Consider the following 72089-nt stretch of genomic DNA (forward strand, 5'->3'; position numbering starts at 1 on the left):
ACAGAGTTCCATTATTGGAATATGAGGGGCAAATGAAATTGTAGTTGTGCTTGATGCTGGAGGTGGCAAAGGTGGTGGGGTTGTGATCTATTGAGTTGTTATAAAAGGAGTATGGATAACATATATAATATGTACAACAGAAAAATGAGGAATCAAAGGGGAGGTAAATGATGGAGTAGAAGAAGAAATCACAATCTTCTCAACTATAAATGGTTTTTAGCAGCTTGATTCAACTAAGTTACCAAATTTTCAAGTTTTTCAAACTCATGTAAGATATCTTTATCAGATTTTGAAATAAAAGGATTTTGTGCTGAGATGTATGGTTTCAATTTGGTTTCATAAAAGATTGTTTCAAGGACAAAAAATTCTAATTTGGTTCTAAAAATACTATATTTGAAAGATAAATCAGAGTCAATACTCTCGAGTGTTGGAAATCTTTCAGGGAGTGAGTGAAATCTCAGTGGAGGGCTATTGCTTGCTTGATCTTCTTCAAGGTTCTTTTTCCTATTCAACCTCTCGGGATCATTCAAAACTTTATGAAGATCAGGATATGGATGCGATCTTGTGTAAATCTTTCTAGGAGCCATATTTCCAAGGGAACTTGTGACAATTGGGTAATAACACAACTTCTGGGTGATTAATTCAGCCTAAAGATGCCCTAACTCATTGTCACCGACAGGAACTAGGTTTTAAGCTTTTGAAATCAATGTTTACAAGGACATATTTGGTTTTTTTCCCCAGTATGGTCGCCATAATGTTAGCACTCTGTAGTTCTCCTAGGATGAAAAGAAAACTACAGAGGTAACAAAAACCATTTTTAAAGCTAGGATCCCCTCCATATTTAGAGAGGACTCTCATTGTATGATTTTAATTTTACTCTTTATATATTAAGCTAGATATGAAAGGTCAAGATAAGTTTCTTCAAAGTTTTGGTTGTAGAATGAAAGAAAAGTCCATTGGGCATGGAGTCATGAAAATATTTAGTAATCAATCACAAATAAATAGAGTAGTTGAACAGCACGAGGTAGGGAAACTCATGGATCTCATGAACTATGTGTGGTATGGATAATATGAATATAAGGTGAGAATCAATTAAATATAAAGCATACTTAAATGAATTTTAGATTTAATCTTAGAAGGAAAACATTAAGATTATTTGAACAAGTCTGAGTAGAGTATTGTAAGTAAATTTTGTTCATTATCTTCTTGTAACAATCGAGATAGAAAATCCATGTGAGAAACTTAGAAGGAAAAAAAATTGACAAAGAGGAAAAACATCACCATTTATGTGACACAAGAATCCTGAAACAATATTGCCTCTGTATTTCTGAATTGATTACTTCAAATAAAGTCTACATCTTACAATCAAAGAAAGATCTTCTCTTTTACATAATCCAACCCTTTCTAATTCTTTTTAAAAAATACTTATAGAGTCTGTCTTGAACTAATTCAGGCTTCAAATAAAATTATTTACAAAAATAATATCTACTAGAAAATGTAGATAATTCAAAAATAGAACTAAATGATAACAATCCTGGACTAATTTGGGTTTTCTGTTTAGAATTTGAGGAGTGTTTTTCTTGACTGTGGCTACATTTCTTCTCCTGTTTGAATGCTCCTAATCTGTAGGATTTTTGTTTGATTTTACTCAATCAGCTCCAATAGTTTATCCCATCTTTCTTCACTCAGAATACAAAAATTTACCATATTTTGAAATCATTCATCCACTTCTGTGTATGTTTGAAAAGTTGATTTATTGAGAAAGAAATGATGGATTTCATGTTGAATGAAGAGGTCATATTTTTGGTCTTCCATGAAATCTTATCCACTTATTATTCCTACCACTTTGTCAAATTTGGATGTATCTGCAGCTATATTACACAACTTATCCTGGTGGTTCTCTAATGGAATCAATTTTCCATTAGAAGTTCTCAAAGGTTGAAATCCTTTATCTCGCAACAAATTAATTTTTTTGTTAAATCTATTTACTTGTAGTTCTAAGTATTTGCACTTGTTTTCAAGCTGCATCATTAGGTTCTTATTTGTTATAACTATTTTCACTTCCATGACTGTGTTTGTTCTGTTTTGAATTTGATGCTCTTCGAGCTCATCCTTAGTTTTGGAGTTCAACATCTTGATAATTTTGTGTGCTTCTGTGGGCATGTGTTCAATTTCAACCTTTGTTCATTCAACTACTTCTTTGACATTCTGTACTAGTTCCTCTTGCACAAATATAATATGGAATGATGACCACATCACTGTGATATTTGCATTAATGTTATGCCATATTCTTTGCTTGGCCTCTGCCAACATTTGTGTTGTTAATGACTGATTTTCATACTTTCTAATTTGTTGAGTAAGCTTGAAATTTTTTTTGCACTTATTTTCCTCCATTCTTTTCAATTATGCTAACAATCTTACATTTTCTTGGTTGATTAATGATAAATCTCCCAGAGATTTTACTAAATTTTTAGAAGAATCTGCAGTGGATATTTTTTCCCTTTCTGTTGAGGTTGTTGTTGTTGTTTTCTGTACTAATGTACCTGTAACTGCCAACAATTCTTTTTCTTTCAAAAGTGCCTCCATTGTTATCTCCATCTTCTAAATTTGAATGTTTCGTTCAACTATCAACTTGAACAAATTTTCTTTCTCTAGCTCCAACTGAGTGATTTCTTTGGTCTATGGGTGCTCTATGGTTGGAATATTGAGCTACTTTCTCAAAGATTGAATATCATCATTCTTGGTTTTAATCATCTTCTTAGCTTCTTTGATGTCATTAGGATTGTATCCTAGTTTAATCACAGAATCTTCAAGAGATTTGGTTCTAGTGTCTTTGGCCAAGGATGACATTCGCTCTATCTTTAGCTGCAAATGCATGTTGTTCAGAGAGGCATGCAACTTGGATGTTGCCATGGTTGAAATTGTTAATGTTGAGTATATCATTTCACCACCCTATTAATGCAAGTCAATCTAAACGATTTCATGAATCTTCTTGGTATCGAAAGAAAACACAAATGCTTTATAGTCCTCTTCTCCTTGAGGGACTAGAACTGTAGGTTCCAAGAAGGCTAATTGGAACTGTCCCTTCTCTATGTGAAGTGAAAACAAAAATCTATGCTGAGTAGTAGAGGTATACTTCCAAAATTCCTAATATGTTGTACACTTTAATACTTCATTCTTCTTCTTAATCTCTCTATATCTGGAAAAAATGTTATGTTGTGTTGCAATATGGGATGTAGAAGATACATGTGATTTTGTTGTCTCTTCAATGTGTGAGAAGGAAGTGGTGGGAAGTGATAAGCCTCATCATTGGGTAATTATATGGGCCTTAATTCACCTCCTAGCGTAGTCAAACCAACTATTCTCACAACTTATTGCATACTTATGATTATATTTTGTTTATGAGATGAGTTAGAGTTGGATATTTTGCTTTGTCGTCTAATGTGCATTTAATGCCAGGTTAAGGGATAAAAGCAAGGAATTTTGGCAAAGACCTTGGTCAAAACTTGAATGGGAAAAGGGAGGGGAATTATAGGAGGTAAATCCTCCTCATTTACTACCCCCCCATCTGAATATTCCTCCATCAGCTCGGAGTGCAAATAACCAAATCATGAGGACTAGAAGGCAGCCGAGCAAGTGAAAGTCAAAGCACCAGTTTATCTCGAGTTTGGGAGCCGAGCCTCCCTAATTTTAAGGAAGTCGTTGGAGACTTCAAACGTATAATTAGAGAGGCCTAGGACCTCAATAGGATTCAAACTTTTGATTGTAAAACTCTACTTTATTTTCAAGTTGCAAGACTTGTGAAAAATTTTGATTGTAGTCCATTGTTTTGATAATAATAATGAGTTTTGTTTTGGGCCAACACTAAGTTAACTCAGAGGTATGAAGCTCTTGGATAAGGGCCCAACCCTAGTAGCTAAGGCTCCTCTTTATTGTACATGTATGCTAGCGTAGATTCATGATTTAATCATTCATTTGCTTAAGTAGCTACATTTCCATTACAACTATGTAGCGCATAGATTCATGGTTTAATCATTCATTTGCTTAAGTAGCTGCATTTCCATTATAGCAGTGTAGCATATATTGGTTGTGTTTTAGTTTGCTTCCATTTGTGCCTTCTTTCAATTAGCAAGTTTAGCAAGGAGAAAAAGATCACCATAAGGTTGTCAGTAGGTGTCTCGGCCTCACCTCCTCCCTTTGGGACCATGACCTGAGGAAGAGACCCTTCAGTAACCCCAAAAACATATATTTCTAGTTCTTGCATGAGCTTTGGGAGTTTGTCATCTTGATTTAGTACTTGGTTCATTTTATCATCATCTTTTTCCATCACTCTCTTTCTGTAATAAGATCTCACTCATATTCTCATTTCCTTTAGCACTTTCTCCATGCATAATATATGCGGAAGCTAATAAATCACGTCTTAATCAGATTATGCCCATAGATTTCCTTACTGTCTGATCCATAAGAAACCTGGGCAATCACCATCAACTATGTGCATATTCATTTCAATTTTTGACTTTAGGCGCTGCAAATATTCACCGTCGATCTGCCTCGCCTGATCCAACAGCTATCGTGTCACCCGATCGCCAACTAGCTTGGATGATCTCCACCATTCACCAATCCTGCATGATCCAATGGCTATCATGCAATCTTGCATGAATTCTTGCACGGCTGATATCCGCCCGAGAGCACGCAAGAAAAGTGGTTTTCTTGTGCTACATGTCACTCACTTGGGCTAATCGCGTAAAAATTGGGAATTCCACTTACAGCTTTGAGGGCGCGTGAGAAACTGCTTACCACCTATGAAATCCCGCTCCGCTAATAAATCACGTCTTAATCAGATTATGCCCGTAGATTTCCTTACTGTCTGATCCATAAGAAACCTGGGCAATCACCATCAACTATGTGCATATTCATTTCAATTTTTGACTTTAGGCGCTGCAAATATTCACCGTCGATCTGCCTCGCCTGATCCAACAGCTATCGTGTCACCCGATCGCCAACTAGCTTGGATGATCTCCACCATTCACCAATCCTGCATGATCCAATGGCTATCATGCAATCTTGCATGAATTCTTGCACGGCTGATATCCGCCCGAGAGCACGCAAGAAAAGTGGTTTTCTTGTGCTACATGTCACTCACTTGGGCTAATCGCGTAAAAATTGGGAATTCCACTTACAGCTTTGAGGGCGCGTGAGAAACTGCTTACCACCTATGAAATCCCGCTCCATCATTCCTCATGTTTTTTACTCTTCTATCGACAAGTGACTTGATGTGATCCATCCTTCTATTGACTTCATCTCCCACGATAAGATCTCTTCCATTCATCTCTCGTTAATCATGTTTGTCCATCTATTGACTTAACCTCCCGTGATAAGATCTCTGCCATCCATATTCTGTTAATCCTGTTTTTCCATCTATTTACTTAATCTCCTGCAATAAGATCTCCACCATTCATCTCAAGTTAATCATGTTCGTCCATCTATTCACTTAATTCCCTGCGATAAGATCTTCGTCGCTTATCTTCCGTTAGTCATGTTCGTCCATCTATTCACTTAATCTCCTGCGATACAATCTTAATCTCCTACGATACAATCTCTGCCACTCGTCTTCCATTCATACTGTTCATTGATCCAACTAATCCAACGGTTCCCATGCACTGCTGCTTCATTACGTCTCCCTTCCACTGATTTTGATCTTCAATTTCTCTTCTGCTTGACTCCTTCCTGAACTTTGTTCTGCGTATCTTTTAAATTCGACCACTCCTGAGCTTAGATTTGGTTATTCAATCAGACTCCAACATTTTCCGATCATCACAATACTCCTTCTAGCCATCCTCAACCACCTTCCATCCACCTGTCACGTCTACAAGAACAATTAACTTGCATGCTTGATTTTACCAAAAAAAACCAAAAAAGTGAAAACAGACTTAGTTTAGTTTCCTTGCTTACACATTAGTTTGGTTTGATGCTCTTTACTTCTGTAACTTAGATAGCAGCATTAGGTTAGTGTTGATTTAGCAATTCTGTTTAGCATAGTTGTTTAAATGGTTAATTAGGATATGGTGTGATTTAGCATTACATGTTGTTTTCTTCATTACTGCAGTAGAGTAGCTCTCTTAGAATAGATTTTCTCTTCTTCCATCAAAGAATCAAGCTTCTTCTGACTCTATAGAAGTTTGGCTTGGAACCCTTGGGTCTCTCGCCAGATGAACAGTGACAATAGGCAGGACCTTCACTTCTACTTGTGCATATAGCACTGTCACCTCCAAGTTTGTATGAACCCTGGGTTGATAAGTAAAGATGGTAGCCCAAGAGTTGCAGCATCCTTGCTGCAATACTGGCGCTCATCACTTTTTGGCGCTGTTTCCGGGGAGGTGTCTGAGTAGAATGTGATTACTGCTTTCTTTTCTTCTATTTCTAGTCTGCTTTCTTTTCTTCTATTTCTAGTCTCCAATTTTCTGCCATTAGTTTATTTCTGTAAAAGTAATCTAGTAGCTTCCTTTCTTTCAGTTGTCATTATCTACTTTCCTTTCCATTTTGCAAGTAGAATTTCAATTCAACAAGTAACTTTTCTTTCTGTCAATAGTTTTCATTCAATCAGCAATTTCTTTTCTGCAAAGTACTTTCCAGCTAAAAAAATCTTACAAAAACCAACCAAAAAACATTTCCTTTCATGCCTCGTAGGAATAGGGACAGTTTAGGGAAATTCTTGCCAAATACCCCCACTGCATCCAACAACCAACCTTCTCTCTTCTTTGGTGGCTGTGCACTGGAGGAACCTTTAGGTGAGCAATCTGACATATTTGAAGAACCTACAGGGGAAGAAGAAGAAGAAGAGGAACCCATTCCTACTGAATCAATGGCTTAAAACTGAAATGACAGAGGAAATAGATAGAGAATTGAAGGTGCCTTCCCCATCAGGGAAACCAATGGGGACACTAAGATGAAGAATATAAGCCCCTCTGCCCTACCTCATTTCCATGGCCTGACCATAGAGGACCCTGAAACTTTACTATTTGAGTTTGTTGTTATATGTCGAACCTATGACTATACAAATGATGAGCAAAAGTTAAAATTGTTTCCATCTACCCTCAAGGATGCAACATTGCGTTGGTTCATGGGTTTGTCAAGAGATAACATCACAACTTGGGCTCAAATGCATTAGGATTTTAACAACAAATATCGATACTACTGTAGGTCAAAGGATACTAAAGAAGAGATTTTCAATATGACCATGGGCTAGGATGAATCCTTAGAAAACTATGAAGAAATATTCCAGCTCAGTTACAAAAGGGCTAGGTACACACTTGACCCTGAGTCACTAAAGTTGGTGCTACTTAGAGGAGTAAGGGAAGATCTTCTGGATACCTTACATTTGTTAGCAAGAGGGGATATCTACCAATTACCCTATGATGATATCAATACTGTCTTTATAAACCATTCTAGGGCAGCCAAGAAAAAGGGTAGGGGTAGTCAACCTATGGCCAGTACATCATCTTCCAACTCATACATCAAGGGTGAAATTGGAAATATGCTGGAAGATTTCAAAAGTGAGACGCTGCAAACCCTTGCCTTGCATTTGGATACCATGAACATTAAAAGGAAGCAAGAGGAAGCAGAGAGAGCCTTGGCCATATTTTATCCTAGATGCACCAAGAGGCATCCTAAGAATGAATGTCCATTGAATTGCATTGAGATTTGCTCGGCTTGTGAAGAAAACCACTCCACGGACAAGTGCCCTTCTTTACCCAAACTCAAAGTTGTATATCAAGGAGTTGAAGGGGTCACTGAGTAGCTTTGCTACATCAACCAAAGGAGACCTCCTGGGCCTAAACCATACCAACATGGTATGCAAGGGTCATCCCATGCATATTACAACCCCAACCAAACCACAACTATACCTTCTTGGGGACCCCCTGCTCATTCTTCCTAGTCTAAACCCCCTCCTTGGTCCTATTCATCTCAGTATCTTTCCTAGCTAGCCAGCTAGTCATTTCAACCTTATGTTCCGCCACAACCTCAGTGGAATACCCCACTCCAAGGGTGGAGGCCCCAATACAACAATACTCCAGCTCTATTTCCTCCACCACTTACCCAACCACAACTCCTACACTCTGCTCCACCCAAGCAACCCCAGATGCTTGCCCAGCCAAATTCGAACCCGAACAATAGGAAAGCTCAACAACTATACAGTGGAGAGACATCATACCCAGCTTATGCTATAGAAATCAAAGAGATCAACCTAAGACCTAGGAGAATTATCTCGGATAACCAACCCCCCTCTCCACATAGGGAGGTTGAGGAAGAAAGAGAGGAAAGCAACCTTAAAGTAAATCCATCCTTTCCTGAGAGATTAGCCCAACCACTCCAGCCTACCCAAGAAGAAATTGAACTTCTGGGAGAATTGAAAAATCTATGTGTAAATATCCCCCTTCTCTAGGAAATAAAAGATGTCCCAATTTACAATAAGTTAATTAAGGAGAAATGCTTCAAGCATCTAGGGAGAATAAAAAGGGATGCCCCTACCATTAATGTCATTGGGCATCTGTCCGACCTAATGCTGGGGCAAGTAATATGTCCAAAATATTTGGACCCTGGAAGACCTGTAGTAGATGTGCACATCAATGGCACCATCATCCCACACACTCTGATAGATCTTGGGGCTTCCATTAATGTGATGACCAAGGACACCATGCTCAAGCTCAACCTCCAAGGGTCATTGAGGAAGACCACAGTAGTTCTGCAACTTGCAGACCGTTCCACAGTCACCCTTGAGGGAATTGTGGAGGATGTGATGGTCTCCATTGACTCCTGGGAGTACCTTTCATATTTTCTAATTCTCCAACCTAAGGCTAAGCTTACTAGTTACCCTCTCATGCTTGGGAGTCCATGGTTGGCCACAGCCGATGCTTACATTAGCTACAGAGCTGGGAATATGACCATCAAGAGTGAGAATATGTCCAAACAGTTAGTCCTATACCCTCCTGCTCAACCTTCTCTAGAGCATGATTTACCTTTATGTCTGGAGGAGGAGGAAGAAGATGAGGTTTATTCAGCCCAACTTTATGCTTTTGAAGCAACCATAGGAGGAGGACAGCAAGATGAGGATGACTTAATTGAACACCTGCTCCAAAGTCCAACTCCTAGTTCGTTACCATTAGAAGAAGAAGTAATGGAAACCCAGAACAATCATCCAATTGACTTATGCTTAGACGATTCCAACACACTCCATGTCAAAACTATAGAATTCGGCCCAAAGAAAACTTTGAAAATTAATTCATCTCTTTCTGCTTTTGAAGAGGAAAATCTATGCAATATGTTGAGAGAAAACCTAGAAGCCTTCGCTTGGAGTTACAAGGAAATGAAGGGAGTACACTCCTCAGTGTGTACTCACCACATATACATCAAAGAAAGTTGCAAGCCGATCCAACAACCACAAAGGAGGATGAATCCAGCTCTTAAAGATATAGTCAAAGAAGAACTGCAAAAACTACTAGATGCGGGATTCATTTACCCTATCTCCGACAGTGAGTGGGTCTCTCCTTTTGTGTTAGTTCCCAAGAAAAATGGTAAGTGGAGGATTTGTGTAGATTACAAGGAGTTGAACGAAGCCACAAAGAAGGATCATTTTCCCCTACCCTTCATTGACCAAGTGCTAGATGGCTTGGCAGGGAAGAAGTTTTTTTTCTTTCCTAGATGGATTCAGTGGGTACAACCAAATCCAAATTTTCCCAGAAGACCAGGATAAGACCACATTCACCTATCCTTTGGGTAATTTTTCCTATAGGGTCCTTCCTTTCGGCCTATGCAATGCTCCTGCCACTTTCCAGAGAGCATTATTGAGTATTTTTGTTGAATTAGCACATGATGCGGTGAAAATTTATATGGATGAATTTACACCTTATGGATATGATTCTCAATAAGCCCTGACTAACCTAGGCAAAGTATTGCACAAATTCATTGAAATGAACCTGTCTCTAAGTTCGGAAAAATGTGAATTCATAATGACTAAAGGGATCGTGCTAGGTCATTCAATATCTCAACAAGGACTGCAGGTGGACCTGAACAAAATAGAAATCAACCAAAGGGTCCCACCTCCACAAAAGTAGAGGGATGTCAAGAGTTTCTTAGGGTTAGATGGATACTACCAAAGGTTCATAAAGGATTCAACAAGTTTGCCTCTCCTTTATTTGGGTTGTTGGCCAAAGATTATGAGTTTATATAGTCAAAAAGCTGTCAAGAGGCCTTAGAAATTTTAAAGGGTAAGTTAACCACTACACCAATTCTTCGAGGCCCAAACTGGGCCCTCCCTTTTCATATTCATGTGTATGCCTCACACAAAGCCATAGGAGCAGCCTTAGGTCAGGTAGAGGAGAAATTGCCCTATGCCATCTATTTTATCAGTAAGAACCTGTCAAAGGCTGAGCTAAATTATACTGTGACCGAAAAGGAACTCCTAGATGTTGTGCATTCATTAAACAAATTTAGGCATTACGTTACAGGCTACCAAACATTTTTGCATATTGACCATGCTACAATCAAATATTTAATGAACAAACTAGATGTGAATTCTAGAATTATAAGATGGTTGCTTTTATTACAGTAGTTTGATCTAACTATTGTTGATAAGCCTGGTAAGGAAAATTTTGTTGCAGAATTTCTATCTAGGATGAATCTACCTGCAGGTGAAGAAGGAATGGTGGATGACCAGTTACTAGACGAGCATTTGTTTTCTACTTCAGTTCTCTCCCCATGGTTTGCTAATATAGCAAACTATTTGGTATCAACACAGTTCCCACCAAACTTTCCCTCCAAAGAAAAGAGAAAGATAGTCAGGAAAGGCGCCCCCTTCACCTGGATTAGGGGAAATCTTTTCAAACTTGGCCCAGATCAAATCTTGAGAAGGTGTGTAAGGGAAGAGGAAGTTTTTAACATCCGTTTGACCTATCATGATGGGCCTTGTGGAGGTCACTTTGCAGCAAAGAGGACAACATTCAAAGTGTTACAAGTGGGCTATTATTGGCCCACTCTTCATTAGGATGTGAAAAAGTACATTAGTCAGTGTGATCGGTGCTAGAGGATGGGAAAGCCTACTCCAAGATGAAATGCCCCTACAACCTCTAGTGACTTTCGAGCCATTTGACAAGTGGGGCATGGACTTCATTGGGCCTATCAACCCTCCTTCAAAGAAAAAGTAGTACATTATTGTGTGCAATTATTTTTTGACTAAGTGGGCTGAAACCAAGGCGATTAAGGTAGCAACAGAAGAGAAATTGGCTGAGTTCCTAAGGGAGAATGTATTCTACAAATTTGGGTACCCTAGAGAGCTAGTCACAGACCAAGGCAGCCAATTTACCTCCAACATGATTGAATAACTGCTCAGCCATCACAAAATCAAGCATAGGATCTCCACTCCTTATCATCCACAAGCTAATGGGCAAGTGGAGGTGACCAATAGGGCACTGGAGAGCATCTTAGCAAAGGTAGTAAGCAACATCAAGAAGGATTGGGTAGAGAGACTAGTTGAGGCCACCTGGGCCTATAATACAACATGGAAGACCACCACTGTCCAGATTTACACCCTATGAGTTGGTCTATGGGAAAAAGGCTTTTCTGTCCATTGAGTTTGAATATAACATGTTGAGGATGGCTGCACAACTAGATTTGGATCTTAGTCATGCATAGAAAGAAAGATTTTTCCATTTGAATGGCTTGGATGAATTCATAATGCACGCCCTCCTACATAGAGAGATAGTTCAGCGTTAGAGGAAGATCTGGCATGATAGACATATTAAGGAGAAGCAATTTCAAGAGGGCGATTGGGCATTTTTATATGATTCTAGGTATAAAGACTTCAAGGGAAAGCTAAGGACAAGATGGATTAGACCTTATGTGGTGGAAAGATGGCATGAAAATGGTTCAGTGCAAATTAGAACTAAAGATGAAGAATCCATTCCATTGCTTGTTAATAGACACCGATTGAAAATGTACAAGAGGCCTTTATCAAAACAAGAGTTCATTGACAATATCAATAAGATAGTGAGGATGGTGGAGCAAGTTCCAACTCCTCCCTCATCAGGTCACTAAAAAAGAGAAAAAAAAGAATAAGGATTCAAGTGAAAACCTCCATGAGGCACCTGAGTCCCATATTTGGGTTGAAAACCTCATGAGGCGGCCCAATGATGAAAGAAATGGAAAAAAAAGAATAAGAAGATCCCTGGGTGAAAATCTTCCTTGAGGTGCCCAGGGAAAACATCTAAGGTGAAAACCTCTCTGAGGCAGCCTAGGTGTTTTTCAAAAAAAAAAAAGGGAGACATAATTGTTATTTGCAGGTGGGTGAGAAAGACAATCGAGGAGTGAAGAGAAGATCCAAAGGGAACCCTGCCTAACATATATTCATCTCCTCCACTCCTTACTATGCATCTCTCCATCAATTCTATTGTTTTTTTCACTTCAATGCTTCTATTTAGGTGAAGACTTTGTTTACTATAGGATCCCCCAAAAACCTTTAGGAAGCAATCCAAGGATGAATGATTGGTTGGTTAGGTCCTATAGCAGCATATCCCACAGAATGTCAATCATCAGCTACATGTCTTCACTAGGATGATCTAGAAGCTCCAGATAGTAGAAAACAGACAACAGACAACAGAGGAGGAAGAAGAACGACCATGCAGTAGATAAACAATGCAACACCTCTGATTTTCGACAACTACAACATGGAATTGAGACCATGGGTAAGTATCTCGCTCACTCACTCATATGCATCATGTGATCAAAAGTTGTAAGGGTTATGAGATAGTTGGTTTATAAGTGAAAAGGTGGCCAATTAACTTGGCCACCTTCATTTAGTCATCACATACAAAACTAGGTGTCCTCTCGCACGTGGCTGCAGTCAACTCAAAGGCAGAGGAGGAGTAGGACAAGAAGTGGTTAACTATGGATCTATGAGATGGGAGCTAATTATGAGGAACCTCACCTTGAAAAGCCATAAAGGGAAACAAAACATCGTTTGCATGCATTCATGCATTCCACCTCCTTGAAACTCCCTCAATCAAGTCGCTCTCATAACTCTGACCACCCACTGGAAGCAAGGATCCATTGTTCTGCAAGAGAATTTCTATAGGAGCATACATACGAATTCCTATAGGAACAGTCTACAAGAGCAATATATAGGATACACAGAGGCAGTCTACAGGATAGGCAGTGAGGGGTTCAAGAGGGAATATCACGAGAATTTTCCACTACAACCATTCTAAAGAGGTAGGATCTAAAAATCCATCCCCATTTACAAGCAAATGAACTAGAAATGCTCTAAAAGCCAGTGGATATAACAACCGTGGGAGGTGAATTACATACACAGGAAACTCTATTTTCTCCTGAATTTAAAATTCTTGTGTAAAACCTCTCATTTCCTCCTCAAGCCTCACAAGTAATATGACAGGAGGGTTTAATAGGAGAGAACCCACAAACACTGTGAGGATACAACAACACCCCCAAGTGCTTGAAATCTTTATAAGACACTAATGGATGGGGTTTTTCGAAAAATTCACAGGGTATGATGATGAGGTGGCTCAAGAATTTTCTCATTCCCTCACTCCACATAACAGAATCCATGCCATTGTTACAGTTAGAGGACTCACTGTAGGTCTCACCCCAGAGGTCATCAGTAGGGTCACCACACTTCCCCTAGGAATTCCATGGAGAAAAGAAGACAAAGAAGACAGTCAGGTGGCAAAAAGGAAATTCTTTTTAGAAGGTGAAGAACCCATAGAGGATAAAAATGGAGTAAGGAGGGACAGTCTGCCATACCCATGGAGTGAGGTAGGTTACCAACTCATCAAATATATCTCATGTGAGGGTAGATACAGTGTTGTTCATGGCTACCATTTTAGGATGCTAGAAGAATTAAGATTTTGGGTAGAAATACCAGTTCACCAAAGACTTAGCATACCCTATTTCTTGATGCAATCACTCATAGACTCCAGAAACAAAGTAAAGGAAGGGAATTCCCAATAATTGGCTCACCATGGGTTGATCAGGATCCTCATTGAGGATGCCCTCCAAAACCTCAGGATCCCTATAACATGGTCAGTCTTCAGAGACTTACCAGCAGAGGATGACATCAAAACCCTCACCTATGATGTTAGTCCTTCTGTCAGTGAGGAGGAGGCAAAACAAGAAGAAGAAGATACAGAGCTAGATGGGGATGAGATGGATGAAGAAGAAACTAATATAGAGGAACATGATGAAGCAGAAGAAATAGAGTAGGAAATGAAGGAAGAAACTAATGGAGATGAGAAAGAACAACAAGAGGAAGAAGATAAGAAAAATAGAGAGGAAGAAGGCATTGAAACAGAAGGGGAAGAACACAAGGAGGAGTCACCTAGGGTGTCTCCAAAGGCCCCTAAGAGGGAGGAAGCAACTACCCTCACTGCTCTCAGCACCCCAGTCAAGAAAAAAGGGAAAATAAGGAGGAAAACCCCTCTATATTTCAGAACAAGAAAGAGCACAAGAATCAAACAAGGGAAGCCACAAATATCAACAAAAATACCTATTTAGATTGAATATTCCCCTACATTAAGGGACAGAGAAGCAATAACGAGAGATCAACTTGAGAGGGAAAATGCATGGCTGAGAGGACAGCTGCAGGAAAGGGAAAACCAACTAGCATGTATGTCCAGCCTCTCCTTGGAAGCCATCCAGTGTAGGATGCCAGCTAAATCCTATTCTCTTTACCTCATAGAAAAATGGCTGCAATTTCAGATTAAAACACTAGCACAAAGGGGCACCATGGAATTTCAAGACTACAGACAGTTTATTGATCTTTGTGATCAAAGTACACTAGAGGATAGGGCCAAAATGGCTGAGCTTTACTTGCACAACATGGCCCTAACAGACATGAATGTTTGGGATCCTAATGCCGAGCTAGGAGATCTATAATTAATGGTTTTGGCATCATGGATGAACCATGAGGAGTCAAGGGCTACAAAGATGAAAAGAATATTGGCTAGAAAGCAAAATAAAACTCTTTTTGTCAGAGCTAAACAATCAAATTGCATGGCCCTAATCAACACCTATAATCTAATTGCAAATGATCCTCAGCTGGAACCTAGATATCTTGCTGCCCAAGAGCAAGCAATTTCATATTTGAGGATATGTTTAGGCTACTAGGAGATGATAGTATACATGCCTGCTTAAGGAGATGGAACACACTGCCACACAACCTGAAGATCAGAGAATGTCACTCCCCTCAAAGGTTGAGAGAGGCACTCAACAAGACACATATGTATAAGAAATCAATGCAAAGGTTGAAGGTCAATTGGATAGGCCTAAAACTTAGTCCACCACTACTCCTAGGGATGCTAGAAGGGAGAAAAGAAGAAGAGGAAAAGAGGCGGTGGGAAGAAGTAGAAAGGAAAGCAGGCTTCTATGAACAAGAAGAAGAGACCACAGAAGAGGCAAGGGATGTCAGAAAGGCTACCAGAGCCATGAAGGACATGGACATTGACTAAGTTTCTCAGAGGATGAGAAACACTTTCAGTAGCAGGGTGATGATGAGCCTCATCATTCGGTAATTATATGGGCCTTAATTCACCTCCTAGCTTAGTCAAACCAACTATTCTCACAACTTATTGCATACTTTTGATTATATTTTGTTTATGAGATGAGTTAAAGTTGGATATTTTGCTTTGTGGTCTAATGTGCATTTAATGTCTGATTAAAGGATAAAAGCAAGGAATTTTGGCAAAGACCTTGGTCAAAACTCGAATGGGACAAGGGAGAGGAATTATAGTAGGTAAATCCTCGTCATTTACTACCCCCATTTGAATATTCCTCCATCATCTCAGAGTTCAAACAACCAAATCATGAGGACTAGAAGGCAGTCGAGGAAGTGAAAGTCAAAGCATCAGCTTATCTCGATTTTGAGAGTCAAACCTCCCTAATTTTAAGGAAGTCGTTGGAGACTTCAGACATATAAGTAGAGAGGCCTAGGACCTTAGTAGGATTCGAAATTTTGATTGTAAAAATCTACTTTATTTTCGAGCTACAAGACTTATGACAGTTTTTGATGTAATCCATTGTTTTGATAATAAGAATGAGTTTTGTTTTGAGCCAGCACCGAGTTAACTCATAGTGCTGAAGCTCTTCAGTTAGGGCCCATCCCTAGTAGCTAAGGCTCCTCTTTATTTTACATGTATGCTAGCATAGATTCATGGTTTAATCATTCATTTGCTTAAGTAGCTACATTTCCATTAAAACAGTGTAGCGCATAGATTCATGGTTTAATCATTCATTTGCTTAAGTAGTTGCATTTCCATTACAGCAGTGTAGCATAGATTGGTTGTGTTTTAGTTTGCTTCCATTTTTTCCTTCTTTCAATTAGCAGGTTAGCAAGGAGAAAATGATCACCATAAGGTTGTCATCAGGTGTCTCACCTCACCTCCTCCCTCTGGGACCATGACTTGAGGAAGAGACCCTTCAGCAACCCAAAAAACACAAATTTCTAGTTCTTGCATGAGATTTGGGAGTTTGTCATCTTAATTCAGTACTTGGTTCATTTTATCATCATCTTTTTCCTTCACTCTCTTTCTGTAATAAGATCTCACTCGTATTCTCATTTCCTTCATCACTTTCTCCTTGCATAATATATGCGGAAGCTAATAAATCATGTCTTAATTAGATTATGCTTGTAGATTTCCTTACCGTTCGATCCACAAAAAACTTGACCAATCACCATCAACCACGTGCATATTAATTTCAACATTTGACTTTAGGCACTCCGAATCTCCACCGTCGATCTGCCTCGCCTGATCCAATGGCTATCGCGTCACCCGATCACCAACTAACTTGGCCGATCTCCACCATTGATCAATCCTGCATGATCCAACAGCTATCGTGTAATCTCGCGCAAATTATTGCACGGCCAATATCCACCCGAGAGCACGCGAGAAAAGTGGTTTTCTCATGCTATGTGTCACTCATTAAGGCTAATCACGTAAAATTTAGGAATTCCGCTTACAACTTTGAGGGCGCGCAAGAAATTGCTTACCACCTACGAAATACTACTCCATCATTCTGCACGTTTTTCATCCTTCTCTTGACATGTGACTTGATGTGATCCATCCTTTTATTGACTTCTTCTCCCGCTATAAGATCTCCACCATTCATCTCCCATTAATCCTGTTCGTCCATCTATTGACTTAACCTCCCATGATAAGATCTCTGCCATCCATCTTCTGTTAATTCTATTCATCCATCTATTGACTTAACCTCCTGCGATAATATCTCCACCATCCATATTTCGTTAATCATGTTCATCCATGTATTCACTTAATCCCTTGGGATAAGATCTCCACCATTCATCTCCTGTTAATCCTGTTCATCAATCTATTCACTTCATCCCCTGTGATAAGATCTCCGATGCTCATCTTCCGTTAGTCTTGTTTGTCCATCTATTCACTTAATCTCCTGTGATAAAATCTCTGTCGCTCGTCTTCCATTTATATTGTTCATTGATCCGACTGATTGAATGGTTCCCATGCATTGTTTCTTCATTACGTCTCCCTTCCAATGGTTTTGATCTTCAATTTCTCTTCCGCTTGACTCCTTCTTGAACTTTGTTCTGCGTATTCTTTAAATGCTGCCACTCCTGAGCTTAGATTTGGTTATTCAATCAGACTCCAACATTGTCTGATCATCATAATACTCTTTCTAGCCATCCTCAACCACCTTCCATCCACCTGCCACGTCTACAAGAATAATTAACTTGCATGCTTGATTTTACCAAAAAAAAAAACCAAAAAAGTGAAAACAAACTTAGTTTAGTTTCCTTGCTTACACATTAGTTTGGTTTGATTCTCTTTACTTCTATAACTTAGATAGTAGCATTAGGTTAGGGTTGAGTTAGCAATTTTGTTTAGCATAGTTGTTTAAATGATTAATTAGGATATCGTGTGATTTAGCATTACATGTTGTTTTCTTCATTACTGCAGTAGAGTAGCTCTCTTAGAATGGATTTTCTCTTCTTCCATCAAAGAATCAAGCTTCTTTTGACTCTATAGAAGTCTGGATTGGAACCGCTAGGGTATCTCGCCAGATGAACAGTGACAACATGCAGGACCTTCACTTCTACTTGTGCATATAGCACTGTCACCTCCAAGTTTGTACGAACCCCAGGTTGATAAGTATAGCTGGTAGCCCAGGAGTTGCAGCATCCTTGCTGCAATACTGGCACTCATTAGGAAGACCTATTAAAACAACTGTAGCTTGCTACGGTGGCCTATTTTCTTCTGATGATTCTTCTTGAGTATTTGTCTGAGTATCATTTTTAGTATCAATATTAGTATTTGCCTTAAGATATGTCTTCTTTCTTCTCTTGAAAACACGAAAGTCTGCAGCTTGAGAACTTGAATCTGTAGGAGGCATACTTTCCCTTGATCTCTTAGCTCTTTTGTCCTTTGAAATAGGAGATTGTAGAGATGTCTGACTAACAATTTTCTCTTCATCCTCTTGTAGTGTATTCTCTATCCACTCCTCTTGATTGTCATATTTCTCTATTTTTGGTCTAGGTGTATGTGCATATGGTGTGGTCTTCTACTCAAATATTAATTTTGAAATATCCCTAATGGATCATAAGACCATGTGAAACTCATCTTGAAATTCATCTTCTTCAGTAACTCATATGCTTCCTTTGCTACTGCTCTGGTGTTGACAATGTAAGGACCAATATGTGCCTTCAGTTTAAACTGTGCTTTCTGCTTTCTTGACACAAAATGTAGGTCAATCATATTTAACATTTGCTTGATATATTCCAAGGCAAAGATTCCTACTGGTACAAAAACTGGCAACTTGTAGGGAGGGAGTTCACATCCATAGATTCGTTTCTCTATAATTCTAGTAAATATACTATTCTCCAAGCTTGTATTGTTATGTAAGATCTAATATTAATCAACATATAATACAACAGTCTCGGGCTCTCGTACCAGGGATAATGGCCCTCATATATCCATTAGTACAAGATACAAAACTGAGGCTTTGTGCTTGTACATCAATGACTAATATGTCATTAACAAGATACTCTGACCATCTAGATGATGTAGAGCTCCTCACAACTATGTTGTTCGTACCCTATACATGCCTAGACATGCGGCTCCCAATCTACAACTCCTACCTATATCATTGCTCCAAGTCCATCTAGTCACTGAATCTCGGCTGTCCAATCTTCTCTCTAGTTGTGCCTTCGTCCATCAAGGCCACAACACATAGAGACTTCTATCAAGTTGTTCATAGATCCACTTGTGAACAACTCTCGATCTGCCCACTTTTGCTCCTTAGCTACTAAGGGACTTCAACCCACTATGGTCTTCCTTCGTTGCTCCGATGAAGACCAACATAGGGCACGAAGGGCTGCCACCTATCACTATAAGATGTCCATCTCCCAAAATGAACACGGGTTAGTGGGATTGCCCATATTCTGTTGTAGATGTCCTTCTCCACACATAAGTCGCGGGCTCCACAAACTGCTCCTAGTTCATCAAACCCTTGAGCTCACCAACTACCTCTCTTGCAACCACCTTTGCCCATCAAGGTGTTGCTCAATGGGATCCAACTTGGAGACTATCTCGTTATCCTCAGCAAACCATAAATGCCCAATGACGTCCACACTTAGTTGACTCTCACGCTGCCCTCCAATAGTCCACGAGTGACCAATCCTCATTGTAGCATCTTCTCCTAGTTATGGCATCCAACACCTAGGAAACCCTTCCACATGGTTGCTAATAGACTTCCAAACTGTATTGTCCTAGGACATCATCCACTAGCTTCAATTCAACCTTAACACATCAATATAATACATACCTAGCTCGTTCTTGCACTCGCGTGTTCCTATACTCGTGTTCCCGCACTCATGCATTCCTTCACTCGCCTTCCTGCACTCACACATTCCTGCACTTACACATTCCTGCACTTGCATTCCTGCACTCACACATTCTTGCACTCACGCATTCCTGCACTCGCATTCCTGAAATCGTGCATTCCTGTACTCGTGTGTTCCTGCACTCACGTTCCAGCACTTATGCATTCCTGCACTCGTGGGTTCCTACACTCGTGATGCTCATACCCGAGGTGAATTTCTTGATGTGTAGACTATGAAAGATGCTTCTTGGATATGGTAAATAACTCTCCTCCACCTTATATGTATACATAATACAATGAATCCATGAACTAGTCAAGAGACACATCTATTGGACAAATTTTACTTCAAGCCTACATGACTTGAAAACCAATAATTATATGTCAACTAAAAATATTCATTTCTCCACTTCTACAACTCAGAATTTGATTCTTTAAGCGTTGGATTCTCCCTTCCGCCCTTTATCGTCTCATGCCATAACATGTAGAAATGTGCTTTTGGAATTGCCCTAAACATGATTGGGTGTAAAACCCCAGGCTTGGGATCTAATCACAGGCCTACTTGTGGCGCTTTGACCTCCAACCCTCAAACACTAGGGCTTGGATTACCTCTTAAGCTATACAAAAATCAATATTTTCAGGATGTTAAGAATTTATTTATGTCTCTATATTTATCTTTATGAATTAATGGGTTCCACTGTGTAATGTAAGTATATGTTATATTACACTAAGTTTAATATATTATTAATTGTTATAAAACCTAGTTCTAGAAATTTTGTGTATCTTATGCATTATCTGGCTATAACATTAACTTGTTTATGGTATTACAAATATATGCATTTATTTTACATTGTGAACCATAATTTAATGTTAATTATTGAGTTGGTAGTTAATTGTAATTTCTATATGTAACTCTCAACTATGGTATGGAATAAACCCAATACGATGAGTTATAATTGTATGTTTCCTTATAAGAATTCATTATCAATAGGTTCAATGCTAGAGTTTAATTATGGACAATTATAGATTAGGTGTTTCTGCAAAGATATCGGTGAATTTATTAGTGAAAGTTGGGTTGTGATGATGTATCTTAGGTGCTTCCGCGGACATATTGGTGAATTTATTAGTGAAATTTGGGTTGTGATGATGTATCTTAGGTGCTTCTGCGGACATACTGGTGAATTTATTGGTGAAATTTGGGTTGTGATGATGATGTATCTTAGGTGCTTCCGCGGACATATTGGTGAATTTATTAGTGAAATTTGGGTTGTGGTGATGTAGTGTGCATGACTGGAGGTGAGGGACATTACATGATGTCATTGAGGGATCTATCCTTAGTTAATATCCCTCTAAACACCATAAATATGACCCCTCATGTCAAACAAAACATGAAAAAGTATATATTCTTGACATCCAAAGTCAGTGCTATGTTTTGCACTTCGAAGTCTTGTTGTATTATTGATTTTGTTGAGAAAGTGATAAAATTCCACTAAATTACAAGGTTTTTATGATGTACAATAACCATATAAATATTTAGAATCAATGAATCATCCCCAAATATCTTAGTCAAAGTAGACATATTCCAAATGTGAATATTTATGTGTGTCCCTAGTTAATGAACATTTAGATGCTCTCATCTCCCAAGGATTTTAGTACTGAAAAAATTTCATCTCTGCTCGATGGGTGGGTCTTGCAATCAAGCTACCTTCTGCGTTTTCTTTGAGCAAGTTCGGAAAAGTCATATAGCATTCAGAGGAACAACATGCAGCGTAATATATGACTCATTTTTCTTCAATTTCTTAAACTTTTGTGGGTGGTGTAGCTACATTGGGAGCACCTTTTAAAGCTCTTTGACCTTAGAATTCTTAGTATGTTTCTTTATAAGATCTACGATTACAATCATTCATTAGTGTATGAGAAAATGAGTTTAAAAAAAAATGAAAAAAAAAAAAAGATATGGAAAGAAAGGACTATTTTATTTCTAAAGGAAATAAGACAAAATAGTCTACTCGGAGACAAAAGGGGAGATATTCAATATTGTAAGCCTTCTACAATCTCTCAATGAATCGTCTCTTTATCCTTCCTTTTGCAGGATATTTCTCTCTCCAAAGAAATAGTGAAATTTTCCAGTGATGGAAGTCCACAATACAAAAAATGAATTCTGCCAAGATTCGATTCTTAAAGAGATTTTGATAGCACTACATTGAAATACTCCTATCTCTTGAACTAGTCCCCCTAGATTGGTATTTATATAATTATTCAAAGCTCTTATGGTGGTTGGCTCATTTTGTGAAGTTAGTTTTTATTTCACATTTGGAATTAATATGTTGAAGCCTTGGAGACTCAAAGTAACCCTTCATAATTATCCTTTAGCCCTTAACCTTCGCATTCACAGTGTGTAATTTCCACAATCTTTATTTGATGAGATTTACCACACTTTTCAATGTTGATATATCATGTCTATGGGTCCATGTTCCAAAGGAATCATCGCACTATTCCATATAAAATATGAGTGGTGAGTTTGCATAACTAGAAAAAAAAACCCACTTACTAAAGTCAATCTATTTTTTTATTTTTTTTAAGTTGATCGCTAATAGCCTTAGAAAACCTTTATCTTGATGGATTAATGAATTTTTTTGGCTATATCCTATAACATTGTGTTAATGATTTTTGGGTGACAAAAATTTCCCAATGATGTGTGAGGTTAGAAGTAGAGATATAGTCAAAATACATCATTATTTTCCATATTGCATGATACTTGTGATATTGTTGTGTGTGTGTGTCATGTGAGAGAGAGACAAAGAGAAATGCTTTGGGTGAAAGGACATCCAAAAGGAGATGAATAAAGTTCCACTTGAAAAATATAGATCCCGTTGAAATAAATATTTAAAATATCAAAACGAGATATGCATGTCACATGCTCATGATCATGACTTTTGTTAAGGATGATTACAGTGAAGGACAAAGGAGGTATTATTGTCTTCTAGGAGGCATGGTAGATGCCATATGTTGAAATAGGAAACTTGATCGCGCTCAAGGGCATCCATTGTAGTAGAATATAATTCTAATGTGAATTCTCCCATGGGAATGACATAACCAAAGAATGTGTAAATTGTTGGATGATGAATGTGCTCAAGCTCATGGGTCTTAGATAAAAACTGAAAACCACTACTATTGTAAGGTAAGACTCTTTTTGATGTGAAACAATGTTGGAATCAAACATCGTGGGAGCCAATGGAATTAGTAATGATGACTCTCATTATCCCATCCAAGTTTTTTCATAATGTATGGATATGAGAACCAATATATCACTTCATTCTTAGAATATGTGAGCTGATGTCGATATGAAGGAAAACACGACACCTAAGAGAAGAGGTACCTTTGAAATCCACTTGTAACTAAGTTAGGTACCAAATTGTGAAAAGTTTATATTGGATCATCATGAACAAGATCAATACAGAGTAGATAGAGACTACAAAATACTCTCATTTGCAGCATAAAGATTGGTGGATTGAATGGTTGTATCCAAAACAAATTAAGAGAAACAAGACATTAAACTCAAGACTACCAAAGGGGGTACTTGATGATTCAATGTTTCAATTGTGATTGTTGGTATCTTTGGAAGGATAAAGGAAATGTTGAATCTAAATTTGAAAATTGGGAGACATGTATGCTAGTCAAAGTTTAATGGCAAAAAAATGGTGATAATGTGAAATGTAAATACACTAACCAAAGCAAATTAGGACCACCACCAAGGGGTTCTGATATGGGGTGAGGATGTTAGAATCATTGCTTCCAAAAAATATGTGTACACTTGTAGAAATAATTTATGAATAATGTTTGGGATGGAAAAAACATGGATATGGGTACCCCACTATACCATTGGCTTGCATGATGTTGCAAGTAGGTAAATAAAAAGGGTTAGGGACCTATTGGCTAGTCACCGTGCAAGTTAATGGTTTGAGGGTGTTCACACAAATGGTTGATTGATAGTGGGTTTGTGAGATTCCAAGCACAAATGCAATGTGCATTAATAATGACAAACATGATTGATGCTTGGAAGTGTGAGGATAAATTAGCAATATGATGAGAAAGAAATATGAGGTTGACTTTCAAGTAAAAAATAATAGCTCTCAGAAAATAGGATGGTAGAGCATTGATGCTTGTAATGCAATGGGTGCTACAGTATGAGGCAATCCTTGTGTGTGAGAAAATGATCAACCATGTGTGATCATATGATTGAGAAGGGGGTGATGGAATAAAATGTGGCTGAAATGGGTGGGCCCTATGGTGATCTTAAGGGGAATGAACTAGTAATGTGTAATTATCTCAAAGGGAGATCTTAATATACCAAATTAAAAATGTGACACTGCTAAGAGAAAGTGTGCTACCTTGTTCCATGTGCCTCGGGGATTAAAATGAATAGTGGATAACTTCTTGTATACATGAACCAACTACCCCAAGAGAAAGTACTACCAATAAATAAATATAAGAAAAAAATGTCATGACAAGCTAAAATAACATTTTTGGTTACCTTGTGTAGAGGTATGGGAAAGATAAGGACCCTAAGGTGAAATTTTGAAGTTGAGGAAAGGAGAGTACCAATGTATAGTGTGTGACGTGCTAATTCAAATGTCATAAACAACTTAACAAATCGAGCTCCTTAGCTCTTTATGGTTAGTTGTAAAATTGAGGACTAGCAGCATGTCCACCATGCCATGTCCTTTGTACTTTGGTGATGAGGCATTCAAGAGATCTTGTGGACCCCATGGTGACTAATTAATGATCCAACAACCTTCTAGTGAATTTTTTCGAGTAACCAATAGCCAGGATAATTGACACCCCTCCTCAATTCATTTTTCACAGTCTAAGATTTGTATGGCCCAAATAGACATGCATGGCTTCTTCTTTAGAAATGGACCCACAAGCGCATGGGTGAATTAGTGAAATTCATGGTGATATGTGTGGATATATGGGTAATTACTATGCTAATGTACATGATTGTACATGGCACAATTGTGTGGTTGACCATGTGGATAATGCACACATATCCATGGTGATCTATGCAGTTGTATTTTAGATAGTTGTGTGTAATCTCTACATGAATTCTCATTGAAAAACCATGCAAGTTTATGTCACTAAGGAATGTATAGTCCCGTGGATGAACTGATAAGTGGTTCCTTTTCCTTAAGGTTAGGGAGGATAACCTACATTCTCTCTAAAATATTCCATTATTATTTTTAAATGGAGACAAAATGATTATGTGTGTGTGTGTGTGTGTGTGTGTGGATCCTCCCTATAGGCACATCAAGGCCTAGCTGAGTGCCCCTTGATTTTTTCATAGAGGGAGCAATTAAGGTTCATATTGTGGCTCTAAAGGTGGCACCAAGGTATACATGATATAAAGGGAGAGTAATCAAAGATATCATAAATGTTCAATATCTTCTTCTTAAGTAGTTTGCTTCCATAAAGGGAGGAGGTTTGCCAAGATCCGCCTTTTCTACCCATGGGGGCTTCACTAGGGGAACAATACCATACCTCATTCATTCATATTGGGGGATATATATTGACGAAAAAATGACATATTATATTGACATATAATATATGGTAAAGGGTTTTTATATGTTTTGTATAAGAAATGGAGCTTAAAGTTAATGAAAAAATATAAAGGGGCATTAAAAAAATTTAATGAAAAAATGGATACCTACAATATCTAGTGAAAGTAGGGATTTTTTATATTGGGAGGTGTATTGTGTTTGTATTGGTAGGGAGTTAAATAAAGTGTTTTTTAGAGGTAATTTCCAATATGTAATCAAATTAAGGGTATTGTTTAGTATGTCATGAACACATGTGTTATCTGAAAGGTTCATTGAGTGAAGGCCCCATAGCCTACCCTTGATTTTGGAGGAATGTAAATTTCAATATTGTAATGAGGGCATCATTGCTAGTATCCCTATCAGGATCAGTGCTATGGCGTAAAATGCATGGGATGAAAACAACCCTCGAAAGTCTTCCCGGGACTTTTGACAGACTGTAAGGTTATCTGCAAAAGGTACCTGTTACACACATGTTCATCTATCTGACATATATTGACAGGGTATGAAGAAAGGATCACCTTTGGTTCTTTCTAGATTCACTTGGGGATCTCCGTGTGGTAAGAAGAACTCCTCCTGACCGGCTCCAAGATGATTCCTGCACAAAAGAACGAAGAAAATCAATCATAGTATATACTTCTGACAATTAATGAAAGAATCTGTAACAAACATGTATAAATGTGTAACTTATCTACTCAACACAACAAGCATTAGAATGGACAAATAAATGAACAATACCATCGACACTTCGAGTAGTGGAACGCAACTGTAGTCCTATATTCAAAAGAGAAGAGTGATTACAACAACCCTGTTGCATCAGCCTTCCTTATCCCTTCTTCCTCTCTCTCTCTCTCCTTCTTTCAACTAGCTCCTTCAAGAATATGACAATATCACAACAACACCATGTACTATCCTTCTAAATTCTCTAACCATTGTGAAATGGCCCTCTCGTTTCTTAAATAGCAATCGAATTAGGGCTTCCCAACTCCACCTATAGTTCATTTGGGTAAAAACCATGAACTTGCCTCTTTTACCAGCATTTTCCCATTTGCCTCTGTTTCCGGAATAGAATTTCTCCAAATATCTTGATTTTTGGAGTTTCCCTGCTTTTCTTGCACAAATTTATGGAAATGATATCTAGATATTTTATGGTAGATTCGTTGGCATAACCACTTGAGCATCACTAAAGTTCACTAACGCTCCCTCTGGTCTAACAACATGAAAATACTGTAGTTTCCTGTCAAAATATTTGTAGAGAGAGAGAGAAGTTTTGGGCGATAAGGAAAACCTAATACAACAAAAGTACATATATATGAACTGCTAAAATCATGTCCTGAATCGGGCATTCCCATGCTCAGTAGCAATGTCAGAGTAACTTTCTCCTCAGAGATATAACAATGCTGGCCGCCAATATGGCATAGGGCGGATCCAGTGTCATAATAGATTATCTTGAAATGGTTGTCTTCAAAGAACAATATCACAGCTTGGGAGAGGAAACAAGGCTGAATGATGTAAGCCTCTACCAAAGGTCTTGATTCCTACTTCACCGAACAACATAGATCATTACATGTGATAAAATGAGTTGAGGTTGAACATGCACGAAATCATCTAATTACCAGCCAACAATGGAGACTGTTAGCAGATGCGAGGAAGGCCACCGATAATGGTGATGGTCTCCAAGATGCACAGTGCAAACTAGTGAGTGTGAAAGGTTTTTTTGTCATCAAACACTCGTAGAATTGCTTAACCAGGAGCCAATGATGAAAACCCATGATCAAGCACAAGGTAACCTGCCACTAATCTCTACAAGCACCAAGGAACTGAATGTGTTTCTGGGTTATCTTCCTAGATAGAGTGTTGAAGTCGATAGGAAGGAACCTGTCAAAAGGTAGGCAATGATGTGTCCTACATCAGTCGACACGAAACCAGACAAGGATGATTTTGTTTTCTGAAGAAACTTTTGAGCTTTTGGGTCTAGACAATGGAGGGCATGATGAAAGGATATGTAGGGTTAGTTGATCGAGGAAACAAGTAGGGACCCTTGAACAATAGAAGGCACGACAACGGTTTTAACCAGACAACACTAGACTCATGAACACTACAGAGTGTTTAAGATATGGAGATGCAATGGCATCAGGGTATATAGGCTAAAAACTCATAGGTTGGTAGGGTTCATATTGAGAGGCTATCAAAATGATGGTTTATCTGAGGGAGTGCCATGTTCAAGGGAACTTTTGCTGCCAAACCACGCTTCAAAATACGGTTGTATTTCCACTTTTCCCCATCTGATTTTTAATGAGTCCAAACGGGTAAACTCATCAATCTTTTCATGTTTAGAGAGTCTGAAAAGGATCACAAAAAGAACAACTCTTTGCCCTATCTGATTAGTTTAATGAGTCCAGACAGGCAAACTCGTCAACTTTTTTGTCTTTTAAGAGTCTTGAAAGTATCGTAAAAAGAAGGACTCTATATCTTGTCTGTGTATTTTAAAGAGTCCAGACTAGACAACTCGGTGATATTTTCATCTTTAGAGAGTCTAAAAAGATCATAAAGAGAGACTCCATGGTGGTCCTTTTGTCATAGTTTTTAAATGGGTGTGACAAAAGGTTAATAGTATACCCGTATCGGTTACTTTTCCGTATTTAATCTACTGGACCCGGATAAAGAGAAACCTTTTTCAAATAGATGTCGACCTAATTCTGTTATGAGTACGAGGCGGCGGACTAAACTCTTGTTTTTTTGTGACACTTTAACGAGCTCAGTAACAAAAACTCAATATTTTTCAATTTTTAACGAGCTTGAAAAAAGTACCTGAAAGAATGCTCGGGTCATCTTTAGCATGTTTAACGAGTAGAAAGACACAGCTTGGGATTTTTTCAGTTTAAAGAGAAAGAAAAAAGTGCCTAAAAAGGATGCTCCATTTGGTCCTTTTCAGTTTATGAGCTGGAACTAGATCAAAAAGAGGTGCTCAAAACATCGTTTGCATATGTTTAACGAGTGCAAAGGATGAAAAACTCGGGGATGTTTATATTGCTTAAAGAGCGATAAAATATCCCAAAAAAGTGCTTTACGGGTTGTGGTATATATGTTTAACGAGTTCTACCACAAAAACTCGAAGGTGTTTATATTTTTTAAATAGTGATAAAATGTCTCCAAAAGTGCTCTATTTATCGTTGCATAGATTTAATGAGTGAAAGGACAAAAGCTCAGGGATGTTTATATTTTTTAAAGAGCAATAAAATATCCCTAACAGTGCTCTATTAAGTCTTTCATGTAGCTATTACTGCTTTTCATTCCTGAAGTACTTTCATCAAAAGCAATAAAAAGGCAGCAATTCCTATTCTCTAGGTTCATGCATGATAAAAAATCATGTAGAATGGACTATTCCTCTTTAATGATTTTTAAAAAAAATCATGTCTCTCATAGTTATATAAAGAAATTCTTTGATATTTCACATGCATCGTTTTCACTATTTTGAAGTTTGTGAGAGCTAGTTGGAGCTAAAGAGGAGCAGATTTTCCGTAGACCATTGCAGGAGATCCGGGCAACCATTCGACGTGCTGTTAGTCCCAGGTGAGAGCAAAAGCCTTGCTCTATGCTTTATGAAACTTTTTTTTATCAGTTTTTTGGGTGGAAATTTGTAGATCTAAGGTGCCCTATAGTCATGTTTGTGCACTAACACCCTCCAACAGGCCAGTAGGGAGCGTTAAACACTCTGTATGAACCATGGAAGGGCATTAATCCTCCTTGTGCAGCACTGGGAGGGGCGTTAAGGCAGTAGGGCGCATTTGAAACCCTCATGCAAGGATTCCTTAAGTGATTTTTCCCCATTTTAACTGATTTTAGGGTTATTTTGTGCAGGTTTTGAGCTGAAATGACTCACCTATGGAGAGAACGGGCCCATGACAATGAGGAATTGCTGATGTGAAATGATCTAGCTTGCATACTTGCATTGCGCCACTATGGTTTGTTGAAGTATGTAAGGCTAGAGCTGATGAAAGGACAGGAGGAGCTACTGAGATGGATCATACAGCGTTGGGATGAACATGAGCAAGTGTTCAGGATTGGAGATCAAGAGCTAGCAATTGACCGGGATGACATTTACTTTTTGACTGGTTTGTCATGTCGTGGGGCACATGCAAACCTTACCAGTGGCAAGTCAGATCCACGATCTACTTCAGAGCTGGTAGATATCTACTGCATCCCTGGGAGTGGATTAGTCAGCAACAGAGTCCCGATAGAGAGGATTCGATCTCGGTCTATGAGGGCAGTTTTATGGTTGATTGTGCACTTGGCGAGGTCAAAAAGTCCCCACGTGGCAACAAAGGCCCAACTGTTGCTTGCCATTGACTGTGTCCAACCCCAGATGTTCAACTGGTGTGAAGCAGTGCTTCACCAGTTGAAGGCAGAATTGACAGCGTGCAAGACCCGTACCCAACATAGTTTCGGGTACGGTACTATCATAGTCTCATTTATCCTTGAGAGGGTACCTGTCATGCACCCACGGGTGAGCTTAGGTCCCTTTGATCTGAGGGAGCCGAGGCAGGGTCGCTGGTCATCACTTGATCCTCGCACAGGAGGAGGACCACTCCAACATTTCTTTGACAAAGACTTCTTCTAGTGGCTTCGCAGCCAGATTGTGATTGTTGATGACTATGCCTATGAAGGCATGGACTTTACCGGCAACCCAGACTTGATGCTACCGCCCGAGACCAACTGGGGTCCTCAAGGTGAGAATAATGTTGATAGTACTTAAGTATTTTTGTACTTTTGAATGTATATGTAATGTTTTTTAACGATGAGATAAGAACTGACATGAAACTTTTATGCTTAACACAGATGTGGCACTAGTATGACCTGCAGGCCAACCTCGTTATGTGCGACGAGGCAGCCAACTACATGCTGGAGGGGGTGATGTCGACAGTCTCCGTGAGGTTCTGAGGAACCTGGAGGGTTTGACTATGGGTGTCCCTCCCCTTCCTATGAGGGAGATTCCGGCTCATATGCAACGACACACCGTTGGTGTACCTGAGTGGTTTCTGGTTCCTCTTCGGAGGGTAGCTAGAGCTGTTTTAGCTTTTCTGGAGCAATAGGCTCATTTTAGCAGGTGTTTTGGTGTAGCCATATGAGCGTTTATAGCTGGGCTTTGAGCCATTTTGTACTTAACTCATCCAAGTTTTGGAATATTTTTGATGTAAAAAACTGGATTTCTATATATATATATATATATATATACAGATATTTTTTGGTATTTTTGGTGGTGTAAATGTGTTTTTTAAAAATGTTTTTTGTGACAAATTTTTAACTTTAGTAAATGTTTTTACTTCTCATGCATGCTATTATAACAAATGTGACAAATGCCAATCTAATACATAGTTAGCTAATGAATCAGCGACAGTATTTAATTCTCGAGGAACATGCTCATATGTGATTGTGTCAAATCGGCGTTCCAAGAGGTGTACCCTTAGATAGTTACGTAACAAGGTTGGATTGTGGATGTGATAATGATTGGTCAATTGCATAACGACTAGCTGGGAGTCTAACCTGACCACTAGATTGGAGATGCCCCTTGATGACGCTTCTGTGAGAAGCAAAACGATGGACATGTACTCAGCAATGTTGTTGGTGGTAGTACCAAGAAAGACTCCCCCAGAGCAAAATAGTTCTGACTCGGGTGTATAGATGACCCAAGCAGCTGATGCAATGTGCCATGTGTGATGACTGGCACCATCCGTGTATCCTACGTATGCTAGGGGCAATGACGACATCTGCATTGCGAATAGAATGTATGAGACAAGTACTCCACTAAATAACAAAAACAATCCAACCACATCAAAAAAGGGATGCAAAACTTAAGAATACATAAAATTACAAAGTAACTACCCAACATGACACTCCAGAGCTCTAGAATCCCAAATTTGAAATGAAATGGTAAAAATGAGAGGTAAAACTACTTTTTATGTTACTATTCACGTACTTCATGTAAAATGTTAGTTTTTAATTCATTTTTCAAGCATATATATGTGTGTATTTCTAATCAATTTGATGGAGCAATTAAGTAGGTTGAACGATCAATGAAAGAATCTAACATGTTAAATGGTGAACTGAATATCTTTGACCAATATCATGAGCAATGTTTCCACAAGGTTCAAGCTCGTTAAAAAATAAACCCGCCACTGAGCATAGTTTCTTCCGATTCAAGCTCATTAAAAAATGAGTCCACCCTTGGTAAATAACCTTTGTGATTGCCCTGCTATCAGCCTTTTGAGCCTTGGTTGTGTTCTTACAATCACCTCCATTCTTTTGGTAGATCATATGCTTCCACTTCATTGTTTATCCTTTTGAGGAACAACTACGATGAGTGGTTCTGTCAGCCACCCTCTTTACACTGCCATGTTTTGAGAAGTTCCAAACTTACCTAGAACCAGTTGCTACCCAAAAACACCACTCATTCCTAAAAAATGAGTCTCTTTTAATCTCTTTTTAGACTCGTTAAATATAAAAATATTGTCGAACTATTGGCCTTTCCAGCTCGTTAATGTAAGGGGAAGCGCCATCCCTCATATATATTTTTAATTTTTTGGACCTGAGGGATTATCAAACAAAAAGATCGAGCGCTTGTCTTTTTCAACTCGCTAAAGCAATTGAAAAGTCATCCCTTTCATATTATTTTATACTTTTTCGGACTTAAGGGATTATGCTACGAGAAAGGACTGTTGGAGTTTCCTTTTCGTCCCTTTTCAAACTCTCTAAACATAAAAAGGACCGAGTTATCTTTGTCTTTAAACTCGTTAAAACAATAGCGACAAACTTGTCCACCCAAACAAGAACAAGTCTCACTGACGCTAGGCTTGCTAAAAAATAGCGACAGGTTTGCCTGAAGGGCAAATTATAGAATAAGCATATGTTATCCTCATCAAGCTTGACAAAAATAAAGAGGTACTGGTCAGCAATGACTAGGGAAAAAGGGAAGAAAACTTGAAGAATTTTATTGGTAGCAGGTCACTCTTGAACATGAGACTTTCACTCCATCACCATGATTGAGTCGGGTTGGGTTATTTCATTCACCGGCCATATCACCATTGGTCCTCTGTACCATCCATCTTTTGGGGTTAACGCTACCAATCCATCTCAGTGTCACCGACATGTTCAAGAGAATTCATTCAGAGAATTCACCATCCAGCAAACACCTCATCCATTGCAATACCTTCACCCCTCATTTTTCATGACCGCCATTCTTGAACCTTATATCACCAGATCGCTTTCACCTCCAGAAGATCTTTTTGTTCCGTTTTGTGTCGTAGATGTGGGATAGATTAAGACCCTCCTACGGCAAGTCACTTTTTGTCGACATCAACTCATTATCCAAGAAGTTGACTTAGAAACAACCCTTTCATTACTTTGAAGCTTGCATGCCTCAATGGCAAGTTTCTCACTTACAGCGACAGATTTACATCAATGGCCTTTGACTGAAAGATTTTGTGTGGTGTTCGACATCAGATCATATATTCACACCACGTGAATTGTACTGTAGTACCTTGAGGGTCATAATCCTTATCGGTGATTCCTCTCGCGCCTATTAATAGCTTACATTATTGGCTAGTAATCAAGCGATGTCTTTCCATGTTAGACTTTAGAACATCTTTTCACATGGATCGACTTGTACATAGGGTGAAGATTGAACGAGTTTGAAGACCTCGGATCTAGTTTCATCCATCCGGGCTGCGATATATTCAGGAAAATAAAGACATCAATTGTACATAGAAGCTGCACAGATAGTCATCTAAGTTAGGGAAGATGACTCTTCATGCGAAGAATCACCAGTCTGCAATAACGGAATATTGTTTGTCCTATGTACATGAAAATGAATTTATAAAGTTGAGCATGGGAATTGCCGCCTTAGCTAGATCATGAAAATAATATGATGATGATGTATTGTATTGTATGTTATACAGGTCACCTTCAAGTTCGAATACCTTGGATCCTCATGATAAAGCATTTCACCCAACATCAAAAGATTTACGACCTCATGCTTTAGGGGGCAAATGTTATAGACATATTTGGGCACTGCAACCCCAAACTCATATGTCCATAAACCAAGGGCTCTTTAACCCCTAAAAGTGTTGTTTCATACCCTAAAGGATCATGGTCAACTGATTACATCATTTCCCAGAAGTTCCACCTGAAAAACCACTCAGAACTGGCCAAAACTGGACCATACTAACTGCTCCATGGTCAAGGTGCAATGCATACTGGCTGCTACACTAGCCAGGTGTGATGCATACTGAAAGAGCCTTCTGTGGGGTGCGATGAGCGAGAATAGACAAATGGTAGAGACAGTTTGCTAAGTGGATGATCATGGAATCTTCCAGAAACTTCTCATATGACACTTGCCTCTCTGAATTCGCCCAGGGATGAGTAAGAGATCAATGAAATCTCCAAGTGGAACCAAGAACTATCAGTGGAATGACACTAATCAAAAACCCAAAGTTGACTCACACCCTTGCAAGACATCTATAAATGGATCCCTCATCTGAGAGATCTGGAGGCTGGAATTTTGTAATTTGTAAGGAAGTGCTATTGGTTTATCTGTGAGAAGAGACATTGTATTGTTGGGTGATCTTGCTTTTCATGAGGTGAATAGGGCTTCTGTGTTGGGAGGATGATGCTGGATCAGACAGCTAGGTTGTAATCCTCTCTTCTACTATTAATAAAGTTCTTTGAGTTTTCCTCCATATAATCGTGTGTTTGTGAATCTTATTGTTTATTAATGCAATTGTATGGTAAATGTGTTTCAGATTCTACATTGTTTATGATGTTTTAGATAGAGATGCTTTGATGGTTTTCTGTTACTTTGACTCTACAGGTACTCTTTAAAGTGGGACAAGTAGGAGAGGAGTGGCAAATTCTATCAAGGGAGAGAGAAATCAAGCAAGGATCCAAGCAGAAGATCCAGGTTGGTCCTCTCTTCTTCCCTCTTATCTATTACACTTAAAGGAAATCTCGAATTGCTTTGATTGTTTGTTTCTAAGATAGTTACCCATCTTAGTGGGACTAGCAGTTTGAATCGACACTAGTTTTTCGGGAAACATAATGCATATCATAAAATTCAATGCACAACTTAAATTTCATCCAATTAAACTCTATGGAATATAGAATTCTAGAGGCACGCGGTTTATTAATGCAACAATTATTCATACATAAAACTTAAATGCTAAAGGTAATTCAAGTAAAATAGAATGTAAGGAATTTTTAATTCTCCAAGATAATATTTAAGTCGTGAATCATATCATACATTCATGAATTCCATTAAAAAAATCATTTATAATCATGCCACAACCTAATGTCATAATTGATCTATAAAGTTCCATGGATATTCTGCTATAACAGAGCTATTGGTTCTGGAGCTTGATTATGTTCCTAATTCATAGGTCTTGTTTTAGTTGCTTTTTGATCCTAGTTCTCGATGAGGGGATGTGTAGGGGCTCACACTCCTATATCTCTCATCATGGATTCCAAAGTGTGGGGACGGGGCAACAATTGTTTGGAGTGCACTTTGCCCCGCTCCACCCCCCTCCTTTTCCCCTGAAATAAGGGTTTGGGGACAATGCCCCAAAAGGGATTTCTTTTAGCAAATTGCCTTGTAAAATGTTGTAATTTTATAGTCAATCTAAATTAGTCATCATTAGGTCACATATCTAATGGAAAATTTTATGTTGTGGTTTTTGTGCTAGAAGGAAACAATATTTTTTGTGATGGAATTGCATTATGAATTTCTATCGTAATTGAAAGAAGATATTATTTGAGAGAGAAAAGAATATTGTAGTGGATGTGTTATAGGTTATATAGCTTCATTTTGTTGGATCAAATAAAAGAGAAGCACTAGAAATTTCTCCATGGACGTGGCCCATATTTCAAGAACCACATATATCGATGTCTCTCTTGTGTTTTATTCCTCTGTGTTCTATTTCTAAATTCATTCCTTTTTTATTTCTCCATATTATTATTCCTTACGACTGATATTATAGTCAAATGTTTATTTGGCTTATAAAATCATTTGCAAGGAAGACTATGTTTATGGGTGAAGATGCACCTCCATGAAGTCCAAGGGAATCAACCTAGAAGAGAGGTTCAATCAGATTCTCCATATTTTGGATAGTTGTGTCCTCTAGATTATGCCCAATGACAAATTTTGATGGGCTTTAACAATAGGTAAAGAATGGGAAAATTTGGAAGAACCACCAAAACACTCTCCTATAAACTATTACATAGGGGTTCTACACTTCAACAAACATGATTGGTCCATGTTTACAAAACAAAATTCAACAGCTAAATTATAAGGAATAGAATGAGAGAACTATAAACAGAAGCTATAATTTAACAGATAGGATCAATCCAAGTTTGTAGACTAACAACGTAGATATCTAAATTAATTACAAAAGGGAAAAGAATTAATCTATTAAGAAAATAAATTCATGCTAGGAAAATAAAGAAAATGTGGCTAATATAACATTTGAAGGAACATGTTCTTATACAAAATAGTTTCTAAACACATAGGTTAGTATCATATAGGTCTATTGGATTCATAGTTCAAAATATTCCTTATGTAAAACCCAAGGAGCAATGTTAAGTAAAGAATTTGTGGATTGTTGAGATTAGAAATTGAGGAAATTCTTACTGCCAAAACATCTCTTTTGACACCCTCTAAACACTAATTTTTCATTCCTATAGTCCATATTTGTATACAACAATGAATTATCATGCTAAAACTAGACAATCAAAAGGGTTATGAAGTAAATTCTTAATTTGTGCTATAAATCTATAGTTTGAATACATTACTAAATCTTAATCATTATTCTAGGATTACCAATGAAGGTGTTGTAGGTCTTGAAACCAATGAATGGTACTACAACCCGGCTTTAAGTGGGACTATGTGTACAACTTCCAATGGGAGAGCAACACATGGCCCCTTTGAGTGTGGAATTAGTATATTTTGTTACTTCTAGAATATGATTGTTGGTCAAAACTTTCTTACCTAAATGATTTCCTCATCTAGACATCTGTTTAACAACATGTTGAGACTCGAGGATCCTCTGCTCAAGTCTTCAACCAAAGTACACTAGTTCACCCTTATTTTAGACCGCTTTGATATCATCACGAACTGAGATTGGAGACCATTCATATTTCTTTCATTTCTATTTTGTATCAAGATTGAGCATGGCTTGTTTTAGCACCATCTTATATTATAATTGTTATAAAAGACTAATGTTAACCCTGAAAATACCACTAACTAGAGAGACCAATAGGTTGGATCTCTCTATATTGATCTATGTAAAGACTATGGAGTTCTAGAATAAAAATGATTATTTTCAAGTTCTACCATTTACTTTGTTAATCTCTCTATGATTTAATCTTTCAAAGAGGTAACAACGTTGGTTGGCTTCGGCCCACCAACCCAACACGTTACCCACCTATATTATTATTGTTTTAATGCTTAGGTTATTTATGTATAACTCATATTTGATTATTTCACTCTATTTCGAGTGGATTTTATATGTGCTTCATAGATTGAAGGTTAAATGGTCAATATCTATGTGCTTTTCTTATTTAATTTTTTTTTTTTCTCTGATTTTAATCATTGAATATTGTAATCAAGTGTGTGTAGATTGAGAATGGGGTGTGTTTGATCTTTGGTTTAGATCAAATTAGAAGAGTTTATATGCTAATCTTGTTCCTTTGTTTACAAAAATCACATGAATAATCTCATGTTCCTTTGTTTACAAAAATCACATGAATAATCTCATGGTCTGAGGACACAAGCCTTGCATTGATTATTGTAGATCTAGGATCATGGTTTATTTTTGTAAGGTTATTCTTGTTAATGTGAGGTTTCATTTCTTTTGTCGCACAACATAATACATGTATCCTGAAACATACCATTTATTACTGCAATTCATGGTTTGCAAATATTCAATGACAATATAAGGTTTGTTTCAAATAAATTTGTGCACTCTGATTTGTTTATATTTATTATATAGCATGTTTTGAACTCCATTGTTGTTATATACTTCCATGGGTGCATGAATCGTGTATGTAGAGACTGCATATAACATTGTGGAAGTTATATGAACCAAAGATATGCATGCATTGATACAAGGGAATGATTAAAGAGTTATTTTCATTTTTCACATAGAGTTATCATTTATATGTGTTGTAGACTCATATTTAATAGCAAGATTTTGTATGACTTTTATTATTATTTAGTGAGGCTTTGGATTTGAATTTCAAGCATTATTTATGCTTTGTCTCTTTCCTAAAGGAGAAGCAATCCATGTGTGATGTTGTATAAATGATAATTTATGGATTTGACTTATGCTTTATGGTTTGAAGTAGGGTTTTGTTACATGCTATACATATTCTACTTTGTTTATCTTGTCATTAAGGAACTGATGAGTGTTTAGCAATGGTATGACCCTGGGGGAAATTAGGATTAGTCACAACTACCTTTTAAAATTGTGTGACAGTAGCGCTACCTAGTTGATTAGGAGTTTCTTATTAAATACTAGGTTTCCTTTCTTGCATTGTGATTGTAGAACCAAAATGAGTTCTTGAGTCCTTTGTCAAATTGAAGACATAAGGGAATGAAAGGTTAATCAGTCAAGGAGAGTTTAGCACTGGGAACTCAGTGGTCTCTTAGTTGGAATTTCCTTGTTTCTTTGGGTGAATACTACCACTAAAGGTATTTCGATCACTTGTAGTCCAAGAGATGACCGTTTGATGGAAACCAAGGTGATGCTGGTTTAGTTAGGATTTCCTACCTGCTTTGAGTGAAAACTTCCACTGAAGCTATTTCGATCACTTGTAGTCTAGGAGACGACTCTCTGATGGAAACCAAGGTGATGTAAGTTTTGATGATATCCTATGTGAAACTTTATTAGGTAGTTAGTTATATCCTTAGCATATGTTGTCTTTGTTGATCCAATCCCCACACAAATTGTGTAGTGTCCTTAAGTCTATGACCCCATATTGACAAGTAAATGTTGAGTAATTGTTTTACCAATTATTCCACCCAAAATTTTGATGCCATTTCCATGGAGGTGATAAAGGGATAGAACCTTGGTGATCTGAGAATTTTCAATTTTATTCCCTAACATTTAAGACTCAGAGGACGATGGGAGGTAAGACGAGAGATATGAACTCGCGCTATCATCTTAAGTGTGCCCTGTAATCCCTTGTCATGCTGGTTCACATAATGTGGCTTGATTTAAGCAAATACAGTTTTGTTGAAGCTAACGGAGTTATAATTATCAAGAGCTAATAGTATGGTTTGTTTTCTTTACTTTTGTTGCATGTGAGTTTTCATTTTTTATCCTAGTGTGATTTTATCAGCAAATACAGTTATGTTGAAGCTAACTAAGTCATAATCGTTAGGATCTAGCTTTCTAGTTTGCTTCTTTACCTTATTATTTCTGCAATTTCTTTATTTTAAATATTTATGACTAGGGGCATAGGTCCCAAACCTAAAAATAGGGGTAAAACTAAATCTGATATCTTTAAATTCACTTTCTCTAATATTGGAACAACTGCAGGTAAATTTTAAGTATACTCATACAAATGAGGCTATAATATTGCACTTGGATGTTGATGAAAGTAGCTCTCGAGTATCTCCACCTATAAGAGACAAGATGAAAACTCCCATTTTTGTCTCTTCTATTGTAGCTGAGATTGTAGGGAGGACTAATCCAAAATTAGAAATTAATCAAACTCAGTTGCCACTTCTAGAGACTGAATATAGTTTGTTTGGAAAGAACAAAATGGTAGATGAGGAGGTGATATTTAATTGAGGAAATGGTGAAGGTTGGTGAGAGAAAAAATCATAAGAGGAAATCACTTTTGGGTTCCCTATTGTCAATCCTAATTTCATAGTGCAAATGAAGAATATTCCTCCATATTTTCTACCACACTTTTATGGTATGAATCATGAGGAACTTGATGCATTTATTTTTGATTTTGATATTTTGTGCAAGGCATATAATTAATCATTTTATGCCCATAATATTAAATTATTCCTTGCCACCCTTAAGGATGTAGCTTTACACTGGTTCATGGGGTTGGGAGGAAATTTTATCTAGACATGGGATGAAATGTAGAGAGTATTCCTTAAAAAATACGAAGAGTATTGCAAAGCCTGTGACTTGAGAGTTTTTTTTTTTTAAATGAAAAAAAGAGAAGAGGAGAGTCTTGAGGACTACCTTGAGAGTTTTTTGTACCATCTTCAATGGTCCAAACAACATAAAATATATCCTAAAACTATTACAATAATATTTTTAAGGGGTCTTTTGGATGACAAAAAAATGTGCAACTATCTCTCTCTTTGTCATTTATGGAAACACAAAAATACATTGATGGTTATTTGAAGTCAAACCTGCAACAAAAAGGCTCCCCATGTTTGACTGCAAATATAATCGATTTGTTGATACGTTCATTCTCTCCTTTTTATCATTGTTTTCAATCTCTCCCCCTTTAACATCAATGGAAAAGGGTAAAAAATGTCTATCAAACATGCCATGAAATATATATACGTTAAAAATCCATAACTTATTCCTGTATGATTTTGTGGACCTGACTGAACCATGCTACCTTCCTTCTACCACACTATCATTCTTATAGAGTCTCCCTCTGATACCATGCTTCCAATGTTACTCATAATTGTTAAAATCTCCTTATGAGACCATAATTCCTTCATTGATAAGCACCTTTCATCTCTAAATTCTATGATTTCCCCTGAATTGTCATCTAGACTTGTAGATGTGATGATGTCTCCTTCTTTATTGCATGTAATAGAAAATGCAATTTTCCAACTTCACTTATCCCTACATTAAATCGGATATATCATTGTCAAGGAATACATATCAATGTAAATTTCATAGTCCACATACTACCCTCATAAAATTTCTTCTTCAAGTATTGATTCAACATATGATAGTCTTGAAGAAGCTTACACCAAGAGGTTAGATCCGAGGAATAATATCTAATTGAGTTCCTTCTTGAGTTCCTCTCCATATTGTAAAATTAATTCTTGTATTGATGGGAATTCCTTCTCGTCTATACCATCTCGAGTTGAGTCTGCAATCTTGTGTTATATGACCTTCATTATGACATATGTGGCATTCAACATTAGGCTTCAATATTTATTGAAATGGTAGAGGAATTCTCCTAATTAATTCCATATGCCTCCATCTAGCTACTAGATCATATCGTCTATATCACAATATCATAGGTCCTGCAATCCTATGCTTTGTGGAAAAACTTTTGGCATGAGAAACAATAAATAAAAAACTTATTTGGATATTTGGATGTTGGGGATCTTGGCCTTCTAAAGTTACTCCTTGGAGGAGTCATATTCCTTTGTTAATTTTCAGCACCTGTTTGGTTGTTGCTTAAGGATTCTTTTTGAGGAGCCATAATTCTTTGCTGGTTTTGAACACCTAGTGTATTTATACTTGTGGGTACTTTCTCTTCATTTGATTTCTTGTATTTTTCTCCTTCCTAGAATTGAAATGAACATGCTTGGACAAGTGCATTATTTTCTTTGGATATTTAAAAGAGTTTCTACTAGATGCTATGAATGTTTGTTTGAGTATCTTGGGATGATATCCATTTGATGAGATTGGGGACCATTGGGTGCCTCACAATTTCCTTGATAACAAAGGCATGTTTCAATAAGAGGAGACCTATACATGTTGAGAATGTAATCTAGGGATTTAGTCTATTTGTGGAACTTTGATTTGAGCTTCTCCAATTCTTATCTCAAGAGGACAAACTCCTCCTCTCTTCTTTCACAAAATTGTTCCTTCTCATTTAGATGTTCAGACAAAATTTATTTTACCCTTTTTTCTTCTTCTAGTTCTACTTTGAGAGAAAGAATGGTGTCTTCATTTAGGGTTTTTTCCTGAAGCTGCTACAATAGTTGAGCTTCATTCTTTCTAAGGATATTTATTTCATTCAATACACATTTTAGTTCTCCCTTATAGTCTATGTTTTCTTTAGGTGCTTCAGCCCAAACAATGAATAATATTTCACCCCTTTCTTCATTTATCACACTTTCATTGCTTTCACTATCACTTTGTTCTTTTGAGTAAAAATTCTTGGCTCCCTTCTTCTTTTGGTGCTTGGATTTGAATCTTGACTGATCATCACTATCATTTATCTTGGCATAAGTAAATTTAGATGCATAGTGACATATCCTTCCATATTCAAAACATTTGCAAGGAAACTTACCTTTGAGCTTATTGGTTCCTCTTTTTAACCTTCAAACAAACTTGGCTTTTTCTTCTACATTGGCATTGTTTATTTGAAGAAAATAAGTGGCAATCCTATCCTCTTTCATATTTTCATCACACCTTTTCTATGTATTTGATTCACCAAGTATATATGTATTATTAATTTTATCGGTCTTGATATATTTTGCTACCAATTTACCTATATCTAACTTTCACACCTCACACCATTTGGAGTTGAATATGACATAAAAAACTTGGTCACATATCTCAATGGCACTCCAAATATTATTCTTTAATCCTTCTATGTACAAGACATATTTTGATTGGTTATTCAATTATCAATGGTAATTGTTCCTTTTCTAATGATTCTAGTATATTTGTTATTTTAAAAAATTACTTTATTCCATATATCTCCCTGATGTTGATAAACTTGCTTTGATCCTCTTACATGTGTCTTGAGTAGCCATTGTTGACATAGAAGTTAGCCTTTTTCTTTTGAGCATATAATATCATGCCACAATTTTCTTCTTTCTCTTTCCATACCTTAGTTAGATACTTTTCTTCTTCTTGAGTGACTTTACAGTTCATGGCCTTATGTTTACAATAATGATTACAAGTACTTTCGTTATGACCAAATGTATGACATATAAAACAATAACCATAAAAGAATATGTTTTACCTGAAGAATTTCCTTTTGTTGCTCGTTTTGGTTTAAGCATCTTCTTGAATTTCCTTCACCAAAGTCCTTATTGATATAGGATATGGACCCACCGCCATTACAATGTGTCATTAACATGTTGGGGGTCATGTTCCAACATTCACTACACAAGATGGTAGATGATGTGGAGTTTGTCGTGGTTATTACGATAATGCATAATTCATCAACCCTATCCAATGCATGAGTCTAGAAAGAAACCATATGAAAAAAATAAAACAATGATCTTCATATACAACTAAAAAAAGCCATGCTTATGCGTCACCTTACTGAAAATGACATTATTAAGACTAGAAAAAATGGCTCGCTCCACTGACACTGAGGTTTCACTGGTTTGCCAATGTTTTGCTGGCTCACTTTCCTTTCAATCCAAAGCTTGGACCTATATTTCTTGAGATTTGTGGTGTCGATCTTATGGAGGGTTGACCAAAAGCCGATGGATTTTCTTATAGAATAGGGCCCAAATACATTAATATGTGAGCCACATAACCTAGGGTTAAGCCCTATAATGTAACTTTTATTTATTTAATCCTTTAATTTTTCCATATAATTAGGGGTTACCCTTACCAGGTGGTCATGCCTTTTCTAACTCTCAATTTGGCTACTTCATCTCAACACCTTGGTTCCATGTGACCATGCTCTATGACTAGTTCCCTAGGGGTACCTAGTCATTCGCATGATGATGCCAGCATGAGGGGTGTCACGTGTCACCCATTTTTTACCTTTTCTCCAACCAAAATGTGTCATTTTTCCTACCATGTGGAATCTCTCGACGATTCCATGTTGACATCATTAAATTATGTGCCATGCCACTTGTGCAGGAAGCTTATAATCATCTACCATGTGACAGGGCTTCCAAATCATCATGTCGGGCCAATCCATGTGTGGCATGTGTCAATTTGCAAAGTCATTACAAGCTTGCCATATGTTACTCTAGTCATATCGATTAGTTGCTCTATTCTTGCCATGTTTCTTCCTTATCATGAACGTGAGCCACTCTAGGCTCACCATGTGTCTACCCAGCCATCAAAGTGAGACACTCCCATATTTCCATGTGTATTTCTAGTTATTAGCGTGAGCCACACTTGGCTCACCATGTGTTTTCCTAGTCATTAACATGAGCCACTCTGGGCTCACCATGTGTCTATCAAGTCATCAACCTAAGCCATTCTAGACTCACCATGTATCTATCTCGTCATCAATGTGAGCCACTCCTAGCTCACCATGTGTCACTCTGTGGGACCACTCTGGCGGGTTGAAGGCTGTTGAATGTAATGCATGTTGTCATGTCATCTGCCTTCCAATATATACTTCCATTTGTAAAATGTGTCAAATATGTGGAAGATACATGACATTTAATCAAGTTAAATTTCATTAATGTTCTGCTGAGATCAGTTGTTGACTGGGTCAATGAACCATGAATGCACTTGAAAAATGCACACTATTTAACATATTAATATCTTGGGTTTCTACCCTATAGTTTTATCCTCTAACTAGTGATTATTTTAAAATGGCCATAAATTCTCTTCTAAGAGGATATTTTAGAACAAGATATTCCATTGGAAAAGTATCGATGATACCTACACAACCATGTAGTTTATAGGATAATTAGAGTACCATAACTACATCAAAAACTTAAATAACTTTGAGCTCCTTCATCTTCATGTAATGAGATCCTATAAGAGACCTAGTTGTTATACTGCGTCATAGAGATTATTGTGACTTCCTTAGGCATCATGAATGATATTTTTGTTGTTTCGAGCATCCACTTTGACATCAAGGACATCTTGTTGTTATCAATGAAAACACAAAGTGCAACAAAATTTGCCCCACCTCATTTAGTAAAATATTTAAGGGATGGAAATCCTCCCAACATGGATAGGTATGATCTATATTGGATCATTGCATTATTTTTCATCTGTATCTATTCCTTTAGAGTGTTAAAATTGGAGGAATCATCTTATGGTACCATTTTTACTCATGGGTCCTAGTTTGGAAAATTAGGGTTTGAAACCTTTTGGAGGAAGTCCAAGGCATTAAATGAAGTTTTGTGCGGTCTAAAAACTATCACTTATGCCAAACTCTCTAAAGATATTCTAGGCTTATCTACCTTTTTAATGGTACAAGAAAAATGTCAAAAAAAGTTTGAATGAAAATGTTTCGCCACCTGGAAGTTGACCTTCTTGTTTTGTCCACCATGATTATAGAGGATGTCATGTCAACCCCATTACTCATGGAAAATCAGATAATGACATGGAGACTATGAAGAAAACTCTATAAAAGTCAAGTTTGTAACTCATTTTAGAGATGAATGGGTCAAATGTAACCCCCTATTTCGTGATCAATCTATATTATAATCAAGCCATTGGGAGGAAAAAGTGGTTCCATTCCATTTAAGTGAATTTTGTTCCATAGTATATCAAAGTAGATGAGATTGCCTCGAGAGAGACCAGAAAAATAATGCACCTGCACACCAGAAAAATAATGCTTTTTGTAACTTGAATAGAATTCCAATGTAATAAACAAAGTGCAGCAAAATGAACTAAACAAGATAGGATGAGTCAAATTTTATGAAGACTAAGTAAAAATAAGAATAAGTTCAAATGTATTTGCATCAAAATACAATATAAATTTTAGGATGCATCTAACCTACATCCATGAAATCTTAAATAAGATTGTGATTTAATCCCTAAGTATGCAAAAAACGAAGTATGTAAAAGAGCATCAACCTAAGGTCTAACAATTGCAAAGGAAAGTAACCACATGTTTTTGGATTGCTAATACATATTCCTCAACCACACTTCCCACAAGAGAGGTGGTAGATAGGCTTGAACTAGAAACTTTTTAAATCATATTTCTATCAAGTAAGAAAATAGATGCTACTAATCAAAGGAAATACATGGATAAGCCTCTGGGTTGGGCCCTAACACAAGGGGACTCAGCACTCTAAAGCAAACTCAGATGAAATATAACAACAAGCTTTTCATTGACATAAAATAAAGTTCAAATACATCATGTAAAGGGAATGGAAATGACAATCTTAAGCTCCTATCTCTTAGTAACTCTTGTTTTCTCTAAAATTTTGAATCCTATTGAGCCCTTAGGCTTGTTATTTCGACAAAAGTGATTAGGGGAAGCCTCCTTGGAAAACGGATTGCTTCCCTCCATAATCTCTAAAAAAGCGGATCTAGCCCCCTTAGATTCTCTCAATTCCTTGAATGCATAGGCTCCTAGTAGATCCTCAAGTTGTATGTGAGTGATTTTAGGGATGAAGTCGAGTTGTAGGTGAGAATATGTAGGGGAAAAGCCTCCTACATCTCCTACAACTACCTCCAACATGCCTCTACATAGTAAATGCACTCAAAATAAATCTCTTTCATGCACGCTAACTACATTAGGCCATGAAGTATAACAAGCATCCTTTAGTCTCCCTATTAATCACATTATAATCAAAATATTAATAAATGTGAGGAAAAGAGGAAATTATAGGCTAGAGGATGGAAAAATGGGCCTTATGATATACTTATTGATGGGGCCCATCATCACACCCCTACTGAAGGTGTTTCTCACCCTCTGAGCAACTTAATCATTGATTTGTAGCTCATGCATGGGCCTGTTGACCCTATGACATCCCAAATCACCTCAGATAGTGTGCCCTCTTGTGCATAAAAACCTGAATTTTCATCTATTGTTGCACACTCCCTTTGTTCCTTCGCCTAATGTCTTCTTTCCTATAAGCCCAATAACAAGGGAGGACTGAAATTTAAGCCTATCTGATTGATCTTCAACCTTTGAACAATTATCTTGTAGAGTGGGGTCCTTTCTAGGGCATTCCTTGACCTCTAAGGGGAGTGGTATTCCATGATTTGTAGACTATGGGACATAGAATTCCATCTCCTCTATAAGGGCTGCAAACTGTCAATCTCCAAAAGCCTAAAAATGTCTTCAAAATGGAGGATATATTTCTCTTGTGTCTCTAGGTAGTGAGGGGCTGGTTTATGGTTTGTAGAGATGAGGCTATGGTTGATTATGACAACCTTGGGACTTGCTGTTTCCACTCTAATATATAGAGGTTGACTTGCTTCCTTGTCCATAACTTTCTTCACCTCCCCATCCCTTGCTTCCCTCATGGACAAGTTAAGAGGTTAGGGCCATTAGTTGTGCATCTTCAAACCTTAAATTAGGGTCCCAGAAGTTCATGTTTGTGAGTATCATGTTGTGGATGTAGAGCTCGACTAATTTTTCCCTATCGTCAGTACTAGCTTGTTGGAAGAAGTCAATGAACTTCCTATAATCCTGAAATGGGAGAGAGCCATATTGTGTTAATGTCTTGATTTGAAATTGCAGCCATTGTTCTTTGAGGAAGATGGCATATGATTTAGATGGTTTTCTACACTAGATGGCCTCAATGGCCAAGCTTACCAGGGTGGAAAGTTGTGCCTCCTTCTCCTGTAGTTGCTCTCTTATCCTCTTATTTTCTAAATGTAACTTCTACCTCATTATTAACTCTTTGAATCTTAAATCAACCATTTCTTCACCCATTTTCTTCATCATTTCTTCCATGAGGCCCGCATCCTCAAATTTCTTGGACTTAGCAATCTACATCCACTTATGAGTCCGACTTCTCTCCTTTTGTAACTCAAGTAGGATGGGGACTGCAAAATTTCTAGGTATGATTTGTCCTTGTTTATAAAAATTGTAGTATGACCCAAGGTTAAGTTGTGGATTAGGATCTTGGAGTTCTAGTGGTGCTTCTTATCCCTCTTGAGGTGTTTCTGCTCATTCTGTAGTAGTGTCTCCCTATCTTGTAACAGTTTTTCCCATTCCTGTAGCATTTGTTTTTCTTCTTGTAGCTTTGTATTTTCTACTTGTAATTGCTTGGCTCTAGTTTCCCTACTTGTTGGCCTTCTTATGCATGTATGAGGGCAATTTCCCTTGGATTTTATGGAGGTGACTTCCTCAATTTTCCCTTTTCCTCGTCCCAATCCTCCTTCTCGGTGACTAGAAAATTCTTCAATTGTGATTGGGACTCGTGAAGGAGGCTAAGGATTCCCTTGTTTGATCATATTTCTCTTCCTTATTTTGAAATATAAAGGGCCTTTCTTGGGATGTCTCCTTTTGGTTTTGATAGGTGTGTTAAGGGATTCCAAGGTGGAAACCACCTCTTGTTCTGTATTTCCTTCTGAGGGACTTACCTGCATCTTTTTTTTCCTCTTCTCATGAGGTGCAGAGGGCTCCCCAAGGGTCTATTTAGCTAATTTTGGTTCCCCCCTACTTCCTCATTTCCTTCTCTAATCCCTTCTTTAGTCTCTTCAATCTTCTCTAAAAATTCATTCTCCTTTTAATATTCTTCTTTTACATCACTTTGTTGGGTGGCCTCTTCATGTTTTGTCATAGGTTGGGCTTGAGTCCCTATGAATTCCTCACTTTTGATGTCCACAAAATTAGTCCATTGCATAGGGTTCTTGAGGTGGCTCAGGGAATTCATAATAATTAGCTTGATGATGCAATGATTAAAAATGCACTAGTGCTTCGCTTTTCTCACCTTCTGGATCATTTCAATCGTAGACTAAAGGAGAAAGTGGGCAATAATAAACCTACTTGGGATGGGAAAGTTTATTTGAAACCTCAGCTCATAGAGTAGCCTAAAATGATAAGCATACAAAATACTTAACCTTCCTTCACAAGATATGTATTTTAGGATGTGATAAGCCACTTCATCCCATGGGTAAGGAAGGATCTCCCTTCTAACTCCATTCTTGTCTTCAACTAGATTTTCTTCAGGGAGGAAGAAATTCTTCTTGGCTGTGATGGATTTTGTCCTTGTAACCACCCTCCTCCTAGATTTACCCAAGTTAACCATCCTACCAGGGTAAACATGTGACAAAGAGTTACTATGATGATTCAACCTTTGATATCACCTTAAGGAATTGGAATCGACAAAACCAAAACAGTACTGACTGCCCTCAGGTGCTACAATATCCCCAATGGCTAAACCACCCTTCCAGGTGCCTAGACCCTGAGTTAAACCTATAGTTTTGAGTCCTGGACCCCTAGACATTGGCAGAAAATTGTTGGAATTATACTATAAGCCTCTAGTTACATGAAAAAGCTTGGAAGGGAGGGACTGCAATCCTTTTCACTCATTTCTATGCCTACAAGCATGAGATCCGATGCACATTTTCAAGGCTAGTCTTGAGACCACTGCCCATAACTTAGTGAAACTCTCAAAAATTATAAATGACCTAGGGGAAAATCATTCCATACAAAACTTAGACAAGAACCTGACCTAACAAGGCCTAGCCATGACATTCATTCTGTCAAACACATGATGAACATGAAATCTGCAGGCCATAAATACACATCTAGACATAGGGAGATCATACTTATCTGAGAATCGTCAAGAAGGTTTGATGCCTTCTCACCATAGCTACAATATCATCTATTATGTCATCCATTTATTAACATTTCATCTACTAACTAAAACATGATGAGAGTCGTAACTAAAATATGTCATTAACCATGCTTGTAATTGACATATAACCATATAAACAATAATAATAGAACATCCATCATAGCCACATCATAACAAGTACATTTAGACATAGAACACAAGAGGAAATAACTCTTATTAACTTATGAAAATCCAACCAATTCAAGGACTTCCATGTACCATTCGACCATATATTGGGTTGAACAAAATATTTCGTTCATCCAATCACCCCCGTATCATATTCCAGGCATGAATGTTGGATCTCATGGAAAAAACAAATAAAATCAAACCAGGGATTTCAGAGGTCAAACCACCTCAACACTCAGCAAGTGATTCCACCTCTTGGTCAAACACCACTAACCATCACTAGATCGGTCTCTATCCAATTTTTCTAGGGCTCTAGATCATTTGTTCCAACGCAGCTTCCAGGACTAGTAACTCAACCCACAACTGTCGACAGGCTCCAGAGAGTTTGTCCAATCAAGGCTTCTAGGAATAGTAACTCAACTGACCAAGGGCTCCAAAGAGTTTGTCCAACCAAGGCTTCTGGGACTAGTAACTCAACCCAAGCTATTACAGGGATTCTAGAGTGTTTTTCCATCCAAGGCTCTAAGAACTAATAACTCAACCCACAACCATAAAGAACATGAGCACCAACTAGAAACAAAAGGTAAAACCCACAACACCATGGCTATCCAGGAAATGGAAAGGCTAGGAAAAACCACTATCAATCTAGGAATCCTCCATGACGATAACATATCATAACCAAATAATCACATGCATATGCCATGCATGTCAAACTAGCAAGGAAATCATAAATGCAACTTGGTACCTACAAGAAATGCCCATTGTGGTTGCTTATTTGACGTTCCCTTGTGCTCTCCTACTCTTCCTTTGCCTTCTTTCTCCAAATCCAAAGTATGCCAAAGTGCTCGAAGAATACTCTAAGTGTGAAAGAGTATGATAGAGAGAGAATAGAAGAGAGAGCCATAAGTGAACTAACAAAATCTATGAAATGATCCTCAAAAGCCTTTTTATCATCAAGGCCTCTAATTTCTTCGTTTTCCTTCATTTTTCCTTCAATTTCATTCTCATGCTAATTTGTGACCTTTCACCTTCCTTTTCTCCTATTTTCCATTATTTTCGTAAATAAAATTCCAATAAATGCATCATGCCTTTCCAAAGCCTTTACCATTTCCTTTGCCAATTTTCATAGCATTTAATAAACCAAAAGTGACACCCACTAGGATGTTTTGTGCACCATTTAGCTTGGAATACGTATCCCATGACCTTGGTCTTATATTTTTCCTTTATTAACTTTATTACATGGATTTTTAACTCGAGACTATTACAGACCCCTACCCCCTTAGGGGAGCATCATCCTCGATGTTCAATGGCACCTACAACCAGAAAAACTGTTGAAAACCAAAACATACTGCCTATGGAAATTTATAACATAGCTCATTGCAATGTTTACAATGACCACCGGTAAAACATGACAAACATATTGTTTACTCAAATTTTATAGCATAGTTCATTACAATATTTACCATAACAACCACATATATACTTATACTCATTTGCTTCAACCAAAAAATGATCATACTATCTATGTAGCTTTATAAATGTAGCTTGATATACTATTTGCAATAATATACACATACACAGATATGTACATTTTCTCAACCAACAAATAAAAGGATACGATGCCTACATCAGAAACAAGGGAATCTAGAGGTTTGTAGCTCCACCCTCAAAAGTAGTATTAGGATTCACCTCATTCCCAAGAAGTCTAGAATCCACTGCAAACGTCAAACTACATCCAATTTCTAGTGCTACAATCCTGTGCCACTTTTCCTCTCAATGAACAGTTACCGACTCATTGTTCCAGGGCACACTCCCAATGTGCTTCTGATTCCATCTGGTAATGCTAATGACCAAAACATATGTATTCCCTGACCTTCCCTTCTCTACTACACAATCCCTCGGGAAATTTAGTCACCCCATTCCTTGTAGTCACACACCTTCCAAGTTCTGTGGGTATCCCCTTCTCTACTCCACTGTCCCTCGGGTGACCCCTCCCTTGGAAAGGTTTCCTCACATTAGAAGGTCCAAAAACCAAAGCATATCCATGCCTCAAAACCCATCATACCACTCATAACATGCTCATGGAAATTAATGGAAACTATTGGGTGTTGGTGTCCCATAATGGCCTTGCACCTTAAGTGCTTTACCAGCATACTGCTGCATCTTCCAATTCCTTTTGCCGCCGCTACTAATATTATTGCAATCAGTTTCAACCACCCAAGTCAATAATTTTCATGCTTTCCTATACCAAGCACATAATTTCGATTAGATACAAATAAATTGAAATAAACTCAAATCATACCTCATTGGTAGCTCTTCAATAAGATATGCCTACGATTCTATTTACTTCTTGTCACAACAAGTCAAACTAGCTCTTTGATTAAATCATCATGTATAAACATATCACATTTGGTTAGCTCAAACAAAACCATCCTAAATTAGAATCATAAATCACATGTAATCATCATAAATCATAATCATAAATCACATGCATAATAAAACTAAAATAAAACACTGATACTTATCCTTCAATCTATCCTTTTCTTCCACTTTTGTTAATGTCCTTTCCGTACACACACCGGATCAGTTTCCACACATGGCAAGCACCTAGTACTTCTCTTCTCTTCAATCACATAAACATACACACAATGTATGCCACAAGCATACAACCACACACAGTGTACCACACAAAACATACACCTACGGTCAATGTACAACACAATACATATACGTACATAGAGTATAATATAATGAATACATGCGTCATGATACCACGACTACACAATGTGCATTCACAGTACCACAAGAGCATGACACAACATGTACTATATGCACACAATACCATATTTATGTTGGTTTAAGGGGGCATGACCTAGGTTCAAAGTGTGCTACACACCAACAAAACCCTCAACCATTGGCCCTATCGACAACGATATGTAAGCAGATTATAGTCTCACCCGATGCGGTTATGGGAGGTCGCAGGACCAGGTTTATGTAGCGAGAGGTATATGCACGCTATGGCGACTGTGTATTTTTTTATGTCCTATATATTCCTATAACTTCACGCACATGAATAACTTCATGATGATGATTAATCTTACAGATCGGTACTTAACGCATAAACATTTTTCACATAATTAAGTAAAAAGCATGCATAATGATATCTATATAAATAGAGAATGAACACAGAAATATACACCATAATTTACCAAATATTCTTCTTTATTAATAAGGATCTTCAATACATGCTCTTCCATGACATGCACACCTAGTTGTAGGTGGTCTTCGCACTCAACTGTGGAGCCTTCCCCCAAATGTACAGATTCAAGACAAAGAATACGAGCAATTTATGCTTAGTTATTCATTTCTTCATATTCGATAAAGTATTATATCTTCTTTATATAGACGTTCTTTCTAAAATACCACGGTCCATATACCATGGATCCAACAAAACAATGGACTACTACGCAAAGCCCATTACAAAATATGGGACTTTTGACCCACCCCAAATCCCCTAAACACTGTGTGATGAATAGAAATTCTCCAGCTCCGTGTGCTCCACTCCTCAAAATGAAGAGTATTTGACCCAAAACTTGGACCAAGTTGGGTTGCACCTACAAATCCCCCAACACTCTCATGTGACTCCTCTCGAGTCACTCACCTATGGTTCCCCTGATTTTTGTTGCAATTTCATTGTAGACTTCATACTGTTAGGTTGTCTCTGCCATTTGTTTCTCATGTTTGTGCACCTCCTCCAAAAATGCTTCTGTGGTTGGGCTAGCAACCTTCTACAGTATTTCTGCCTTCAACTTTTTTTTCCTTTCATCCACTGCCTGAGATAGTTTGAGAGCGTCATCCTACCACGATTGAGCACTCATTTGCAAAATTTTCTCCTTTCTCTAAAGATCATATATCTGATTCTTGAGGTTCTTCCCTTCATTAATATTGGTGAGTTTATGTAATACTGATAGGGTCTTTACAGCTGCTAAGATCTCGTCATGATGCTTTGCTTAACCTATAATTCCTCCTTCATATTTTGGATGTTTGGATCCTCCTACAGTGAGGTCCAAATATGCATCATGTGATCCAATAATTTCCCATGGTCCTCCACTGTGTCGGAGATGCCTTTCAATGTTGCCTTTAAGTATTACTTCCTCTTCTCCCACACTTATAGTGGCATGGATGGTCGCAACCTTATTTGCAGCTTTGATATATGCACCTCATATTCGAATTGTATCTTCGTTAATGTGTTCTTTGATTCTTTGATCATGAGGGAAAGCTTCATGACCTTCTCTGTTGGTGGTTCCTCCTCACTGACCTTCACATCTGGGACTATGCTACAACTATCTTCGATGGATTTTTCCTAATGTTATTGTCACTAATATGCTTCACCTCTTTTCTTAGCCACCTACTCTGGCTCCTTATTCTGTCCAAAGCTCTCCTTTTCCATCTGCATTGTCATCGAAGAGGTTCCTTGTTCCCTCTCCCGCAGCTCGGTTCTTAAACTTTGATGGAATTCGTTCAACATCTGAATGGGGAGCACAACAATATTTATGCTAACAATCTTCCATGCTTTGACTCATTCTTTGTCCTCCACTGAGTACCACTGAAGTGCCCAAGCTGGCACTTGCAAAATTCTAACGTCGAATTGCATTTATATTCTTTGCTCTACAAGGAATGGTTGATTTATTTGTTCTGGTTGTTTTGCTACTTGTGGCAATGCCTTCAACTCTGTGATTCCATGTTGTACCTTAGACAAGGTCATTTTATATCGATCATCAATATTGTCCCAGGTCTCTGTTGTGATCTCTTGGACCTTCTCTCTCATCTTGTTGATGTCCCCATCAGTGAGGACAAGTTCTTTTATGCCCTTGGACTTATTCGTTTTCTGCTTTTTCCTCTTGCCTACTGCAGTTGTTGTGTCTTTCCTTCTAAAAATAAAAGGTGACTCCTCTGATACTCCTACATCACTGAGCGGTTCCTCATGCTCTTGCTCTATTTCCTCTTTTTCTATTTTTTCATCCTTTCCACTTGTACATGCATCTTGTGGGATACCCTTCTCTATTCCAACCACTCCACCAGGTGGATTCATCCATTCTTTCTACCACTGTTGTACTATGGCGATAAAATAATCTTCAGTTACTAACTATGAAAATGGGTGCCATGCCCTACTTGGTTCCTTCATTGCCTTCACATAGACTCTGCAGAAGTCTGCTTTGAAGTCCGTAATGTGATAATACTGCTTATATAAACTAGGTGACAGCCTTGGATGTTGATTCACCACCATGTGTAGATCCATTTCCATCACTACGAAGAAAATCCTATTTTGCGTTGCGCATGTTGGCTCCTTAGTGAACTAGAGGGAGGCATACCTTACTTCCTCACAAACATCGACCTTGACAGATGGAAACTTCGAATCTTCTAGTTCTTTCCACATAACTAGCGTGATGAGGATTATTAAGCAAGCGTAGTGGAACATCTTCCCCTCTTCCTGTGCTTCTCTACAATCTGTCAAAAATACTTTGCACAAATAGGAAACCCAGCTAAAATGGACCCCTGCGCTGGACTATGCATCCAAAGATACAATACTTGTAGGCACCTCATTGGCCCTGCACTTCCTCATTATCTTACCTGCCAAGATGTGTGTGGCGAAACACACTCCTTGGTCATCAATGGAATTGATGTCATATCCCCACAAATTCTTGACTAGTGTGAACTTTTCCTTCATGATTTGTGTCATATCCTTGTCCTTATTCTTTCCCACAAATTATTCTACAGGGTCTTTTCCTTGATGAGGAAATGCTGTGATTTTTCTGATTAACATCTCATCAATCAGGATCCTCGTTCCTAGCCAAATGCATCCATCATGTATTAGTGCAAGAAGTTGCTGCACATATATTGTACTAGATGTGATTTGGCCGAAGTGTGGCACATTCAACATATTCAAGAGGCTCGCTCTTAGTAATCCTACAGCCCATTGGAATAACTCCAACCTCGTGACTCCACTTTTTGGGTACTGAACCTACTTCAAATAACTACTTGGTTCAAATTTAGGGTACTTTCTTTGATCGTTAAAGTCCCAGACTTCCAATTTCAGCTGGGGAATCTTCTCCAACACTTTACCCTTAGACGGCACTTCCTTTGGTAACAATGGAGTATATGTGGCACTATTATCCTCCTTTGGTTCATTAAATGGCTTGTTGTTTGGTTTTCATGGTGACATGCAAGGTGGAAGCACAGCGGGAATCTCTTCGTCATTTGTCTCCATGCATTGAAATTCGGCCTCCTCTTCACTATCATTGATTTGCTGAGGCACCTTCTATGGCATCGACTTCTTTCCTTTCTACACAAGATTCTTCCCTTTATCTCCTTTGTTCTTCATGTGAATGTTATTCTGTGTTTTCTTCCTCAGGGATGTTCTAAGTTCTGCCCCAAAGACCTCATCTAACCTCTTCTCCTACTTCTTCTGTGGTTATGGTTCTGTGGGTACCTCCTTCCTCAGCGACCTTTAGCTTCTTGGGGACATAGGTACCTTGGTTCCTTGTGCCTCCATAATACCTGTTAATCTTTTCTCTATAAATATTCCAACAAGTTCCTCAAAACGCCTCTCAGACATACAATAGCTCTCTTCTCTTCACTCTTAGACGAAATTTCTCAACTTTTTGATCCGAATTGGATCCTTAAACACTCTTAAAGTTCCCTGAACTCTGTAAAACTCATACCGAAGTTTCAAAGTATTATGGATGTCAAAGCTTATCAGAAATTACCTCTGAACAATGGAAATTTGTGGTTAGCACGGAACAACGAGGACCCTCAGTCAAAGTGTGTACACTGTTGGCCCATGGTGATCACGCACTGGAAAAAATTGACAAATGGGAGGTCAAATCCAAAAACCGAGGCAGTTTCTGATCGTGTATCGCATATCACAGGGTGTACCCATCAGTGAAGGAAAGCCCAGAGTGCTCGGTCATGAGGAAAAGCATAAAACCGTATGGAAATCACCGATTCCATCAGAAGGAGGGTCATGCGCTAAAACAGACAGGATATTGGAAGGGCTTCAAGTGGTAAGCGAGTTCAACTGAGTCCTGCCAAATGCCATACACTGGGTGACACGCGTCTAGCAGATGAGAGAGAAAATTGCTCACATTACGCGAGTAAAGGTCATGCTACTTACCCGCGTGATATGGACGAAGACCATAGGATCTGGAGGCTCCAGATCAACAGTGGAGAACTGATCTAATGGATGACCGGATTCGAGGGGAGATAGGCTGAGTCATATAAGATTTGAGGTCCAGCATGACCGATGAGTTGGGAGAGGAATCAGTTTCACAGGAAATCTTGGAGCAACGAAAATAACGACCATTCAAAGAGAACTGACACTCAGTTCGTGAGAAGACAAGTGGCCACCTCTCTATGAAGCATTACATTGTGATGATGACACAGGGCAGGGGAATTCAAGCGGACTGAGGCAGGATATCCAGAGAGCTGGGAAGCGGAAACGAACAGTCAAGGAGTAGATTGGCTTTAAGCCACAAATAGACAAAGAGTAAAGGGAGTAGAGAAAGAGAAGCAGAAAGACGAAAGGCAAGAAAGAAGTGAATTGCAGAGAAAAAAGAAGCCGAGCTGACCTGCAGAGCAAAGGCAACATCGAGTAGATAGAGACAGAGAGAGTCCAAGAGTCTGTGAACTCCAGAGAAGGCTTGGGAGGTTCAAGCAACTCCTTTGGGTATACCTGTCAGGTATTGAGTACCAAATTGGACTCATACCACTAAGACCAGTTGAGGTCGAGATTCAGTAAGGGGAGTTTGTGTACTCTAGAGACTTGGGGAATCCAAGTACAATCCTACTGATCATCATCTATTAAAGTGAGACTCAAATTGAGCTCCTTATTGTAAAAACTCTGCTTTAAGACATAATAGAAAGGCCACCACTGAAGGCTGGACCAGGAGACATAGCCCAGGAGGATTGGGTGAATTCCTTTTTAAAGTTTTTGTGTTTATGTGTTTGCTTACTATGTTCTCTTACTGTTTCAATGTCTATTTATTTCTCAATCTTATCGATCCATTGCATAAAATAACATAGGCATACCCCAGAACTTGAGTCTGTAATACTTTCATTATTTTTCTGAGGCCATTTATGGATGATTTCAGATCAAGTGGTATCAGAGCTTCTAGGTTGTTAAGGTTAGACAAGATTGTGCTAGATTTTGTTGTTGAATGCTAACTAGATCAAAGCTTAAATTAGGAGAAGGAGAGTTGGTCGAAACTAACCCAGAAATTGGAAGAGTCTGTCCTAAGAAGAAAATGTCAAAAGAAAGTCCCTTGGGACTAGACCCCTAATTCATAGATAGTTTCCTGGCCATGAGGTCCATGGTAGAGGAAATGTATAGGGACTTTAGGAAACATAAAGATGAAGATTCATCAGGCTCCAAACAAGATAAAGGAGAAGAAGAGTCTCTCTTCCATGACCACTCAAAAGGAAGAGGGAGAAGAAAACTTTCTCACACCTCCTAATAGCCCTGAACATAAAAAGAAGACATCTTTGATTAAATTAGATGTTAAATTTGATTTACCAATATATGATGGAGAGTTGAATGCAGAGAAGCTGGATAATTGGATCAGACAAATTGATGTTTATTGCAGAGTGCAGAGTATCGACTCAGACAAGAGTAAGATTCAGCTGGCCAGCCTATGCCTCAGAGGCACTGCCTTGGTATGGTGGGAAGGCAGGACACAAGCTGACATGAAGAAACATGGTAAGATTCATGTCTAGAGTGAATTTGTTTCTGCAATCAAAAAGCAGTTCTATCCACTAGCTTACATGCAGCAAGCCATGATGAGCTGGAAAACTCTTTTCCAATTGAAAGGGAAAAGTGTACAAGGTTACACCCAAGAATTTAGGAAAAGAGCTTTGATTCTAGGAATTTCATTAGCGTCGCCTGAAACACTGTTGAAGTACATAGGTGGTCTACACAGCTACATGAGGCACACTATCCTCATGTTTAATCCCACTAGTATATATGTGGTATATGTTCAAGCTACGTATCTAGAAGCTAGAGGAAAGAATGGGAACCCAGAAATTGGAGGATCATCCAAGCCCATTGCAAGCAAGAATAAGGAGAAAAGAAAATAGAAATGGAAAGAGAGGAAGGCCAACACTGCACAAAAAAGCAAGTCTTCATGCACTCACTGTAAGAAGGATGGGCATGATGATGAGCACTGTTGCATTCTACATCTGAAGCTAAGACCTAAGAAGTTCGAGGGCAAGAAGAAGAAGACTGCTGCAGCTATTTAGAAAGATTTGGGGTCGGACTCAGGAGATGAAACAACCATTGCAGCCATAGGTATAAAAGGTAAAAATTCTGAAGCATCTACTAGTAATTCTGCACAATCTACTAATAATGAAGAAAATGAGAGAAAAAGACATGAGCTTTTCCATATTCGAGTTATTTCCAAGCATCAAAAGATTGATACTTTGTTTGATAGTGGCTCACAAGTAAATTTAATTTTTGAAGCAATTGTAAAGAAGTTGGGATTATTGACTACACCTCACACGAAACCATACCCATTAGGTTGGTTAAGTGATAAAACACAACTACAAGTGACTAGACAATGTAAACTTAAGTTTTCTTTTAGGTCAGCATTTAGATGAGGTTGAGTTAGATATAGTTCCTTTGGATATATGTGGAATTGTTTTGTGAAGTCCCTACTTGTATGATAGAAAAGCTATTTTGTATAGAGCTGAGAACAAGTATCTCCTCATTAAAGATGGAATCGAATATATTGTAAGAGCTCAAAAGCTCAAGAATAATTACACTCTCATAAACTCAGGGCAGATGAAACGAATAGTAAATTCATGCAAACAATTTTTACTGATGGTTGTAAAGGAAAAGAAACTTGATAAAACCAATGTATGTGAGGGCTGTGATGCTAAGCAACAAACTAATTTAGAAAAAGTTGTTTCAGAATATGATATCTTATTTCAAGAACCTAAAGGTCTGCCACTGAAAAAGGAAATAGTTCATGATGTTAGTTTGCAGCAAGATGCTCCATTTCCTAACATCAGAATGTACAGGTTGTTCGCTTTAGAGAATGCAGAAATTAAGAAGCAGGTGCAGGATTTGCTCGAGAAGGGGTTCAACAGTCCTAGCACATCACCATGTGGGTCTCCAATTGTTTTGGTGAAAAATAAAGATGGCTCGTGGAGAATGTGCATTGATTACTAAACACTGAATAAGATAACAATAAAAAATCGTTATCCCCTTCCTCGCATAGATGATTTATTAGATCATTTAAAGGAAGCTGTTTATTTTTCCAAGTTAGAATTGCATAGTGGATATCATCAGGTCAGAGTTATAGAACAAGATGCATGGAAGACTGCTTTCAAAACAAAGCAGGGATTGTATGAGTGGCTAGTTATGCCTTTTGGCTTAACTAATGTTCCTGCTACTTTCATGAGAATAATGAATGATGTACTCAGACCTTTTCTTGATGATTTTGTTATTGTATATCTGGATGACATTCTTATATTTAGCAAAACATGGGAAGAACATTTAAAGCATGTTAAGCAGACACTAGATGTTTTGAAAAGAGAAAAACTTTATGTTAAACTCTCAAAATGTGAATTTGGCAAAACATCTTTGAATTATTTGGGACATATAGTAGGGGGTGGTGAATTGAAGATAGATCCCTCTAAGGTGGTAGTCATTGTAAACTGGCCTAAACCCAAATCTGCTACAGAAGTTAGAAGCTTCCTAGGAGCAACACAATATTGGAGAAAGTTAATTTCTAACTTTTGCTTAATTGCAGCTCCCTTACATGCTTTAACAAGATTGAACAAGGTGTTTCAGTGGGGAGGCAAACAACAGAAAGACTTCGACACCTTGAAAGAAAAGATTAGTACAACACCAGTACTAGCACTGCCTGATCTTCAAAGACCATTTGAGATCCAAACAGATGCCAGTGACTATGCCATGGGAGCAGTGTTGATACAACATGGTAAACCCATATGTTATCATTCTAAGACATTTAATTATGCAGTAGTTAACTATCCCACATATGATAAATAATTGTATGCATTAGTACAAAGTGTGAAAAAGTGGAAACATTACTTAATGGGCAAAGATACAGTTATACATACTGGTCATCAACCACTTCAGTATCTACACTCCCAAACTAAGTTGCAGCAATCAAGACAGTATAGATGGATGGGTTTTCTACAACAGTTTCATTTAGTCATTAGATATAAAAAGGGCATACAAAATAAATTTGCAGATATGTTATCCAGGACAATTATAAATGCATCTACTATACTTAAGCATAACTCAGTATTGCATGACAGCTACATTGAACAATATTCTCAAGATATAGATTTTAAAGATGTATATGCAACTTTAAGTCAAGGCAAACGAGTAGAACAATTAGATTATCACATTAAGGACCAACTCTTGTATCATTGTGGGAAGCTATGCATTCCACAAACTGAAAGAATAAAGATAATTCGAGAAGCACACACTTCTCTAATATTAGGTCACTTTGGGGTAAGTAAAACGGTTGCACAGCTGCAAAGATTTTGTTATTAGCCAAAAATGAATGAGACAGTTTCTAGATATGTAAGAGGGTGTACCATGTGTGCTAAAAGCAAGCCCATCAATAGAAAACTAGGCTTGTACACTCCACTACTAGTTCCTTCTCATCCTTGGGAAAGTGTTTCCATGGACTTTGTTGGAGGACTGCCTAAATCTAGGAAAAGTCATGACTATTTATATGTTGTTGTGGATAGGTTTAGAAAAATGTGTATTTTGATACCTTGTAACAAACAGATTACAGTTGAACAAACTACAAAGTTGTTCTTTCAGCATGTATGGGTTCATTTTGGATTACCCACTTCCATTATATCTGATCGATACACCCGATTTGTTGGGAAGTTCTGGTCGAGTTTGTCGGAACTAATGGACACCAAACTGAAGAAAAGCACAACCTTTCATCCACAAACAGATGGCCAGATAGAAGTGGTCAACAAGACAATGATCCAATTTCTTAGAGGCTATTGCAGCAAGCATCCCAAACTTTGGGATGAACATTTGTGTTATGTGCAACATGTTTACAACCGAGGAAAACATTCTTCTACACAAAGATATCCTTTTGAGACCTGTTTTGGTTTCACACCGAGGTCTCCCTTGGATTTTGTCTTTGGTAAAGACACAGTAGTTGATTGACATAGTGATGTGGACAAGGCAACCAAGTTCATTGAAAAAATCATGGAGATTCACCAGGCAGTATAGGAACAGCTAGAAAAGAGCCAAGCCAAATACAAGGCAAGGAATGACAAGCATCGAATGGAGCATAGTTTCCAAGTTTGTGATCAAGTTTCGCTGTATATCAGCAAAGACAGAATGCAAGGTGAAGGTTAAAAGTTAAAGCCAATAAGGTATGGACCTTTCAAGATACTTGAGAAAATTGGTGAGAATGTTTTTTGCCTTGATTTACCAGCTTACATGTGTTAGAGTCGGTCTAGTCATCCCTCCGTCAGAGATCAAAACTCTTTCTGCATTTCATTTTTAGGTGTCTCGCTCAATTCACCCAATTGCATTATGCTAGGGGCATGCCATTATTTGACGGAAGGGTCTCTTCACTTGTTTCCCTCATGTTTGTACCTGTTGGGTTGGTCAAAAATTTCTCAAAGTTCATCAAAGTTCATTTCACGTCATTTGCAGTCATAGATGCTATTTTGGTCTAGAAAAGAGTCATTTCACTTTCTAGGTCTAGGTTTTGTCTTCAGAATGTTGAATAATGCCAGCAGGCTAGAGGGAGATTCAAAATATGTTGTCATGTCGAAAATTTCATTGTCATACTGATTGATCATGACTTTTCTTCAAAACCCTGTTTTGAAGAAAAAGTCGTCTTTTCGCCTTTTGAAATAATTACCATGTATATTTTCAAGGTTTTGCAGTTGAAAATGTTCACATGCAGCCCTTGGTCACTCTTTGCCAAGACATGCTACCATACCTGCAAAAAATCAACAAAGGAGCCATGATTTCAATCAGAAAATCAAGTGGAAGCAAGCAGAACAGAGTTTGCGTTAAAAATGAAAATGCCACAATTAAAACATTACAAAGATGGAAGCGAGAATTAAAATCCTTATGATACATAAGATGTTTCCACATCTAGCAATTCATTTTCACCCAAAATATCAAAGAAGTCGAAATTCAATGGTGGAGGAGCGAAGGCATTGTTTAAGGCCGAAATGTGTGTTGAAAACAGGTGCGCGGCGCATTGGCTGACTGGCGCGGTGCACTGGAGGAGCGCGGTGCATTGGGCACCTCTGCACAGTGTAAAAACTCACGGGTGCAGCGCATCCAGGACATGCGGCGCACATGGCAGATAATCAAAATTTTTATCGTTGCTCTGCCAAAATTCAAATCACTCAGCTCTTCTCGCTCCATGTTGGTTTAGTAATAGTTGTCTGCTGGTATATTGATAAATGTTGATCCTAAATTGGTGTGTGAACTCAGAGTCAAAGCAAGAAAAATTCGGATGCAGTTCTGAAGCTTCGATGGCACAATAGATAAATAAATCTCCCATGAAGGCAAGGTTACAATGTTTCGATGGAAGAAGGATTCTATGATCTTCGATGGGTATAACAGTGTCATGCAAGCATGATCTCGACACTCTGTCGTAGTGAAGTAGGAACACACTCTGTCTTGGCAGCCTTAATTCCACGCAAATGTTGTTCTGGCATCCATGTCTCAATGCTCTGTCTCCTCCATAATGATAATAATCTCAGGATCAAAGTCACTGCATACCTGTGATAAAGGATCATGTGACATCTCAGTCACTGTCTCTTGATAGCTATGAAACAAACTCTTGAAAATTTGGAACACAGTCACAATTGAATGCAGTATTTTCCTCGGTACATAGTCACAAAATAATAATGAGGGTCTCAAAGATAGACAGACACAACATAAAGTCTAAGATCTCAGTCATATGTTCATAGTCTCGATATAATAAAGGAAGTCATGATCTCAGTGCAAACATACTGTGTCTCAACATATGGAATGAAGTCATGATCTCTGTGTAAGCGTACTCTGTCTCGACATATGAACCAAACTCAGACGTTCATCCTCCATTGAAGATACTGATTTTGGAAACATCCTCTGATGCTGGGCAGTCAAATCATGATGGTCTAAGGCAAAGGCGGTTATCTGGGCCAGTTTCAAATGCTACACGCAATATGGTAGATCATTGTTTTGACTAGCTCTCAAGAATGTATGAAATGTTACTCTCAGTCTATTGTAATACTGGCATGCTCCATAAACAAAGATGGAAGAGGGATTCCGTAAAAAAAAATTACAATCATCTCTTGATATACCAGTCCGTTTTTAAATTAATGACGGACAAATGCTGGAGGAGTCGATGGGAAAACTACAGCTGTCCAAGGGGCGTCAGTTTGGGATTGGCGGAACTCTGTTTCCCGTCATCAAAGGCAAAATTCAAAACTATTTTTATTAAGAAGTTGGTTTTTTTCAAATGGAAAAGGCAAAGTGAAAAGTCAAGGACCGAAAGCCAAAAATAGAATGAAGATATCAACCACAGCAGAGAGATAGGAACGTAATGGTCTATTTTTGTCCTCAAGCCACGATTTAATGGGATCCACGCTACACCTTTTTATTGGCCATCAGAAATTTTCAGCTGAAATAATGTAACGCTGTTCTGTCTTTAGAACGGATGGATGACTCTTTCTCTATTTTTATAATTTCAGTTGTAACAGCTCCCTATTTGGATTGATTTGTTTTCTCATAGTGGAGCTTATTTATTGTATTGAAAAGTCATTTGTAAGGGTTCTGAGTTCTGGGAGAAGTGTGGAGGAAAAATCCAGCGCTTTCATTGTACAGTTTTGGCAGAGGATTAATGAAAAGATGCAGCTTTGATTCATGAGATCCCTGTGGTGTGAGTTTAGCAATATGTTTCTTCTCTGTTTCATATGTATCTAGTTATGTTTTACAGTTCATTCATAATCATTTCCTGTTGAATGCTTTTAAGTAAGAAAGGTAGAATCCAGTTTAATGCTCTGCCTTGGGAAGGCATTCATGTTTGGTGTCTCTTCTTCTATTTGAAAAGGATTCATTTATTATGCCCTTTTCAACCATCTCAACAGTCTTTCCACTCCATATAATTTAAAACTGATTGCTAAACCTCCTGCCTATCTTGCCTCATGGAATACTCTATGTCTTTGACTTAATCTTTCAGCTCATGCTGTTCTTTGTCCCATACAGCCCTGAAAACTCAGTGATTCATTAAACCTCTTTCATATTCATTTACTAGCCTAAAATCAGTAATTCATTTTGAGTCATCTCAGACCATATTGTTTATTTTTACTGAGTGTGACCCGGAGAGAGCCCTCTCCTGTTCTGGTAGGGCTAGCTACCAGACTGAGCGTGGTTTGTGGTTATCCTGAATTTTGCCTTCCTTCAGCCTAAGTCAGATTTAGGCTCTAACAACATGCACATCTACTCAGTCATTAATGCAGACAGCTTGAGGCTATTTGAACCTTCATTAATTGAAGATCCAGAAGAGTAGAGTCAATTACCTTCTATTGATGATCTGTTACCTGAATATCTCAATGAATTGTAGGAAGACACAATTTTGGATAGGAACGTGAGGATGACGCGCGGGGGAGATGTTGGGTACCTCATGATTGGACTCAAGGGTTCAAAGCCAAGCAGTGAAAAATGGATGGAGATTAGACAAGTGAGACAACTATACCCTCACTTAGTCGATGCTTGAAAACCAACTTTTGGTGGTCTAAAAGATTTTTCAGTGGGAAGGCCGTGATCCGAATTGGATCCTTAAACACTCTTAAAGTTCCCTGAAATCTGTAAAACTCATATTGAAGTTTCAAAGTAGCATGGATGTCAAAGCTTATCAGAAATTACCTCTGAACAATGGAAATTTATGGTCAGCACGGAACAACGAGGACCCTCGGTCAAAGCGCACAAACCGTTGGCCCATGGTGACCGCGCACTAGCACAAATTGACAAATGGGAGGTCAAATCCAAAAACAGAGGTATTTTATGATACACAATTAGCGCTAAAGTGCTAATCGCATATGGCAGGGCATCCCCCTCAGTGAATGAAAGCCCCAAGTGCTCGGTCACGAGGAAAAGCATAAAACCGTACGGAAATTTCCGATTCCATTAGAAGGCGGGTCCCACGCTAAAACTACCCGGATATCAGAAGGGCTTGAAGTGGTAAGCGGGTTCGACTGAGTCCCTCTTGATGCCATACACTGGGTGACACGCATCCAATGGATGAGAGATAAAACCACTCACATCACGCGAGTAAAGGTCACGCTACTTACCCGCGTGATATGGATAGAGACCGTAGGATCTAGAGGCTCCAGATCAATAGCGGAGAACTGATCTGATGGATGACTGGATTTGATGAGGAGATAGGCTGAGTCATATAAGATTTGAGGTCCGGCATGACCAATGAGTTGGCAGAGGAATCAGTTTCACGGGCAATCTTGGAGCAATCGAAATATCGACCGTTCAAAGAGAACTGACACTCAGTTCATGAGAAGACAAGTGGCCACCTCTTTGTGAAGCATTACACCGTGATGATGATGCAGAGCAGGGGAATTCAATCGGATAGAGGCAGGAGATCCAGAGAGCCGGGAAGCGGAAACAAACAGTCAGGGAGCAGATTGGCTTTAAGCCACGAACAGAAAAAGAGTAAAGGGAGCAGAGAAAGAGAAGCAGAAAGCCGAAAGGAAAGAAAGAAGTGAATTGCAGAGAATAGATAAGTCGAGCTGACCTGCAGAGCAAAGGCAACATCGAGCAGATAGAGACAGAGAGAGTCTAAGAGTCTGTGAACTCCAAAGAAGGCTTGAGAGGTTCAAGAAACTCCTCTGTGTATACTTGTCAGGTATTGAGTACCAAATTAGACTCATACCACTGAGACCAGTTGAGGTCGAGATTCAGTAAGGGGAGTCTGTGTACTCTAGAGACTTGGGGAATCCAAGTACAATCCTATTAATCATCATCTGTTAAAGTGAGACTCAAATTGAGCTCCTTATTGTAAAAACTCTGCTTTAAGACACAATAGAAAGGCCACCATTGAAGGCTGGACCAGGAGACATAGCCCAGGAGGATTGGGTGAACTCATTAAATTTTTTGTGTTTATGTGTTTTCTTACTGTGTTCTCTTACTATTTTAGTGTCTGTGTATTTCGCAATCTTATCGATCTGTTGCATAAAATAACAGAGGCACACCCCAGCACTTGAGTCTATAATACCTTCATTATTTTTCTGAGGTCATTTATGGGTGATTTCAGATCACTTCTCCAAATAAAAAATTGTCAAATGTGGCATAGGATATGGTTTTAATAACAAATTTGAATTCCAACCTCATGATTGCTTCAATATTTTCTCATTTAATGTAGGTATGGGGCTAAATACATCCAACTGTGCTTCATAAATGCCATTCTCAAGCGTCCCTTAATGACAATTCCTTTTAATGGTAGCTTTTTCCTTCCAACGGTCATATTTTTGGCCAACTTCGATGAACATTCCTTTATAGCGCAATCACCTTTTCTTTCTCACAGTTCCTTCAGATTTCATTATATTCTTGAGTATCGCGCAATAATCTTTCTTCAGCAAAGTCCCTTTCTACAAAGTAGTTTATAGTTTCGTGTCCAATTTCAACTACAAGTGGTGCTAAGACTTACTTCCCTTCAATCTTCAGTGTGAAGATATAGGGACATAGTTGTCCACATATATCTTCAATCTTCTACCATTCACTCTTCCCGGAAGCAGCTGATCATTCAACTTCGCAAGATGAATTGCACCATCATCAGAGATGTGCTTGATAATATATGGTACTAACCAATGTGTTTTAAATTTTCCTGTGAACTTCAAAAATTTGTTGTCGTATAATAATACACTATCTCCTTCATGGAATTTCTTCTTCTTGATATGCCTGTCATGAGAGGATTTTTCCCTTTCTTTCTATACTTGCTCATGGAACCCTACTATGAACCTGTCTTCTTCTAGAGCTAGTATCTATGACATTCTCTCCTTCATAATGTCAGGATCTACCATATCTATGATAGCTGCATTTCTCAAACTTGGCACAATGTATTCCATAGCCATGACTAGCTCTTTTCCATATACCAACCTAAACTATCTTCCCTGTCAATTTGTTGCGTGTTGTTCTATATGCCCACAACACCACTGAAATTCTCAAATCCCAGTCATCTCTATTCACATTGCATACCTTGGTCAATGCACTCTCGAGAATCTTATTGAAATATTCCACTGTTCCATTTGCTTGAGGATGATAAGGGGTGCTCTTCTGGTGGTAAACCTGAAATTCCTCAATTAGTGCTTCAATGGTCTTGTTCAAGAAATGTGTGCCTTGGTCACTCATCAAGATCTTCAAACAACCAAACCTGGATAATATATATTCAAAGATGAACTTCAGAGTAGTTTCCGCATTGCAATCCTTCATTGGTTGTGCCTCGGCCCATGTTTTCAAATAATCAGTTGCATTGATTATATACCTCGCAGTAGTCTTCTTTCCTGGCGGACTAATAGGTTCAACAAAGTCACTAGCCCATTTTTCAAAAGCCTGCAAAGTTACATGTGGCACTAGTGGCATCTCATCTCTTTTATATGGATTTCCTGTTCTTTTACATACATCACATGCTTGACATAATTATTTTTCATCCTTATGTATTGTGGGCTACCATAGCCCAAATCTCAATATTTTCTGCATAGTGGCTTTTCATGCATAGTGCCCACTTGTGACTCCTCCATGAGCTTCTATCAGAATACTCTGTCATTCATGTTCAGGGATGTATCTGTGCAGTACTTCATCTAGTCCCATTTTGTACAAGTGTCCAGCAATCAATGAGAAATCAGCTGCTCGAACCATCAACTCCTTCTTTTGCTTCATAGTGTATTCTGCAGGTGCCATCCATATGGAAAGAAACTGAATAATATCCATTAAGTGATCATCTACGACTCTAAATGTGAATAGTTGTGCATCAAGCAAATTATCTTCAATATTTGTGGGTCATTCTCCTGTCTCTATTCTTGATAAATGATCAGGCCCAACATTAAATTTCCCTAGCTTTAGTATAACTTCAAAGTCATATTCTTGAAATAATAACAACCATCGATGGATCTTTCCTCCTCAAAGAGGATTATTCACCAAATATTTCAGCGTAGAGTGGTCAATGAACATTTTGAAATGTGCCCCCAACAAGTAGTGCCTGAACTTTTCTAATGTATACACCATAGATAATCCCTCTCTTTCCGTCGTGTTGTAGTTCTTTTCCACGTTGGATAGTTTCCTACTTGCAAATGCTATGGGAAGATTAATTTCCCCTACTCTTGGTCGCGCTAGCACTAAACTCAATGATATGCAAGATGCATCAACATGTACATGGAACTCCTTCTTCTAGTCCAGGAAAACTAGAATAGGCACAATTATCATCTTATCTTTCATTACATCCAAGCTCTTCTAGCACTCTTCGCTTCATTGAAAAGTCACATCTTTCTTCAACAATTTCTCCATCGACACAGTTATTTGTGCATACCCCTTTATGAACTTTCTGCAGTAGCTAGTGTGTCCCAGTGTCATGTGTAGTTGTCTCACCATTTTTGGTGTTGGCAAGTTTACAATAATTGTGATCATCGCGGAATCCACCATTAATCCTTATTTACAAACTACATTTCCCAACAGTATACCAAATGGTGCACAAAATATGCAATTCTTCAAGTTCAATGAGATATGGTACTACCTACATGTATCCAGCATCAACCTTAAGCTTTCCAGATGCTTCTTTAATAGACCAAATATTGTCCAATCGTCGAAGTATACTTCTAGAAAATTATCTATATATTCTTTGAAGGCTCCAATTACAACCTTGGAAAACATAGTAGGTGCATTATTTAATCCAAATGGCATCACCGTGTAGTGATAAGAGCCCCACTCTATCACAAAATTTGTTTTATGTCTATCTTTTAGTGTAATTCTAATCTGATGGTATCCTAAAAATCCATATGTGAAATAATAGGCCTCTTATCCTCCCACATTGTCCAATACTTCATCTATAAATGGTGTAGGGAAGGGGTCATGTAGGCATGCATCATTCAATTTCCTTAAGTCAACACAAATTTTGATTTCCCCTTTTGCCTTATTTTCCTAAACCACCATGGGACTTACCCATTCAGACTATTCAACAGGTTCAATTATCCCAGCTGTTAACATTTTGTTTAATTCTTCTTTCACCTTCTCCTTGTATTTTGGATTTAGTCTATAAGGTCTTTTCTTGATAGGCCTCACATCAGGATTCATAGGAATCCTCGTGACTCCCAAATCTCCTAATATTCCCTTCATATATTAAAATGTAGTAGGGAACAACTCTTGATATTCATGCAAGATATATGTTATCTTGCTGACTATGTCTTCATCCCAGTAATCTCCTATTGTTGCATACTTTGGTTCAGCCTCTGACCCTATATTCACCTTCTTCATCTTCAATGGCTTCATTATATCAGGCATATCTATCTCAGGTCCATTTACTTTGCGATGAACTTCTAATTCTTTGATGTCAAAATTGTGAGGATCTTCATCCTCTTTCGTAGTGAGATTATAACATTCTATTACATTACATATATGCACAGCCCAATCAGGTTTTCTAGATAACTAGAACTTTGTTCTAAAAAATCTTCTTCTTAACTATATTCAAAGCTGCATCTATATGTGGACAGACATCTCCAAATCTAAATTTCATTACAAATCCATCTACCATCTCTTCCCAGCTAGCAGTACCATGTCGAAGCTCAGTTTCCAATACCGATTCCGAGGAATTGTCTCCAAGTTATGGATGAAGCCATTCTGCTTGCGGAATTTCTCCCCATGCTGTCACATAGAGTTTTATGTGTTCTCTAGGATCATTCTAGCCATCATACTTGTCTACGAGCTCTATTTATACTTTACCAAACCTGACCCACATCAACCTTCTACGTTTTTTCTAATATCCTATATTCCTCTTATGAGTACCCGGCCATCTAGTAGGAGTAGCCCTCAATGCTTGATCTAGAGCTAACAATATGTGGCATTCAGGTACCTATCTTTCATAATCTTTAAAGCAAGTGTTTACATCACCCTAACCATCATACACAGGTAAATCACGTACCTCAGTTGTCATACAATGTACTTCTTTAGTGATCCTTACACATCACCTTGTAGACACTTCATGCAACCTATTCTGCCAATTTTCCAATTCCTCTTCTAAATCTGAAGTAATGGAACTATCTTGTTCCAAAGTCAGTTTTCCACCCATAGTCGGTTTAATCCATTCTTCCTCTTTTTCTATTATCTGATAAATGTTGTCGATGTCATTCACGTTGTATTCTTCTATGTTAGGCTCAATATATCTCACTCCCTCTGATGGATCTAATGGCACAATAAGTCTCATATTATTTCTTTCAAATATCATTTTCCTTTTCTTCAAATTAATTATATTTATGTTATCAAACACCCAATCAAATCCAAGAAATGCATGGTTGCAATTACTGTCATCCACAATCCCAATTACTTCGAAGTTAGTGGTAGTGCACACTCCATCAATGTCTATTATGATACCTGACAATCTTCCTATAGGGAGAATCTTTTGTTGTTTCACCATCTTCAGCTGGATAGTTGACCATTGCAACTTTGTCTTACCCATCAATTCCCAAGTTTTCTTCGATAAGACATTGGCATCAGATCCTAGATCCAAGATAACCTGATCCATGTCATATTCCCCAATCTGCATTGTAAGCCTCATTTCCTTTCCAATCCACTTCTTGTGTCTATGCAGATTATTCACTATGTGAATCTCACTCCACTGTAGCTCTTTAAGAGCACAAGAGTCTATCAATTCCTGCAATCCCTCTATGGCTTTCTGAATTCTCAACAACTTCATGCAAGTCTGTAGAAAAGGCTTCAAAATATTCAGATCCACATCTTGTGTCGCAACCAGTATTATATCGCAATTAACCTTCTAAGTCGGCTGCAAGTTAGAGGTCGAGGCCCCATCTTCCATAAAGCTTCGCCTCAACTCCGTGAATACTTTCTTTTCCTTTAGGATATAAAATGCAAGATCTTTCTTAGTAGTTTTTCTTACCCATGTAGCTTCCGTTAAGGGAATTTTGAGGTCTAAAATGGGTGTCCTATGAAAAATGTACAACCAAAATAAACTTTATAAGAACCAATAGGATTTAAGATGATGATGTCAACCATGGGGGTTGATTCACTATTTTTGGAATAAAAAACTAAAAAGTTTAAAAATAATAAAATAATAAAACTACTTTTTAACTCGTATTTTCAACTTATCTCCCTAAGGTTTTACTCAAATTTTGAGTGGGAGTACTCATTGGATGCAAAAATTGATTCCTCATCCAAGGATTACCCATGTTGCATACGTTTGATGGACCCCGCTATGAGAAATACATGAAAAAATGTGATTGCAATCATGTTTTCCATGTATTTCTCATTTTTCATGTAGCATGGTTCATCAAAACTATGAAACATGGGTTCTCCTTGGATGAGGAATCAAATTCTACATCCAACGAGTGTTTTCACTTGAAATTTGAGTAAAACCTTAGGGAGTTAAGTTGAAAATACGAGTTGAAAAAATAGTTTTTTCTTTTTTCCCTCTAAAATTTGATGATGTAATCTAATCGTATTTTATTATTTCCACCATTATTTTATAATTTCCTTAGGAGGCCCATTTTAGACCTCAAAGTTCCCCTAATTAGCTTCCTTTTCCCATTGGCTTTATCATTTCCAGTCATAGCTCTGCTTCTTGTTACAATGCTGACACAAGGTTGATCCTCCCTTGGCTCAATGGTCATCAATTGGATATTTGTTGCAGGATGTTGGTTTCTTTTCTCTTGCATCTTCACAATAATGATGGGCCATTCTTCTATCACATGATCAAAAGACTTAA

Source organism: Pinus tabuliformis, chromosome 9, assembly GCF_031772625.1.
Source record: "Pinus tabuliformis cultivar Carrire ecotype Pingquan chromosome 9, CPIR1, whole genome shotgun sequence".
In the NCBI taxonomy this organism is placed as follows: Eukaryota; Viridiplantae; Streptophyta; class Pinopsida; order Pinales; family Pinaceae; genus Pinus; species Pinus tabuliformis.